We start from the raw sequence: 72,089 nt of genomic DNA on the forward strand, positions 1-72,089 counted from the left end.
AATTTGAAATAGAGCCATCACATTCTTCTTTTCATCTTCCTTCTCTAATATCCTTTCATTATCTTGGAGATTATCCCAATTCTTAGGCCCCTAATATCTAGATTTGACAATCTCGCAAAATTCTTTACCAATCAAAAAAAGTTTTTATATATTGATTAACCAATATTTCCAACCAATTCCATCAAGGATTCCCGATCTTGAAGCTCTAACAATCAAAACACTTGTAGAAACCCAATATAGAAAAACAAAGAAAAACTATATAAACAAGTTTAAAATACAATTCTTTTTTGGAAAAATAGAGTATGCTCTATTCTAGAGGAGAATCAAGCTTTATTTTATTATAGAAACTTTGATCAAAAAAGAGAAATAGCTTTTGGTGATGAGATAGGTGGAATGCACTCTACTAGGGTTTAGCTTGTAGTGTGATTCTTTTCTAAATTAATCTCTAGTCTAGCACATGTTATATCACATTTACTACAGGATTTTTAGGGGTTTTATTATGGCTCTAGCCAACTTTGGCCCAGTAGTTCATACTGGTGTTGAAGTTGCTAAAATGGATTCTCATGGAACCACCATTGAAAAAATTCTCATGAAAGTTCATTATGAAAGTATTCCACAAGGTACATTCCCTAATATTGTTTTTAACATTTAGGATTTTGATAATGCCTATGAATGGCTAGAGAATCATACCTTGATAGAATATTTTATGGGTAGAACTCCTCCTAAAAGCATGCTAAGAGAATGGGTGGCCAAGGCCTTGAATGCCCATAGATTCTTCCTAGATGGCATTTGAAGCCTTACTAAGTGCTTTTTCTTATTACAGTCTACTAACCCTTCCCAGACTAATGTGGTTTTTAACTTCTAGCCTTGGAAAATGAGGACATTGTTGTTTTTTTTTAGCATTGGTCTCGTGACTTCTTTGTCTCACATGACAAGAAGTTTAAGGTTCCCATTTAGGTTGAGTTTTCAAGTCTCCTTGTACCTTTTTGTTCATTCATCTATGCTTGTGCTTAAAAACTAAGTAATTTTTTTTGCATGGAACTTGAAATGTTCTTTAATGTTCATTCTTAGAGAAAGGTTTGCATTGAAGTTGACCTTCCCTATGACCTTTAAGAAACTATTGATATTTAGGTTGTAGCTCATACATTCACTTAGAAGGTCCTTTATTTGAACCTATTGAATAACTTCTATAGGTTCCAATCAAATGAGCACAAGATCAAAGACTGTCTGCTACTAGTATCTCACAAGCCAACTCCTAGTAAGGACTTACAAGCCAAGCCTATGAAGAATATAAAGAAAGAGGAAAGGAAAATTTTTTTTCACAAGGGTAAAACCTCCATGTTGTCAAAGAAACCATCATCATCCTCAACCCGGCCTTTATTGGAAATTGGTCTAGTTACTGCTATTTTTACACTTGTCACACCAATGGTGTCTCCACCTATTGCAAACCATTTTTCACAAGGAACTAGAACTCCTATGGATTTAGTTCTTCACTCTAGAGGGGGCCTCCATGATTATTTCTCATCCCTTGCAAAGATCTCATAGTATAGATGGCTATAGAGGTGAACTAGGAAATGTATCCGAGAAGTGGAGGACATTTTTGGTGATGAGTCCTCTCCCGCTTTTGCAACTAGTTCTTTCTTGTACAAAAAAAATCCTCTCTTGAGGATGAGGATGACATGAAAGAAGTATTATCATGAACTTTCTTTCATGGAATCCTAAATTTCTCATAGATCTTCCTCATAAATATTATGTGCAAGATGCTAGACACTGACCTGGAATCTTAGATATTTTACATTTCCAAGAAGTTAAAACTTTAGGGGTTTTGTCAATGTTTCTTTTCATGTTATTTGGCTAGGTAGTGCTATTTTTTTCTATCAACATGAAACTGGCTAACATGGCGTAGTTAATCTTCTCTCACCTCATTTAATTTCTTTTGTTATTTCTCATGGTTCTGATCCCATGTACATGATTGTTTGAATTTTTTTGTCCTTCATAAATCACTCCTTTGGCATAGTTAATTTTTATGCTCCTAATGATGTTTTAGAAAGATCACTATGGAATTGGATGATGGATTTTCTACCACCTACCACTTGGGTTTTCTATGGGGACTTCAATATGGTTGAGCTAGCCTCTAATATAGATGACATTGTACCTTTTCGATAGAAAATTGGGGAAAGAGAAGCATGGTACTATATGCGTAATAAATTAGGCCTTTTTTATCCTAATGTTCATCACCATGATTATAGTGGGATATGGCATACCTGGTCTAATTCTAGAGTTGGTTTTGATAGGATTTTTAAAAGGCTTAGTCATGTGATGATCACTATAGAACCTTTCTTTTTTGTTTTCTAAAGATGGGGAATTCATTTCTCTTCCTCTATAGGATGTGACCTTATTAGATCACTGGTCCATTCTTTTTACTATTACTTGGAAAATAGCTCAAAGATGTCATTCTAAAACACTTTTTTCTCTCAACACGTCACTACTGAGTCATGATCCCATTACTACTCATATTTCATGTTTCTATAATTTAGAGCCTTGGCCCTACACTCACATTGGGTGGAATGATGTTATCTCCTTTACAGAGAGATTTCTTCACATCTATGGAATACAACTTTCTTTGTACCATAGGCGTTCCTATGAGGCTATCACCAAAGATCTCCATATAGATTTTTAGTTCAAGCCCTAAATCTATTCAGTTTAGACTTGTAGCTTCATCTTGCCAATCTTTGCCACCAAAAGTAGGTTGTTGACAATTATGTAGCTAGAGGTGCCCAGATGAAGGCACATCTCTGCTAGATCAAGATTTGTGACCAAGCCTCAAAGAAATTATTTCAATCTCTTCAAGCTAAGAAAAATTTTATAGGGATCAAAAAGATCAAGGAGGATCAAAAAATCTTCTCAAATCCTCCTGACATTCTTTAAGCCTTTGTTGAATGTTTCTTATAAGATTATTGCCAAAGCCCTAGTTGTCAAAATTTGACATTTTTTTTCTTTTGATTGTTCAACCTAAACAAATTAGCTTTATCAAATCTAGGTAGATTCTTGACAACATTAATATGATCTAGGAGGGTATGGAACGGGCCTATCAATAAAAACAACAAGGCCTCTTTCTTAGGATTTACTTTTTCAAGGATTATGATCGAACAAAATGGCCCTTAATTCTTGCTATACTTAGAGTTGTAGGATTTGGTCTAGTTATTTTGCAATTTGTTGATTTTTTTTAGGTATTCTTTTTCTTGCATCACAATCAATAGAAAATAGTTTGAGGCCTTTAGGATTTTCAGATCCATGTACTAGAGATGTCATTTTGTCCCCTCCTTGTATGTTCTTTTTGTTGAAGGGTTTGGTTATATTCTTTCCATTGACATCTCCTTTGGCTATTTTATAGGTATTTCCCTACCTATGTCTCCTACTCAATTTGAAAATGGCCATTTTTCTAGTGACTCCTTGTCATGTCCCCTTTTCAAATAATTAAAAATAATAATCTTTGCTAAGGCAAGCAGGCCCAAAAAGGTGAAGTTTCAGAAAAAGGGGATAATCTTTGGAAGCTAATGGACTAATAAATGAAAATTATTATTAAAATGTTTTTTATTAATCGCTCTTGGATATGAGTTAGGGTTATGACCTCTTTTAAGGATTTTGGAGGCATTTTGGGCTCATTCGAAAACTTGATTTTTGCTCATTTCTTTGTTATTCTTCAGAGGCTGCCAAACCTATGGAGAAGGAAACCCAAGAATGGGAGTTTGAAGGTTTCTAGGAAGGCTAAGGGTGGGAGTTCAAATCCATTCCATGTGCATGCTCATGCAGAGTTTGCCTTTGTGCTGAACAGTGCAGATTTGTGAGTTTTCGGGTGTGTTTTTTTGTAAGAGTTTGGTGTTTTCAGTTGAGTATTTCATATCAGTTTGGGTTGCTTTTGTATATCAGAAATTTAGATGTTAAAATAGAGCTGAATATATTCATTTGGTCATGATTATACTTATATGATGGAATATCAGTGCTTTTGTGGTGTTTTCGGCTATTTTGTGTTATTTTTGAGAGCTCGATGAGCATTGTTTTTGTCCTCCATTTGGAAGCTGTTGTGTAGATGTTATACAGATCTAGAAATTTAATTTTTTAGGCTTTTATGCTGCTTAAATTTCTATAAAAATTTCCACTTTCAGATTTATTAATAATATGTGAAGCTGTGAAGTTTTTGGCACTATTTCTGACATACCCGATTTGGGGTTTATTGAGAAATTGGTGGATCTTTGAAATATTGGTTGTTTGATCTTAAAGATCTTATTATAGGCTTCAAATATCATATAAAATTAGAAAAGGAACATTTTAGTGGTATTAGAGCTATGATCTTTCCAACCTGAGGGTTTCTAGAAGTTTGCATGTCAGTTTTGACAACTACCCAAATCTTGCATGTCATAATTTATGGTTGCATGTTGCTTTTAATCAGCTGCATGTCAAAATTTATGGTTGCATGCAACTAAGTGAAAGAGAAAAGGGATATTTGCAGCGAGAAAAGAATAAAGAAATTTTGATCAAACCTCTAGTTGAAAGTAAAAGTACAAAATCCAAGGAAGGAAAAAGTACAGCTGATCCAGATTAGATGGCAAAGAAATTCTTCCAAAAAATCCAAGCAATCTAAAAAATTATATCAGTCATACGACCCCTTGCTTGCAAAGTGTTTGACAAAATGTCAAACATTTGAAGTATAAAGATTCTTGGTGTTTGAAGAAGTTATAACCTATTGGGGTTACACTCTACCTTATCTATAAAGGATAGGTATAGTACAGAGTCTCAGAGGACACAATCTTGGACAATTGATATCCAGAGTTAGAATAGTAGAAAGGATGGTTATTTAGACATTCAAGATAAACTTAAGAAAATAAGCCATGACATGTTTGAATAGTTGGTTGAGCACCACCGTACGATGAATGACATGTTGTTCGACCTAGCTAAGGTGGATAAGTTGACTGGATTTCTACTTGGCAGATTTTCTCATAGGGCAGATGACACAATTACCAAGAACTTGCATGAGGAGTTTGAGAAACTAGCTTATAGCCAAGCAAAGGTCTCAGATTCTACTCTACCATAGAAGATAGTAGGTTTAGATGATGATTATGATGATGTTGTTGTGCATGATGGTGAGATACCTGGTAGAGATGAGCAAACATTGAGCATTCATGACTTTACTGAGAAAGAGTACCAGTCACAATTAGATACTTCGTCACATGAGGTTGAGGCAGGTAGTACTTCACATGATTTATCTAGCCAGCTAAAGGTGAACAAAGATAGTATTTTGACTTCATTATCTCATCATGACAGGATGTGAGATATGATAGAGGATCACATTTGGATGATTCAGTTACAGGGTAGACATAAGGGAGTTCAGGCAAAGTCTTCTTGTGTTGACTTATAGGCGATTAGGGAAGGAATGGGAACAATGAAGTTGAGTTATTTAAATCTTCTATCAGATCGTGACCATCTTCTTAGCCTTGTTGGAGACTATTTAGATGCCTTGAGGAGGAAGGAGGAGGAAGTTGATAGGATTTTTCATGAGCTTGAGGACACTCAAGCTTCTTTGGTGAATACTCCATTGGCATTACAAGACTGGGAGAGACATGGGGATAAGTATGGCATGGAGTTGAGTTTAGTTTCATCTTGCACTCCTGATACTCAGCTTTCTACGAACAGTAGATCATATGTGGTCATTGATAATGTTGCGAGTTCATCTTGCATTCACATCCAGGATACAGGGACAATGTCAGACAGGTATGTGGAGTTAGTTGGTATTGGTCATATTACTCAGGTGAGGAGTTTTCTTGAGTTACTAGCTGATTATAGTTTATGGATATGGACTCAAGATTGTTATATTGGCATTTGGGATTTAGCTAACTGGAAATCTTTAACACTTTTTGGTAGCAGTGATTATTTGGGTGGTATCATGGATTTGATTAGCAGATTGCACGATGTTGTCTTTTCTTGTGTCAGAAGCTTATTCAATGTTGGTATTAGTTTTTATACACCAGTGTTGGGCTTTGTTCATATATCCAGTCAACCATTTTTGCTGGAATGTGTTGATAATCTTTCATATTTGGCAATGTGTACAGATGAGTCTCAGGATCATATTGGCATTGATGACATCCAGGAGGATGTAGTGGGCAGTTTTGAAGACTTAGTTTCCTTGGTGGTTTCTTTTGGTACAGAGGAGTTGGATAGCAGTGCTACAGTTTTTGATACTTCGTATGTTGATATGAGCTTTGGAGTTGATTTGCATGATATGGATGGTAATACTCTAGAGACCAGTAACCTTGAGGATACTCTTTTAGATAGTGCATCAGAGGAGGTTTGTAGGATACAGTCTAGCCAGTGCCATCATGTTTCTAGTCAGTTGAGAGTTAGTGAGTCAGACATTGCTATCACTTGCCAACATTTTGATGCTTCTCATCAATTGTTAGTAGTTTATGGATGGGTTCTCCTACTAGTGATGAGCAGGGAGGCAGTTATCTTTCCTTGACAAAGTTCCACTCTTTATGGGAGGCTATTTGAATTCTAAGATAGGATTATATGTAGTTGGTAGCTGACAGAGATTATCTTATGGAGTGGGGCAATACAGCATATGATGCATTGTTGGCCAAGGAAGATGAGGTGAGTGAGCTTACTCAGTAGCTTGACGTGACTTCTGAGATTCTTGAGAGTACACAGTTGGCTTTCAAGGATTCACAATTTCATTTGGCCAAGGTGACCATGGAGTTAGAGCAACTACAGTCTTTACCAAATTCTATATAGTCACAAGCTATGGTGTCTGATGATCCAAGGATGTCCATGGTCAAGATTGTTAAAGATAGTGGAGATGGGGATGCATCCATCCTTGATACTAACTTTGGCATATCAGGTTCATCCCCACTAGAGTCAAGTTCAGTTGAGTTGGGTGCTACAATAGATTGTTGTGGTATTCCTGACATGGTGGTGACCTCTAGTACTAATGGCATGAAGACTAGAGATGTTGTATCAAAGACCATGTGTGATGTTGGTGAGCTAACAGTTGGCATGGTTCCTACTAGTAATACTACTCCTTTGGTGATGTCTTCAGAGGTAGTAGTCAGTTCCAACTTGGTTAGTGATCAATTGCAGTTAGTTACATCTAGATTGCAGTCTGAGCCACTGACTAAGATTGGCGCATTCTATTGGCATTACATTGTGAGGTATGCTCATCAATTTACCTTTGATGACCATGTTGATGAGATGATGATACCGAGATGTACTTTGGTTCCTAGTGCTTATCATTAGTTATGGGATAGTTTGACACCTCAAGATGAGAGTTGTAATGGGCATGACATGGCGATAGGTTCTACAGTTGACAGCTTGATAATACATGACTTACAGTAGGAGTTTTGGAGTGATGCTTCAGCAGGTGTTGTTATTGATTCTACTCCTTTGGCTATGAAATCTCCTAACTTAGTTGGTGATTAGTCACAGTGGGTTGTATCACGTGTTCATGGTGAGCTGTTGACTGATGTTGGTTTTTTTTATCAACATTATATGGTAGGGTGTGTACATCAATTAGCATGTGATCCTTGTGTTAAGGAGTTGATGGCAAGAAAATTTGGTTTGGGTTCTATTTCTTGCTATTTATCTTGTGATGTATTTTCACCATCAGGGGTTAATGGGAGTTATGGTTATGAGATAGTGGCTGGTGATCTGTAGAGTTGTGTTGACTGTAGGAGTTTTACAGTGTGTGGATTCTACATACTTGGTACAGTTTCATTCGGGAGCATTCACCATTGTTGCAGAGTTGGATTGTACATTCTGTATAGGCCAATGGGATGCGTTGATGGTATTTACTATGTTGGTAGTTTGATATTTCCACTTTACTTGGGTTTTGATGTTCTAAGAGTTTGTGTCTCATGGGATTTTGACTGTGGAAGTTGTGATTTTGGAGTTTGGTTGAGCTGTAATTGTCAGTTTGATTATGGATTCCTCTTGGTTATATTGTAGAGGATATTCCAAGAGCCTGTATTAATTGACAATAGTATAGTCCATGACTACATTTGGGATCCGGGTGGATTGATTGGTTTATTGTTCAGCCATTACTTGAGGACAAGCAATATTTGGAAGCGGAGGACTTGTCATGTCCCCTTTTCAATTAATTAAAAATAATAATCTTTGCTAAGGCAAGCAGGCCCAAAAAGGTGAAGTTTCAAAAAAAGGGGATAATCTTTGGAAGCTAGTGGACTAATAAATGAAAATTATCATTAAAATGTGTTTATTAACACCTCTTGGACGTGAGTTAGGGTTATATCCTCTTTTAAAGGGTTTGGAGGCATTTTGGGCTCATTCCAAAACTTGATTTTTGCTCATTTATTTGTTATTCTTCAGAGGCTGCCAAACTTGTGGAGAAGGAGACCCAAGAATGGGAGTTTGTAGGTTTTCAAGAAGGCTAAGGATGGTATTTCAAAACCATTCCATGTGCATGCTCATGTAGAGTTTTCCTTTGTGCTGAACAGTGCAGATTTGTGGGTTTTCGAGTGTGTTTTTTTGTAAGAGTTTGGTGTTTTCAGTTGAGTATTTCATATCAGTTTTGGTTGCTTCTGTATATCAGACATTTGTATGTTAAAATAGAGCTTAATATATTTATTTGGTCATGATTATACTTCTATGATAGATTATCAGTGCTTTTGTGGTGTTTTTGGCTATTTGTTGTTGTTTTCGGGAGCTCGATGAGCATTGTTTTTGTCCTTCGTTTGGGAGCTGTAGTGTAAATGTTATACAGATCTAGAAATGTAATTTTGTAGGATTTTATGCTGCTGAAATTTCTATAAAAAATTTCCACTTTCAGATTTATTAATAATATGTGAAGCTGTGAAATTTTTGGCACTATTTCTGACATACCCGATTTGGGGTTTATTGAGAAATTGGTGGATCTTTGAAATATTGGTTGTTTGATCTTAAAGATCTGATTAAAGGCTTGAAATATCATATAAAATCAGAAAAGGAACATTTCACTCCTTCCCCACTCTCATTAAGGATGAGGAGAATATGTTGAATTCTCTTCATCATCTAGACACATTTTTATTGGCTTCTAGATCTTTCATTCAATGACACAAAACCATTAGCTATAGGTAGTCATTTCTCCCCACTCTACCTTGTATTTTACACTACCAATGGAATTTTATCCAGCGTGGTGATATTTCCATTTTTTGTGCATCTCTTTTACCTTCCAAGCCTTGACACTTGACCTTTGGAATATTTTTCTTGCCAAGATTTCTGAAAAAATGGACTATTGGCTTAGTAAACCTCTTTTATTATGTTCATTCTTTTGGGTGAGATTTCATATGAGTTTATCACCATCAATATTTAATATCATACTCAATGACCCTCTTTTATTAGCTACTAAATTCAATATTTTTCTAATTTTGTGGTTTGCACTCATGTGTACTCCTCATGTTGAGATCCTTCCAAGGCCTCTTATCTTACTATTAAAAATATTTTCACATATTTTCTCTGGGCCTCAAATTCTAAGCATTATGGCTTTCATAGAATCACATGGGACTTTTGTTACTTCCCCAAAGAGTCAGATATCTTCACCTCATCTCTATCCAAAAACAAGATATAGCGTTTTGTGCCAAATGGATCATGTATATGCCCTTTCTAGTGATGAGGCCAGGAATTGTTTTTCCCAAACACTGCATCTCATCTAGATTTCTTGTCAACATATTAGCATAGAAGGGGATTGTATTTCAAACCCTTTTCATCATCCATAACTAATTTAAATGTAGGGTTGTTTCATTATCAAAAGCACTTGGAGAGCTTGGGAGACTATCAAGCCTTGGCTCTGTTGACCAAGAAATGGACTCAAAGATGGTCTCTCCATAAATCAACATAATATTTGGTGGTAGCCCTTGTTTTCCATTCAATAGGTTCCTTTGGCCAAGATTAAGGGTACCAATGCTTTGCACTTTTCCAAACATGGTGTTAGGACTCCAAAGGATCTATTTTATAGAGTAACTTTGAGTCTTAGAACATGGGAGGATACACAAGTGAAGTTTCATCTGACTCATCTAGATCATCAAACATTTGATTTACTTCTCTCTACTATCCATCCTTATATACTTCACAAGTTTGGTATCCAATTCACTAAGCCTCGGTGGAAATACTTGAAGTAATATTCGTGTACTCCTTTTGTTAATTATAAGCCCAATTTGGGATACATTTTGTTTGTGCCTCATTTGCCCATGGTTAAGACTCTCAACCAGCAATGACACCTCCAATCTTCACAACATAATTAGATATACAAGATTAATACTATTTCAAATTCCATGATTGAGCCAAATATTGTACACTTTTCTTAGTGTGTCCTCTTCTAGGATTTTCCCTTGGGCCCTCATCTAAAGCACTTGGGTGTTCTCAACCCTTATTGTCACTTTTGTGGGAAACTAGAGTCTTTTTTTTTCATTTTTCATTTTGTCAAAGATCTCAACAATATTGGCACTATATTTATGACTTTTTAAAGCTCTTTAAATTGAGGCCTTTTTTCTTGTCATATGGGTCTTCTAAGTGATTCTCCTAGAATCCCTTTCAAGCTTTCCTAGATTTGGCATGCTTTTTAGATGGAGATTCATTTCACTGTTTGGAAGGATAGAAATGTAGTATTATTCACCTCCATCTTTCTTGATATAAATATTTCTATGTAAACTAAATCTTGCATATGTAATAATGTAATAATGTAGACTCAAGTACAAGAAAATAATTTAGCCCTTGAGGTGGCCCACATGTAGGATCTTCTGAATCACTACGGCAATGCACCTTGTATGATTTCCTAGGTTCCACCTATTGGAATTAAAATAGGAAAGGTAAACTCTAGCGGGGCAGGGGTGAATTAGTGCTTTAAACTTTAACCCATAAAAAATTCACCACACATACATCTCACATATTCAATAAGTAAACTGAAAAACTACATAAATCATATACATCTAAAGCATGTAAACAACTAAGCATTCACACATACATGACATGGGATATGATTATCCAAAAACTCTCTAATGAGAAGGTAAAATTGGGGTGGGGATGACATCCACAAATCTTCACTACTGTAGTAATAAAGTGTATCTAATGAAGGTTACAAATTTTGATGATGACAGATGATCTACCCTATTAACAACTTACAAAGATAGTTGGGTCTTACCCCATTTTAGGATTTCAACACCCTATTAGAAGTGTGCTTGGTTAAAGGACTTCAACTCATAATTATGTAAACGCCTTGTTAGAAGATTTCAATATAACCAATTATGACTAATCTATTAAGAGATTTAACTAATTCACCTATTAAAATGTCTTAGTAATGATCCTATGATTAACACTCTATTGCTTGATGATAGATCACCTCTATATTAGTATGTACTTCATCCTTCTTGATCAGATGTCTCTTTATTGTTCATTGTTTTCTTCCTCTATTCTCCTTTAACTAATTTTGCAATGCAATTCAAATCATAATTCCTTGGTCACCATGAATGTCCTACTTTGTGCATGCAAAAATCTCCTTTTTTATTCCTTCATTCCCTTTCCATTCATAAGAAGTTTAGGGTTTGTCCTCCTTAAAATGACCTAGGAGACTTAGGGTTAAGTATGAATCAATGGCGAAGATTCATTCATATTGCTGCTTAAAGCTTCCCTTTACTTGATTGGATACATGTAATACATATGGATTCCCACTTTGGATTCATCCTTATCACCAAAATATTGTAATTCAATCCTTAAGTTAGCCATAAAATGGTTTACATAGTGGTTTGTGCTACTACAAATAGCTATGAAAAAACTATGTCACTCGGCATCAAAATTCACTAGTACTCAGCACTAACTATGACTTCATAATGTCACTTGATATCTAAATGAATTGATATGCACTACTTGCTCGGCTCCTATGGCACTCAACACATATTGTCTCTACTCAGCACATGAGTGACTTAGCATATGAGTGACTGATCACATGCGGTTTACTTGGTGTGCTCTAACTTATATGTTTTGCTCGATATATGTTACTTGTTTGGCATGAACTAAGTAAATGACTTAAGTGTATAAACACTCACTTTTCAAAAACCAATCTGAGATTAAAAATCTCCCCCTTGAAATGAGTGTCAAAAACACTTGGTCATACATTAATATTGTTATTCTTACGAGCATAGCATAAATGATTATTTGACTTCTATACAAAAATTTCAAAATATTATTGAATTTTGTAACATGACTTATACCTCAAAATCTTATAACTCCCCCTAAGTTGTTTGATCTAGTCTGTATTGTATTGAACTCTATATCAAAATATTTCTCCTACTAAGTAGAATTACCTCTATAAGAATTTTCCTTATAGAAAAATTCACCCAAGATCAAGGAGCACAACCACAATCACATAGTAGACCAAAGAGTATGATCAATATGTGAATTTTTTCTATTACAAAATCATGTAGAAGCATGTACATACACACTAGGAGAGCCTATTTAGAAAGGCCTCTAAGATGCATCTAGAATGTGTCTAGAAAGAACTAGGAGATAAGCATGAAAACTAAGCACATATCTTCCACAATAAGAAGATAAGCATGATGAGGTGTCTAGAATGTTGTAGACACCACGTGCTCAAATAATGTGCCAATTCCTAAGTGTAGACAACATGCACATAATTAGAGTGCAAACTCCTACGTTGTCAACATGACAAATCACAAGAGTACACATACTCCTAGGTGACTAATAAATAAATAATAAAAGATATCCATTAACCTAAGTAAACTTAAGTAAGTGTAAATAGTAAATACTTATTTACACCAACACCCCCCCTTAAGTGTAACTTAGGGGAATTTCCTTAAGCTTACATCATCTAGGATGAAATGCAAGATAGGTCTCAACTACTAGGCCATGTTAGGTACCTATGTACATAATGATATGCAATCTCTCATTAAGTGGAGAAAGAGGGAAATCCTCACAGGAAAAACCCTACCCCAAAAAGAGAGATGAAAAAGGATGCATGGATGGATGGAGTAATCAAGATGCCCCATTATGACATACATCAAGTATATACTTAAGAGAATGATAAGAAGAAGAAGAGAGATAGAATAGGCTCCCCCCCCCCAACCCACATAGAAGAATGTTTGCCAATGATTGCTACGATGAAGAAGCTAATCCAAGACTGTAGAATGGTGTTCCTCCCCTTAGGATGAAGCAATTTCATGGGTGCAAATGAGACAATTTTTCTATGTGTGGAAAGAATCTCATAAAGAAGGGATGTCTTTGAAACCTACTCAACTGGCTGAAGAACCTATCTTAAAGAACTTTCTATCTCTACAATTGATGAAGAACCTTTCTATAACTATTGATCATAAGTATCCACACTCATTTCAACTTATGACAATTGACTATGTAGAGAATGAACAAGAGGGTTTGTTGGAGCCCTCATAACAACTGAAGAAGGTGTTGCTACATCAAGAAGAAGAGGTAGATCATCAATATCATCCTCCAAATCTATCACTAAATCTAGACCTGGAAGATTGGATGCACCCTATTGTATTGGACCTATCACAGTTACAATAGATGCATGTGGAGAATACTAACATAGTGACTGCTCGCTACAACTGTCAATAGAATCCCATGTGTCTAAATATGTTGAAGCACTATCTCTAGTTTCACTATTAGTTTCCACATAGTATGATGTGTGGAGAGGATTAGAGGACAAGTTAGGTGAACTTTCCTCAAAATGTACATCCTTTTTCACAAATATCTAATGTGTCTTAGGATCCATGAGTCTATATTCCTTCACACTATCTTCATAACCATTGAAAGTACAAGGCCAAAGTGATTGTGCCTTACATCTCCTAGAAGATTTGTTTGCCCATGTAGGAAAACTAAAGACTCTTGCCATCTAAAGCTAAATGAGGAGACCTATTTAGAATGTGAGTGGTACTACTGATTGCTTCAACTTCTAATGATGGATTGAGATACTTGGCCTTTATCATGAAACTTGCCATAGACTTAAGAGTGTGGATCCTCAAAGCTACAACATCTATCTTATGTGGACTAAATGGTGTTGGATTCTGAAGATCAATGCCCTTGAGTCTAAAAAAGTCTATAAGTCTTATGTTCACATATCTGGTTCCATTATCCATTTGAAGAACCTCAATGGTTTTCCTCAATTTTTGTTCTACATGAGTCTTAAAGGCTAGAAACTTGTCCAACACTTCATTCTTATGACATAGAAAGTAGACCCAAGTGTATCTTGAAAAGTCATCAATGAAAGAAAGTATGTAGCAACCTTGGATGATTGTAAAAGGTCCTGCTAATACCATTGAACCATCTATAGAACAATTGGTTCTCTTGAAGACTTCTCTTTCTATAACTTCCCCTTTGGATGCATATCTATTGAATCTACTGAACATTCACTATGGGAAAAGTTAATTTGGGGTAGACCTTTGACCATTTTGTATGTACTAAGTTGATGAAGTTAGTGGAAGGAAATATTTTCATGCTATTCATGCCATAATTTGATGTTTGGATTGGATTTTGATAACAAGGGCTTTGAAGGAGACTTGGGCACAAAATTGGAGAAAGTGTACAACCTTTTGTCATGATTCACTTTCCCCACTGCAACCAATGAGTCATCTTTTAAACTATGCACCTTTATTGAGTCTAGAAGGAACTCAACTCTATATCCATCTCTGAGATGAGTGATTTGGTAAATTGAGAGGAGATTAAAACTTAGGTTTGGAACATAGAGAACATTCTAAAACTCTCCATTTTTCATTTCCATGTTTCCTTTTCCTTCTACTTCCATTTTGGTATCATCTCCTACAAAGATGTGTGGTACCTTTGACTGGTTCAATGAATAAAAATCCTCTCTTGAAGAACCCATGTGATATGAGGTACTGCAGTCAAGTATCCATTCCTTTGAAGAGTTTGAATTAGCCATGAGGGCTTTCCCTTTTCCCTTACAATCTAAAGAAGATCCTTTGTCCTTATAAACATCAAGTAGTGGAAAATTGTGTTTCTTCATGATGTTGGTCAATACATCAATCTTTTTATGATAACACTCATGCTTTTCATGATCTAATTTCTTGCAATAGGCACACTTTTTCTTCTCCTTATTGTTGTCCCCCTTCTTGTTGGAATTCGAGGAAGACTTGCCTTGTAGATTAGATTGTGGTGCTGTCTTTTCTACATCTTCTGATTTGTTCTTCTTCCACTTCTAATTCTTACCCTTTCCTTTGTTTGAAGATTGTCTAGCTAAATTTTCAGAACCCTATTGTTGGCCACCAATGCTTTAGACTTAGGTGAAGTGAGGATCTTCATTGATATCAACTTATTTTTCTTCTGAATCCAATAGAACAACATATTTATCAAAGGAGACTTTCTTCTAGGTAGACCCTAATTTTGTCTTTGAGTTTTTATAAGAAGAAACAAATGTGGAATACTCTGGTGGTAGCTTCTTATGAGTAAGATAGATCAATCTATCATCTTTGATAGGATTTCCACAATTAGTAAGCATTTTCCTTAGTTCATTCACCTTGATGATGAAATTATGTATAGAATCAAATGACTTAGGATCTAATAAGATAAGCTCATCTTCAATTTTGAAAACACCCTCATCAAACACTTTATCATATAGGTTCTTGAGGGTATCCCAATCTTCCTTGGATGTAGAAGACTTCTTCATTTGATACATGATCTTATCATCAACACCCAAAAAAAATCACCTAAGGCTTTCCTATCCATTGCCACCCAAGCTGAAATATCACTTGTCGGTTTACAAAGGGTACCATCTACATATTGAGAAACTCCATTGTGCATTAAATGAGACCACATTTTGATGGAGGAATTTTGGAAACTTAAAATTTCCTATGATGCAAAAAATGAAAGAAGAGTGCAAAAAAGAAAAAACACAACACCAAGAATGCCCTCCCATTTTCACTAAATCAAGAACCCCACCAAACAACCCCCACCCCCCCCCCCCCCCACACCTAAAAGAGATGCTTTTGGCACTTTATAAGTAGTGTGATTACAATTACCACATGCCAATTTTTCCCTTCATGGACTTCTAATTTTGCATGTGACAACCTCTTCAAAGATTAAAAATATGGAACTTTACAATGTGCTACAATTCTCAAGCAATACAATGTAAAGAAAGGCCCTATTTCTAAAAGTGACACTTTTATCCACACAACCCTACAATTTGATTATAGATATAGAAAGTAGACAAAAAATAACACACTTTTAAAAAAAATAGAACCTAATTTCGAGTCCAAATGTGCTCGTACGGAGCAATTGAAGTTGTAAAATATAGAATTGGATAGGCTCAGTTGCCAAAAGGCACAATTTTTGACAAATTCATGCACCAAAACTAGAAAAGAGCTACACCACTAAAAGGTTTAGGAAATTCTAGCCAAAAAAAAAAAAAAATGCACTTGTTTGGAGTCCAAATGACTAAGATATGGCCTCCCAAAGTTGGATTGCAAAATCCAAACTCAATTTGGAGAGGGGCTGCATGAGCAAAAGATGGGGTTAAATTTGACATTCATACAGCTATCACAATAGTTCAAATTTTCCTTAGAATGATGGTCAAATAGTCCTCAAATTTGAGTGCTTAAAGTGATGATGTTAGTGTGCCCTCAGCTTGTGATGATGTCAGCATGATATCATGATGAGATCACTGGTATGGAATTGTACAACTATATTGTATGGACATGGTACAACAAAAAATGTATGGTGTACAGATCTACTAGGATTTCATATGGACTACACTTATCATCCTCTAACTCCATGTGATGTGGATCATAGATAGGCACTGACAAGACACTATCTTAATAGGGTCAACATGTACTCCACCAACCAATAGAATATCACCACATGTCCACTGCTGGCTCTACCAGATGGATAGGTTGACGAGTCTAGTTTTTAAGCTACTAAGGCTGGAAACCATGAATCCGAGCTTTCAAGAGGGTATATGCTTTGCCAAAAATGGTTTTATAGTGCTAGATTTTGAGTTGGGATGTCATTTTTTGAACTCGCAGGGCTAGATGTTGATTTGAGATGATGGGCTTTGCTCAAATATCCCACATTTGTGAGTTGAATGAAGACTATGTGCTTTTTAAATACAAGTTCTCACTCAATGAAACAAAGCAAGCTTGCTGGTGGAATATGTGTGGTTGGGGCTAGTGAAATTATTAGACACTGATATTTGTAATTGATGAACCAAAAAATTGATTAATGAGCCCGCATAAAATTGGAATATTCCCTACAATGAAAGATAAATATTCCTACAAATTTTTAGGGCTAGGATCTGAAGACCCAGTTCTACAAAAAAAATTTCTCTGACTAAAGGAAAATTCCAAAAATATGTAGATCAAAAAATAAATTGCAAAGGAAAGATTAAATTGAGATCTGAAATAAATTTGTAGATCAAATTAGATCATACCTAGTTTGCAAATCGGTACCTTCAAGTGTCAATTTGCAAAAAAAATTGCCTCATGATCAAATTTAGCCCAACATAGGCAAATTAGTAGTCGATCTTCACTGAATTGACATTCTAGATGCAATGGCAAGGTCAGATCTAGCTCTAGATGCTCTTAATTTTTGCAAATTCTCCATATTCAGGTTGAGGTGCTGAAGCAACTATGGTCTCGAATGACTAGTGATGAGAATATCCCCAAGCTCTAATACCATGTAAGAATTTTTCTTAGAGAAAAATTCACCCAAGATCAAGGAGCACAACCACAAGCACACAATAGATGAAAGAGTATGATCAATATGAGAGTGCTTTCTATTATCAAAAGCATGTAGAAACATGTACATACATAGCAAGAGAGCCTAGAAATATAAAGGCCTCTAAGAAGCATCTAGAATGTGTCTATAAAGAACTAGGAGATAATCTTGACAACTAAGCACATATCTTCCACAATAAGAAGATAAGCATGATGAGGTGTCTAGAATGTTGTAGACACCATGTGCTCAAATAATGTGCTAACTCCTAAGTGTAGACAACATGTGCATAATTGGAGTGAAAACTCCTTTGTTGTCAACATGACAACTCATAAGAGTATGCATACTCCTAGGTGACTAATATATAAATAATAAAATATATGCATTAACCTAGGTAAACTTAAGTAAGTGTAAATAGTAAATACTTATTTACACCAATAGCCTCGATTTATACACTTTCTCTATTTTCTTCTTGCTTTCTCTCACACTTGCTCTTACTCCCCCATTCTTGCTTCCTCATTTCTCTTACTCCCCATTTTTGACACTAATGTCAATGGGTTATACTAATACCAGAAAGGATTTGGGGACCGCAAGTATAATTTTAAGTGCTACATCCCAATTATCACATGCTACCTCCAAAGACTTAATTTGGATGGCCATCTTGGAAGCAAGGTGTACTAAGCCATCTAATGTAGAAATATTGGGGTCTTTCTTCATAAGTTTTTATGCATAGCCTAGCTCATTGTGTAAAATCTCCATGTGAGAAGTCAATCTAGACTAGATGTTGATTAGTTTAGCCCTGATATTGGCTTCATTTTCTTGTAATGTTGCTAACTAGCTTTAGGATTGCAAGAGGGTCCTAAAGTATTTTTCACTTTGATTGAGTCATGGGAAATCTTGCATTAGGTGAGTACATTTACCTCTCAAAGCTTAGAATGTGATTCATTAACTCTTGTGTGAAGAGTGTAGGATTACACAATTTAGTGTACAAAGAGAAAATGTTCTCAAGTACCTTTTTCACACCATCTATCTTAGTTGCCAATGCAACCTATGTTAGTGCAATATCACTAGATATCTTCTCATTCACTTTGTTTTGAAACTTCTTCATAGACCATTCTTATAATTTGACATTAGTATCTAGGTCTTGGTCACTTACTCTTTCCACTATGTTGGTCAATTGTTTAATGATAGGCTTTTTTGAATTTGAAGTAGGCAGACTAAATGCATCTAAGAAAATATCTTTGATCTCAATCAAAGATTGCTTATGCCTATGCTCCCTTCTAAGAAATGATTGACGTTTCTTCCTTACTAGAGCCTCTTGTAGTATACCCATCTGCTCAATTTTGTTATTGATACATAATCAAACATGGGAAATATAATTTATTCATCTAGTAAAACATCTCCATATGTAAGTACCTCTTCTACCTTAGATGAGATAGGACTTGGCATTGAGAATTGCAATGGTGTAGCATTTGTGCTTGGCCTCTAAAGATTTTGACTGGAAGGAGTTAATGATTCTAGTAATGTCACCAATACTTGAACTGCTACTAGCTCCTCCATCTTGGGTGTTAAATTTGTCTCTTTAGACATGTCATTTTCTACCTCCTTGATTTTAGTCACACCTTGATCTTGTGATGGAGGTGCAAGTGCACCTACCTGACCTTTTTAGCTTTGTGTCCCATCATTTACTAGTATTTCTATCTTGTCTTCTCCAATGGTCTCAACCTTGTCTTTTTCATATTTTTGTACATTTTTTGAGACTAAAGTTCCTTCCATGACTATATTAACAATGCAACCCTTTGTCTCCTTCCTTTGATATATAGCTAAGGGTTATGAAGGTTTTACACTTGTGACTTAAGGAATAATTGTAGGTGTTTCTTGTGTTTTCACTTCCTCCCCTACAGTCATAGACTCTGACTTCTGAATTTCATCTACACTTATCAATATAGGGTTGTCACATAATTTGGCATGTAGTGTAGATTGGATAAGTATCCTTTTCAAATCTTCCTTTATTAGGGGATGAATGTTTTGATTAGTAGGATCAGAAACATCCTTTACTTTGATTCTTTTAGTGTTTACACTTATCACCTGTAGAGGGATGACACTCAGCATTTGTGTCTCTTGTACACTCTAATCTAGTTGTTTCTCTTCTTTAGTTTTTGCCTAATCATCAATATTCATATTAGTTCCTCTCTTAACTGTGCCTTTTTCATTGTCATCATCTTCTACCTCAATAGGTTCTTTTTCATCATCTTTGGCTAAGACCAATCCATATGTAATCTTCCACATTTGTTTGGACTTTAGTACAACATCCTCTATGTTGTTCTATAATATGCTAAATGCCCTATACTTAGGTGTGAATCTCATAGTATATTTCATTATGGCTTTAGACATTTGTGCCTTGCTAAGCTCGAGTATAACTTGAGCAAGCGCTATCTCCCTAATCTGCTTCTCTTATATAAATAGTATTTCCATTTCTACTCAAATCTATCATATATAATCTTAGGTATGGAGTTAACAATTTTTAAAGGAGTTTTCTTGAAAGTATCCATCATGGCATATATTTCTTCCTCTAAATGATTCTTCTCAATCTTTCCAAGGTTATCAAATTCAATCTAAGAGAAACCTAATAGATCAACAGTATTTTTGATGTTCTCACATAAATTATCCAAGTTTGAGGAGGGACTATGACTCACCACTTGGAATTGGTTATTGTCATCAGATTTAGCCTAAGCAACATACTTTCTTCTTGGTATTTTTTGTGCTCCACCTTCCTGCTCTTTAGGCTTGGCTACCTCTTTAGCCTTCTATGCAGTTACTCTTGTACTATCCCTTGTGAAAGGTGTTGTTGTTTTAGGATAGCTTGGTTTTATGACCTCCTTTGGTTGTGTCACTACTTGTGCATTTTCCTTTCTTTTCTTTTTATTAGTGGGAATAGGCGCTTTCTTGACTTCTTCTCCCTTAGCATGTTCTGTAGTTTCTATTTCCTCTTCTTGTTGATCCTCTCCATGCCCTTGTGTCAGTGCTAGTAGTGCTTGAGCCTATGTGTCTTCTTCTTCTTCATCATCTTCCTCTTCTTCCTCTTCCTCAACTCCTTCACCAAAATTTTCTTTTAATTTTCTAACAAATTTTTCCTTCTTCCTTATCATAGAGGCAGTCTTCAATTCCATGGTGAATTTTGATTTGGGCAAGTCATAATTTCCAAAATCTTGGGATTCTTTGTCCACTTCATCTACAATTAATGCTATGATTGTTGCAGAGCCCTCATCAACATTGATCTCATATCCTAATGGCCTTAGCCATCTCACTTTAGGAATTACTACTTGTACATATGTGTGATCAATATCAACTAGAAAGAAAAGATCACCATAATGTTTCTCTACTAGTGAGACTAATATCCTTAATCTCTTCTTCATAGATTATTTAAAATATTCAAAATAACTAGTCATTACTAACTCAAAGTTATCACCTAATTGTTCAATGAATTCTCCTATCTATACTAAAATTGATCTATTTGTCTTCCATGTAACCTTACCAAATGTAGGAAATTTATTCTATACATAGAAGAAAATAAATACTAGAATAGATCCAAATTTACACTGAACACTATTTATTTTCCTTACAGCTCCTATATTTTCAATCAATTTCTATAGTTGCAACTCTAAAATATCATAAGTATGATCTTTCTTTACAATTTTACAGTCCATATCCACTGCAATGCAAGGTGCACTATTTAATCTGCTTGACTAATAAAACTTGTGTGCTATTACCCTCACTGCAAAAGCTATCAAGGGATCTATGATTGGGTCAATTTTGATTCCCCTTTTTTTTCCATATGGTCCCTATGTTCTTTCAATGACTTCCTTTGACTCACTTCTCATATTCTTTGGCTAATCTAGGGTTGGATACACTATTACCCTATGAATTTTTTTTTTTTAAATTTTAACTGGCCCATTCTATAACCATACTAAGCTATCATGAATTCTACTTAAGACAATCCTAATCCACTCAATTTTGAAGACATTTAGAAAATCTAGGGCACAAGTTAACCCTTTCCTTTTGACAATATTGTATTCTTCCTTCAATGCTTCATTTTCGCATAGTCTTCCATATTTTTCTCTAGTTTCTATGTCACCTATGCTTCCAATCTTGCAAGTGTAACAATTCTTGACATCTTGAATCATCAAGACTTGTGGTGATATCATAGTCAATGTACTAGAGGGATCTTGCTTATATGCTATATCTGGAATAGCCTTGAAAATAGGTTGTTTAATCTCATTGCTAATTAATTGAACATTTAAAACCTCTTTCCCTCTACACCTTTCACTTTAGAAGAACTAGATGCCATTGCATATATCTCTAGGATTTTTGAAATTTGAAACTATGTAACTTGGCACATGGTAAATACCTTAAGAACCTTGATAAAATGGTGTTGAACAACCATTCAAATTTGTTGCAAATGCTCAGATGAAATTCTCCATATTGGCTTTAGCTCTTCATTCTCTTTCTCAAATTCAAATGATGCTAAATGAACAAAAATCAATCAAATATCCCTTAAAACACTGTAATTAATGCTAAGTGCTTACACAACTATAAGCTCAACATCAATTGATTTTTGGTTGACTCGGCATCCATATGTCTTTTCATTCACTTTGCAACCATTATGATATCAGCCTCAACTAACTAATTTCATTAGCTCGACATCCACTAATATTTTACTCAAGAACCATAAGAGGCTTTACATGCTCGGTAGTAACATGAAAAAATGACCAAACATAAAGATTTTTCCTTGATTTCTAATAACACTTTTCATATTTTTTCATGCATATGTAATCTTTTTAGAACTAAATCCTTGGAACTAATGTATGGTATATCTTTTAAATATCAATCCATCATATCTCTTGATTACTTAGTTTGATGAGGTGTGATCACCTGACCCATTGGGTAAAGTGATCCCATTTTCACTTGATGTATTGCAATCCTCCTTTCTCTTCCATGTCTTTTTCATCTCATTTCTATCATTTTCAATATCTTCCTTGTCTTTGTTGAACCCACAACTTAGTGCCTTTGACTTTGTTGGACAATATTGGCTGATGTGACCAATCTTAAAATAGGTAAAACATGTAATTTGACTTAACCACCTTTTGTAGTCACTCCTGAAGTGTGTTCTAATATAGTTCTTAGAAACATGTCCATACTCTTGATAGTAGTGACAACTATACCTTGTGTTATAATCCCAATTATAAAAGTTTCCATTGTTCTTTGCCTTTGTCTTCTTGTTTGATGACCACTTGGGTTTCGATTTGCACTCAAAAGCTCTATGTCCATACTTCTAATAGTTATAATAGTATCCTTACAATCTTTGAGTACGTATGGTCTTGGTTTTGTATTCATGTGCCTAATGACCTTGTTTGTTGCACTTATGATAGTGACCCATGCTCTTCTACTTAACATTTTCATTTAATGTCTTGATCCTATACATATTAGTAGTATGTCCTTTCTCACCACAATTATGACAAGTAGGTTTCAAGATCTTACCTTTTTTACTTCTTTCTTTAACACTTTTGGTTGATTATCCTTCTTCAGTACTTCTATAGATCGAGTAGTCCAAATGTATCATTGTTAGATCTAGGAGATCTCATCAATTGTTCAAAGTACTTGATAGATTCATTAGGCTTATTAAAACTTTTAGAAAACTCTTTTTCCCTTTTTAGATCATTTCTCAACTATTCATTCTACAACTTTGATGTTTTTATCTCAATGTCTTTACTATTTATCTCATGATTAGCAATCATGACTTGATTTTTTGTTTCCAATTGCATGTGAACAATCATATTTACTTCTAAGGATTTCTCTTCCAATATACACTCTTTTGTCATCTCCAATCATGACTTTTTCTTCTATAACTTTCTTTTTCTGTTCAGTCACCTCACATAGTAATATGGCTTGTGATTCTTGTTCTATCTTAAGATTTTTGATCTCTTCAGCTAGGGTTCTATTTTTTTCTATTAGATCTACAACTACTGCATCAAATTCATTGGATTTTCTATTTTCAAATATGTTACTAGTGTCCATCTCTTGGTATTGTGTGTCATTCTCCTCAATAGAAATTTCTTTTCTTCTTCTCAATGATTTCTTTAGATCTTCTCTTGCTTCATTCAACTAATGTAGAATGAGTTGTATTTCAATCTCCTGGTTCTCAATGATCTTTTCAACTTGTAGACTTCTACTTCCAAGATCTTTCCTCAAAGTTGTAAAGCTTCACTTTTAGAGAACTTTGCTCTGATACCAATTGTTGGAAGTAGAATAGGAAAGGTAGATTCTGATGGTGTGTGAATCAGTGTTTTAAAATTTAACCCATAAAAAATTCACCATATATCCATCTCACATCTTCAATAAGTAAACTAAAATACCACGTAAAGAATACACATCTAAAGCATGTAAACAAGTAAACATGCACACATACATGAAAAAGATATGATTACCCATAAACCCTCTAATGAGAAGGTAAAAATGGAGAGAAGATGACACCCATAAATCTTCACTACTACAATAATAAAGTGTATCCAATAAAGGTTACAATGTTTGGTCATGAAACATGATCTATCGTGTGAAATGTCTACCCTATTAAATGCTTACAAAGACGGTTAGGTCTTACCCTATTAAAGGATTTAAACACCCTATTAGAAGTGTCTCTAGTTAAAGGACTTCAACTCACAATGAAGTAAGAATCTTGTTAGAGGATTTTAGTATAGCCCGTTAGGACTACTTTGTTAAGAGATTTAATTGATTCACCTATTAGAATGTCTCAAAAATGAACCTACGATTGGCACTCTATTCCTTGATAATAGATCACCTCTATACTATTGTGTACCTCATCCTTCTTGATTAGATGTCTCTTTGATGTCCACAATTTCCTTCCTCTATTCTCCTTTAATTGATTTTGCAATGCAATTTAGATCATAATTCCCTGGACACCATGAATGTCTTGGTTTGTACATGCAAAAATCTCCTTTTTTATTCATTAATTCCCTTTCCATTCATAAGAAGTTTAGGGTTTTTCCTCCTTAAAAAGACCTGGGTGACTTAGGGTTAGGTATGAATCGATGACAAAGATTCATTCATATTGCAGCTTAAACCTTCCTTTTACCTAATTGGATTCATGTAATACATAGGGATTCCCACTTAAAATTCATTCTTATCACCAAAATATCACAATTCAATCCTTAAGTTGGTCCAAAAATGGTTACATAGTAGTTTTTACTACTACAAACAACTATGAAAAACTTGTATTAGCATTTGAAGTCCCTGTGCTCAATACTAACTATGACTTCAATGCTAACACTCAACATCTAAATGACTTGGCATGCACTACTTGCTCGAATCTTGAATCACTTAGCACATACTGCCTATTTGGCACATGAGTGAGTTGGCATATGAGTGACTTTCCACTCACACTTTCCTCAACATGCTCTAACTTATATGTTGTGCTCGACATAAGTTACTTGTTCAACATGAACTATGTAAATGACTTAAGTATATAGACACCCACTTGTCAATAACCAACATGAGACTAACACCACTTGATTCTACCTTGGTAGATCAAATAACACCTCATGTCCATCATTGGAGCCACATCTCTTTGAAATTGTCCCTCGCAAATGCTTTGATCCCTGGCACCTTATCACTATCTTAATGACAATTGGGATGTTTGATGCTACCAATCTGCCTCTCTGTAACAAAGTTTTGGTTGATCCTTGATCACTCCTCTTACTACCTCTAGTTGGCTTGTTATTGGATTTGATCCTAAGTGGTTATTCTTGTTAGGGTTAACCATGAACATAAATAAAAATTACATGCAAATATAACCAATATCAAAAAATAATAAATCACACATAAGAGAACACAACACACAAATATTTAACATTGTTTATCCAATCTTTAGGCTACGTCCACCAACAAACAAGTGTAATATTATTAATATCTAACTATTACAATTGAAAAATCCCTCATAGCTCAATATTACCACAAGAAGCTACAATAACCCTAAGCCATTTTCTACAAGCTTTTGTTGGTTAAAAAATTAGGGATAGAATAAGTCATCCAATAGAAAAATAATAGTCAATGCCATTTACAATAATTAGATGATTTTTGGCTTTGTGACCAACACCCCTAAAAACCCCTATGTGGATGTTACCCCTCGACCCCATCCTGAACTATGATAGGGAGCACTCTTAGGGCACTATCCCTTGATCTCATCTTGGGGGGCCTATTAAAAATTCTTTAGATTAACTGAGAGGGGGGTGAATCATTTATTTAAGGTATAGATGTACCAATAAAACTTTCTTTACTTCATCTTAGTGAACCCATTAACCATTCATACATCCAAGCTAACCATTCAAACTTGCAAGTTACTAATAAATCAACATGTAATAAAACTTGAAAGATAAACACACAAAACACAGTGATTTAATGTAGAAACCCAATTTGGGAAAATCCACCAGTAACATGCTACTTCTTTCTCATTCACTTGAAGTGATGTCCTGTGCAAGGCAAATCCTACTAAAGGTTACAACACACACTGTTAAGTGTGACCTAGTTAAGGGATTTAAACCACCTTGTTAAAAGTGAGCCTAGTTAAAGGACTTTAGGTCATTCACTTGTATTGCCACCCTATTAAAAGATTTTCTAATGACTATTAAGTCAACCTTAGTCCAGAGGATTTTATCCTAACTGATATAATTGCTAGAGAGAAACAATTAAGGCTTTTGATCTAATACAACTTACAACATATCTTGTAGATTTTAGATCTCAATTCTACTTGGCTTTCAGTCTCTGTAGCTCTGATACGTTGTTCACTCTTTAAGCTTTTGTCTCCTTAAGCCTTCTTTCTTTGTGTGCCAATGCACTCACTTCTATAGTCACTTGATGAACTAGAGTCTTAGTTCTTTATTCTTCCTTGGTCTTTCTGACCTTTGCAATGTCTTATGCTTGACACCGCACACTCCAACCACTTTGCTTCATGACTTGTCATTCCTTAAGTAGGAATTTAGAATACTTTTCCTGCTCTATTTTCCATCATCCAAATTAGGGTTTTGTAGGATACAATGTATCTAGGCCTTATCTTATTTCTTCTATAACATTCACCTAGAATCCATTTGAAATCACCTAAAAATGGTTAACCTCAAATTTTGTACCACCAACTCATCATCCTTATCTTCCACCTAGTTCAAAAAAATAAAGATAAATCAGCTTAGATTTGGTGAATCTTTGACTTTTCAAATAATGTAGTAGCTTGGCACTATTATCCTTCTAACGCTTGGCACATACCATATTTCTCGACACCTATTGTAATTTCACTCGGCATCAACTACAATTTGCTGATGCTTGACACCTATTACATTTTTCTTGACACTAACTATGTTACTCAATACACACTAGAATTTTTTTTTACTTGGCATCAACTAATATTATACTCAGCATGAACTAACTTATCTCAGCCCCCACTATCAATTTTGGTCAAGCTTTGTAGACAATATTAGTATAACTTGTTCTTCTAAAATTTCTAAGGGTAGCAAACCTTTGTATCTTCAAGTATATTATCAATCCATTATTTCACCATTGTCTTAACTAATCCTTGTACTTCACTACATTTAATCATAACTCAACCTTTCCTCTAGGTGTTGTTGTTACATATTATTAAGTAAATCTTCTTCATCAATCAACTAAGTGATAGCTCTTGGATCTTATAAGAAATTGTCTTTCCAGTAAATAGAAGGTTTGACACCAGTGAAAAATAATGTTTGAAACATTCTTCTTCAAAAAATTTCTTTTTTCAACAATGATCTTTTCAATTAGATTTCAACAATCTTCGTCTTTGGCATTGATGGAAAACCAAACTGATCAACCAAGTCACCTAAATGATAAAAAATTATGTTTAATCAAAACTAACTAGGTTAAAATAGTAAGGCAGTGACAAAAATAAATCTTGTTTTCAAAATTGTTCCTTTCATTAGCAGCTTCCAACTTCTTATGAATCCCTCTTAATTAGTTTTCTAATAGCTTGATTCCTCTTTCAAAGTATTAGGGTAATCATCTCTTTTGTTGATACACTATCTCTTTTCTCCCCCTTTGATCTACTATCTTGTGTTGCATCTCCCTCTTAGTTGTAACTTCTCCCTCTCTTTCTTTTCTACTATTTCTCCCTCTCTTCTCTTTTTCTTTTGATCCTTCAAATTTGACCGATTTCTACTATTTCTCCCTCTTTGACAACAATACCAAAGACATAACATTTAAGCATCTTAACATGTAAATATAAAATTTGTAGTAACTCCAATTTCTCCCTCTATTAGCTTGCTTGTGACTGATTTGGAATTTCAGCACCTAAAGCAATAACCTCTGCATTAATTTATGTCAATCAAAAATCAATCTACTTGATATAGGGTAGTCCTGTAGTTGCTTAAACAACCAAGTACATAGGGGTTGTCACCCCGAAATTACCTCTAAGATATTAATATGCATATTTAGGCAATGATTTTGTGAAGATTTCAGCAATTTGTTCCTTTGAATTGACATATTCCATCTTCCTCTTTGTCTTCCACTAGCTCTCTTAAATAATGATACTTAGTTGCAATGTTCTTTGTTTTGGAATGCATCAATAGATTTTTTGATATGTTGATGGCACTAGTATTATCACAATAAAGTATCATTGGTTCTATTATCTCTTACTTCATACCTTTTAGTAGATGCTTAATCCATACAATATTAGTGCAATTCATGGTAGCTACAAAATATTTAGCTTCAACTGTGGATTGTGAGGTACTAGTACAAGTAACTAGTCTTCTACCTAAAAAGAGTGCTCCTCCACTAGTATTTTTCCTATCATCTATATTTCCTCTATAATCAACATCAGTGTAGGCTCTCAATTCAAACTGATCATTCTTCTTATAGTATAGACCAAAGTCCTCTATTCCCTTTAAGTATCTCATTATTCTTTTCACTGCCATTAGATTATTTTCTTGTGGGTTTACAAAAAATCTTACAACTATTCCAAAAAAAATTGCAATATCAGGTCTACTATGTACAACATATTGTAACTTACCAATCATTGATGTAAGGAAACTCAAGTGTGAAAATAGCTTCCTACACTAATCTCTTAAGAGAAGTATGGTGCAAATCCTATTAAAATCTTTTACACTTACAGATTCAATATCATGTAAACAAAAATATTTCAGCCAACCAAGCATAAAGAAAATAGATAGAGAAAGAAACACATAACAATGTATTATCTTCAACACAAGGTTACAATACACTTGTAATGCAAGGTTCAATAGTGACAACAAAAGACTCCAATAGCAACTCATAGTACCAACAATACACTTTTTCGCATCGCTTCTCTTAGCAACCCTAAAAATGCTTTGAAATGTCCCTTTTCTGATTTTATATGATATTTCAAACCTCTAATCAGATCTTTAAGATCAAACAACCAATCTTTCAAAGATCCACCAATTTCTCAATAAACCCCAAATCGGGTATGCCGGAAATAGTGCCAAAAATTTCACAACTTCACATATTATTAGTAAATCTAAAAGTGGAAATTTTTATAGAAATTTAAGCAGAATAACAGCCTACAAAATGAAATTTTCAGATCTGTATAACATTTACACAACTCCCAAACGGAGGATAAAAACAATGCTCATCGGGCTCCTGAAAACAACATAGAATAGTCTGAAAACACCACAAAAACACTAATAATATATCACAAAAGTACAATCATGATCAAATAAATATATTCAGCTCTATTTTAACATCTAAAAGTCTAAAATACAGTAGCAACCCAAACTGATATGAAATACTCAACCGAAAACACCAAACTCTTACAAAAAACACACCCGAAAAACCACAAATCTGCATTGTTCAGCACAAAAGCAAACTCTACATGAGCATGCACATGGAATGGCTTAAAAATATCATATTTAGCCTTCTTGGAAACCTAAAAACTCCCATTCTTGGGTCTCCTTCTCCACAGGTTTGGCAGCCTCTGAAGAATAACAAAGAAATGAGCAAAAATCAAGTTCTGGAATGAGCCCAAAATGCCTCCAAACTCCTTAAAAGAGGGAATAACCCTAACTCACGTCCAAGAGGGGTTAATAAAAATATTTTAATAATAATTTTCATTTATTAGTCCATTAGCTTCCAAATATTATCCTTTTTTTCTGAAACTTCATCTTTTTGGGCCTGTCTGCCTTAGAAAAGATTATTATTTTTAATTATTTGAAAAGGGGACATGACATGCTTATAACATGCACTTCACTTTAGGGTTACTCCCAAAGGTAACTGTATTAGGGTTTTGCCATTCTTCAAGAAAATAGGAACCCCAAAAAAATTTATCAGCACTCAAATTTATCAGTTGCCACATGTCTTCACCTATCATTGAATCTTCCTGACATAGCTCTTACGTGTCATAGGAATCCATCATAGCCATTTTAGCCATGATCTCCTTATACACAATTCAAGATGTCGACACATTAACATTATTTACAAGAAATACATTTTACAAAACAAATAATAAGAATAGGAATTATCCAAGGTTGAGACACCTTATTCCTAACATTCTCCCACTTGTGAACACCTTATAAGAGCAACAAGAGCATAATAGGAACTAATTGCTATAGGCCAAAAGGCCCATAGACTCCAAACACCATTTGAACTTCTCAGTGCCCACTAGTTTTGTTAATGCATCTACAACATTCTTCACAGTATCCAGCTTCTCCAAATTTACCTTTCCATCTTCCACCATATCTCTCACAAAGTGAAACTGCACATCAATGTGCTTCATTCTGGCATGGAAAGTTGGATTCTTTGCAAGGCAAATAGCACTCTGACTGTCACACCAAATAGTAATCTATTCTACATCAACACCAACATCAGAACACAATCTCCTAAGCCAAATGGCTTCTTTACAAGCATGAGTAGCAGCCATGTACTCAGCCTCTATAGTGGAAAAAGTAACCACAGGTTGTCGCTTGCTCATCCAAATAATGGCACCACCAACATAGTGAACACATAAGCACTGGTGAATCTCCTACTGTCAATATCACCTACCCAATCTGAATCCACAAACCCACGAATACAAACTGAATGCAAAGATCCAAAAGAGTTACCATGATAACATATGGAGTAATCTGATGTACCCCTCAAATATGTAAATACTCACTTAACTGCATCCCAATGTACCCATCCAAGATTAGCATAAATTGACTCAGGATTCCCACTGCTTGGGCAATTTATGGTCTAGTATAGACCATAGCATACATAAGACTACCAACTACACTAGCATAAGGTACTCTACTCATGTCCTCCACCTCACTAGGAGATTTTGGACAATCATTTACAAATAACTTTGTTCCCATAGAAATAGGAACACATAGTGGTCTACAATTTGCCATGCTAAACCTGTCCACCATAGACTTCACATACTTATTTGGATTCAACCAAAGTTTTCTATTAGACTTGTCTCTACTGATTTCCATACCCAAGATGTACCTAGCTGCCCCAAGATCTTTCATCTCAAACTGTGCTGACAACTGAGATTTAAAATCAGAAATCATACCCTTACCCTTCCCAAACAGCAACATATCATCAACATATAATGCAACAATAAGAAGGCAATCATTTTCAACTCTAAAATAAACACAATGATCTGATTTCAATCTTACAAATCCAATTGACAACACAAAGGCATCAAACTTAAGGTACCACATTCTAGGAGATTGCTTCAAACCATATAGAGATTTCTTTAATCTGTAAACTAAGGATTCTTTACCTTTAACAATGTAGTGCTTAGGCTGTGACATATAAATATTTTCCTCCAAATCACCATGAAGGAAAGTTGTCTTCACATCCATCTATTCTATCTGTAAATCATATGATACAGTAAGAGATAACAAAAATCTAATGGATGTCAACTTTGCAACAGGAGAGAATATTTCATGGTAATCTATTCCCTCTACATGTGAATACCCCTTTGCAACCAATCTAGCTTTGTACCTTTCAACACTGCCATCTACACAGAATTTCTTCTTGAACACCCATTTACAACCAACAGATTTTCTCCCTTTAGGAAAAGGTACAAGGTCCCAAGTTTTTTTTTTCTCTAATGAAGCCATCTCATCATCCATAGCCTCAATCCAAGAACCTGCATCTTCCATGCCCAAAGCCTCTTTCATAGATCTAGGCTCATCAATGTTAGTAATCAAAGAAAAGGCACAACTGGAATCTAACATAGCATAACCAAACCTTTCTAGTTGCTTTCTTTCTCTCGTGGATCTCCTCAAGGGCTATGGTTGAGGTTGTTCTTCCTCTTCTTCTGAACTATTAGAGCTACTAGAGCTCTCCTCATCATTAGACCCAACATGGTCTCTCTGTTCAATCTTCTCAGGGGTAGAAGGCAACTAAACAATATATTTTTCCTTTTCTTTTTTATCTGGTTGTAGCAAAATAGGAGAAGATGTTAGCTCTCTAAAAATAACATTTCTACTATACAACAACTTACCAGTCACATGATCCCAAAGCTTGTATCCTTTCACACCAGCACTCTATCCAATGAAAATGCATTTAACTGCTTTGTTTTCCAATTTAGATCTTTTCTCCTTTGGAACATGTGCATAAGCTTCACAACCAAAAACACGAAGATGTCTAATTGAAGGCTTCTTTCCAAACCACAACTCCATGGGTGTCTTACCAACAAGGGCTGATGTAGGAGATCTGTTAACCAAATAGCAAGTAGTGGTTACAGCTTTGGCCTAAAAACTTTGTTCTAACCTAGCTCCACTAAGCATACTCCTAGCCTTCTCCATCAGTGTCCTATTTATTCTCTCTACAACTCCATTTTGTTGTGGGGTATAAGAAGTTGTCTTATGCCTCTCGATACCTTGTTCTTTACAGAATTTTTCAAACTCTACTGAGCAAAACTCACCACCATTGTCAATTCTCACACACTTAATCTTCTTACTAGTTTGATTCTCTACAAGGGCTTTAAATTCCTTGAATTGACTAAAGACTTGTTTCTTACTTTTAAGGAAATAAATCTATGTCCTTCTACTATAATCATCTATGAAAGATACAAAAAATATAGACTTGGAGATTGAAGGAACTTTTATAGGACCAAATACATCAAAATCAATAAGATCCAAAACATCAGAAGATTTGTGAGAATTAGAGTAAAACTGAACATGATTTTGTTTACCATAGACACATTGTTTAGAGAAGTCAAACTCAAGATTGCAATCATTTAACCCCTCAATGAGATTTTTATTTTTTAGGGTTCTAAGACCCTTTTCACCAATGTGACCAAATCTCATATGCCACAACATTGTCTTTTCTACAGGAAGCTTACCTTCCAAAGTGTTTGCATTGTCATCAAAACCAATAATGATAGAATTCTTCACTGCTTGTTCAGATGGTGAGGATGAAGAACTATTACATAGAGGACTACATGCATCTAGCTGAAATAAGGTACCTCTCTCCTAGTACCCCTTGCAAGCACTATCGATCCTGTCATCATCTTGCATCCTTCTTTCAAAAAAACAACTTGCACACCTACATCATTTAGCATACTTACAGATAATAGGTTTAGTGCCAAACCTAGAATTTTCATAACTCTATTGATTCCCTTTACTCATCCATTAGGAAATTTGATAGTGACCCTTCCACATCCAACTATCTTTAGGTGAGAATCATCACCCAAGTACACCTTTCCACCATCAAACTCTTCATATCTTGAGAACTAGTTTCGATGAGAGGTCATGTGAAAAGATGCACCTGAGTCAACCAACCACACATCATCAAATGCATGGGCTGCCAAAGCTATGATGAATGCATTGCCATCTTCTTGAGATCTTTCTGAAGCTAAATCTGAACCTTTCTTCTTCTTCTTCGACTCTTTGTAGTCTTTACGAAAGTGCCCAGATTTATCATAGTTGCAACATTTTTCCTTGGACTTATTGGAAGTCTTTGACTTCCCACAGGATTTGGACCTACCCTTATTATCAGACTTATTGTCATGTTTCTTCACTCTTTCCATGGATCTCCCACGAACAACAAGGGCTTCTTTTTTTGAAACAAAAGCCTTTCTCTACACCTCCTCTGATAGCAGCAAAGAGACCACATCATCCATTTTGAAGGTGACTAACGTGCTTCTGAGAGCCATCACAAGATGGTCCCATGAATCCGGTAAAGAACACAAAAGTGTGTAGCAATGATCCTCCTCCTCTAACTAGAAACCATCTGATGTCAACTGTGTAGCCAGCAGATTAAATGCATTTAAATAATTTGTTAAGGATCCACCTTTCTCCATTCACAAAGAGTACAACTTCTTCCTCAAGAACAACTTGTTCACCAGAGATTTGGCCTGATACATGGCCCCAAGTCTTTCCCACAAACTATATGCAGTTTTCCTATCTAAAACATTTAGAAGAACTGCATCGGTTAAATAGAATCTTATGAGACCCTTAGCTTTATGATCTTTGATATCCCAATCTGCTTGAGCTATAGTTTCTGGTCTTGTAGCACTTGAAGTGACTTCCCATAGGTTACGATCTTCCAACATGTCTTCCATCTTGAGTTTCCACAACTTGAAATTAGTGCCATTAAATTTTTCCACCTCCATTCTTCCATATGATGAACTCACCATCTCAATCTGCAAATAAGATTCAGGATTCTCTACACAAGACTCCCACTCAACTTGAGATTAGCTCAAAAAACCCTACCCAACAACTAGGATCAAAATTTGATCAGGCTCTGATACCACTTATAAGGAAACTCAGGTGCGGAAATAGCTTCCTACACTAATCTCTTAAGAGAAGTATGGTACAAATCCTATTAAAATCTTTTACACTTATAGATTCAATATCATGTAAACAACAATATTTCAGCCAACCAAGCATAAAGAAAATAGATAGAGAAAGAAACACATAACACAAAGATTTGCCGGTGGGGAAAAACCTTTCAGTAAACCAACACCACCCCTCCAAAACCTGCACAATGTATTATCTTCAACACAAGGTTACAATAAACTTGTAATGCAAGGTTCAACAATGACAATAGAAGACTCCAATAGCAACTCACAGTACCAACAATACACTTTTTTGCATCGCTTCTCTTCGCAACCCTAAAAATGCTTATAACATGCGCTTCACTTTAAGGCTACTCCCAAAGGTAACCATATTAGAGTTTTACCATTCTTTGAGAAAATAGGAACCCCAAAAAAAATTATAAGTACTCAAATTTATTAGTTTCCACATGTCTTCATCTATCATTGAATCTTCCTGACATAGCTCTTACGTGTCATAGGAATCTGTCATAGCCGTTTTAGCCATGATCTCCTTATACACAATTCAAGATGTCGACACATCAACATTATTTGCAAGAAATACATTTTATAAAACAAATAATAAGAATAGGAATTATCCAAGGTTGAGACACTGTATTCCTAACAATTGACCTATATAGTGTCTGATTCACTTTAGGTGACTCATCATTCTTTGATAACTTATGTCCTATTATCATTGGTGTACTCACTAGTTTTGAATCTTCAAGTCCAAATTTTTTTAGTATCTCCTTGATGTACTTTGAGTAGGTAAAAAATATGCCATACTTGAGTTGATAAACTCATAGGCCAAAAAAGAATTTTATTTCACCAAACATTGACATCTCAAACTCATGCTTTATCTGATTAGTGAAATCTTTGCATAGAGAATAATTTCCTCTAAATATTATGTCATCAACAAAGATTTTAGATGGGATATTTACTAAGACCATGGCAATCTGTGCTTTTTGCAATTATGGAATATCTAACTTTAGATGGGAGATTTCCTAAGTTGTATGGGTACCATTTCATGTTGGCAATCCATTTTCAACATGATGTTAGGATCAACTTCCCATTTTATTTAATGCAGTTTCTTAGCATTTCCACTCAAGCTATTCAGAAAGACCTAAATGGTGAGTATGTTGTCTATGAAGTTCTTATGGTCCTGACAAAGAATGTGTTAAAGTCCAAGAAGATTTTGAAACCCAGGGGCAATTTGACAGGGGCTAACCAGGATATAGAAGGGAGTCTCCTCGATAAGGGTTATGATTCAGATACCCAATATGAAGCTAAGGGGGGTATGGGGATTTTTTAAAATGGCTCTAGTTGCAATTCCAAAAAGAAGAAAAAGATTGTTCATGATTGTGATTTAGACTAGGAAAGTGATTTACAAAGGAATTAGTGAGAGATCACTCTAATAAGAGGAAGGGAGGTAAAGGAAAAGGCATTAAGGGCTCTCAAGATGACCATGCCTCTCCCCCTTTTGATGATGAGCCTCTAGCCCATTAGCTGGAAAGGAAAAGAAATTCTTCAAGGAGGAAAGAGGAGAGGTTACAAACCAAGAAGAATGTGGATTCGAATAATAAGGATGTTGGGGAATGGGGCATCCCTTTGATTTGGGTGATAATACTGGTGGGCAAGGAAATGGAGCAAGTTAGCAAAACTACTAGAGGTGAGCATACTTTGGGCCAACACATTGACAGATTGTTAGAGGTTATTGGGGATGCAAAATAAGTTAAAAACCTCATTCATAAGATACCATTGCTCGAGGCCAAACAAAGGGTGATGGATAAAGATATTAGTGCTATTCAGGGGAAGGTGTCTAAAATGGATGCTAAGCTGGGCAATTTGGAAAAGTTGTTTAAATAGATGGTTGACAATGTGGGTAACCTCTTGAAGTGGTTTAAGAATGACAAAGGGTAGGACTCTCCTTCGGTGGCAGAGATGCAGGGACCTAGAAAATGCACCCATGCTCATTTGAAGAAGAATGAGGATGTTAGTAAAAAGGATGAGGTGAAGGCTACTTCTAAAAATATGTAGATTCTAGTAGATCAGGCTGTTGACCTGATAAAGACTTCTTAGTTGGTCAGTTGTTGTACTTTTACTATTCTTTTATTGTCTTTTCTAGATTTTTCTTAGGTGACCTCATGACTATTCTTTTTAGAGGTCTATCTCATGGTGTCCTATGCTACTTTTATCTGATATTTTCTTCTCTTGGTTATCTCTAGACTTTTGGTTTTTTGTAAAAGGTTTTAGGTCCTTTAAAACCTATTTTTACTTAATCAAAACAAAGATTTCAGATAACAATATGTCTTTATCTTTTTCTTTTTTGATGTATAGATTGTTGTTATCATCAGTTCTCTCAAATCCAATCTTCACAAGATACTTGTGAAGCCTTTCATACCATGCTTTTGGCACTTGTTTCAAGATATAAAGTGTTATATGCAGTTTTCATACCATATCCTTGTTGTCATCATCCACAAATCCTTCTGGCTATTCCATATAGACTTCTTCTTCCAATATACCATTCAAAAATGTGGACTTAACATCCATCTAGTAGACTTTGAATCCTTTATAGGTAGCATATGCAAGAAAAGTTCTTACTCCTTCCATCCTTGTAACAGGGATAAATGTTTCCCCATGGTCTATTCCTTCTTCTTGGGCATATCCTTTACAAACTAGTCTGGATTTGTTTCTTGTAATCTCACCATTTTCATCTAGCTTTTTTTTAAACACCCACTTGGATCGAATCATATTTTTGTTAGCTAGTCTTGGAACTAAGCACCAAGTTTTGTTCTTATCTATCTACTTAGTTTCTTCTTCCATACCTTTGCACCAATCATCATCTTCTAGTGCATCTCTCACTATTTTGGATTTTGTCTAGCTTAACAAGCATGATTCATTCTTTAGTATATTCCTTCTCATTGGTCTGGCATCATTATTTTCGATGATTTATTCAGCAGGGTGGTGTCTTCTAACATACTTGGATAGTCTTAGTTTAGTCCTTGTTTCTACATTTGATCTTTTGACTTCAAAGTTAGTATGCATATTTCTTTCAGGTAACTCAACATCTCTTTCATGTGTACTATCTTTAGAATAATAATGTATACCCTCTTCATTCTGCAACTTAGCATCTGAATGTAACTTAGTAGCTGAATTTTTTTTTGAGCATTCACTGGTTGTGGCTTGGTAGTTACTAAAACTTGTTGTTGGATCTCCACTTGATTGGCAACATCTTCCCCAGTAGGCATTCCCTCATAGAAATATACAAATAATTTGTATTCTTCTAGTCTGTTGATGGGTTCATCATCATAAACTTCTGTGTATTCATCAAAATTTACATTTACACTTTCCACAATTTTTTTAGTGTTAATATTTAAACACTTGTATGTTTTACTTCTTGTGGAGTAGCCAAGGAATATACCTTCATCACTTTTTACATCAAATTTATCATTTCTAGTATCCTTAAAAATATAGCATTTGCTCCAAATACTTTGAAATGTTTTACATTAGGTGAGTAACTATACCATAATTCAAAAGGTGTTGCATTTGTACCTTTCTTGATTTGTACTTGGTTAAGGGTGTAGACAATTGTACTTACAGCTTCTCTCCAGTACTTAGAGTAGTATTCTTCTCCATCATGAGTATTCTAGCACAGTCCATTAGTGATCTATTTCTTCTCTCAACAATTCCATTCTGTAGAGGGGTTCTTGGTGCAAAAGTTTGTCTTTTAATTCCTTTATCATTATAAAACATCTCAAATTATCTTGATGTGAACTCTCCTTCTTTGTCTAATCTTAAACATTTTAGACTCTTTCTTGTTTCTTTTTCAACCCTTGGTAGAAACCACTTAAACATTTGAAAGGCATCAGAATTTTTCTTTAATAACATGATTTTCATCATCCTAGAGTAATCATATACAAACAACATTATATACCTATCTCCTTTGTAACTTTGTACTTCTACAGGTCCAAATAAGTTAGTATGAAAATCTCTAATACTTCTTTAGAGGTATAGATTTTACTTTTGAAACTTGACTTAGTCATCTTTCCTATCTGACATTGTTTGCATTATATTTTTAGGCTTTTTAAGTTTAGGAAAACCTCTCACTTTCTTCATATTGTTGATACTAATCAAGTTATCAAAGTTCACATGACATGGCCTCTTATGCCATAGCCACACATCATCAAATTTTACAATAAGAAAAGTAGCATCCTCTTTATCTAGGTAAAATAGATTGCCTCTAGTTTGGTCTCCTTTTCCTATCAGATTTCCATTTGTGTCATATATCTTGAGAGTTTTATTTCCAAACTCTACTTTGCAACCTACATTTCTTAGCTATGACACACTCAACAAATTGTAGTTTATTCCTTCAACATAATATGCATTATCACATGAGATCTTTTCTATAATCTTAATGGAACCTTTGCCTTTTATTAGACATGGAGCATAACTTCCAAATATAAGACTATTTCCATCATACTAGGTTAAGGTGACAAACTTACTTTTGTCTCATGTCATGTGATGTGAGCATCCACTGTCAATGACCCATTTGTCATTCTTGTTCACATAGGTTACAAGGGTAGTTGCCTCATCCTTCATCAAACATAGAGTACCTCATCATCATTTTCATTTGAATCATCATCTTATGCAATGTAGCACTTTTTTCCTTTTTCTTTGTACTCTTTGTTGTCTTCACTTCTTCTACCTTTTTATTTTTTATTTCCTTTGTAGTTTCTCTTTTCTAGACACCTAGCAGCAATATGTCCAACTTCATTGCAATTAAAACAAATGATGGGTAGCTTACCTTTAAATTTGTCTTTTCCTCTGTGGAATCTTCTCTCCAGTAGTGCTTCTAATTGATTGAAATATTCTTCATTAGTGTCACTATCAATGGACACATGATTTATCCTTCTCTTCTTCCTCTACTTCTTTTCATCATAATCTTTTAGCAGCAACTTGGCCTTGAAAGCAGATTCAAAAAATTTTGTCTTGTAGTTGTCAAAGTTGGATAACTCAAATGTGATAAGTCTTCCTACCAGACCTTCAAGGATTAGGTTGTTCCCTAGAATGCATCTCAATTCTTGTATAGAAGATACTCTAATAGCGTAGATAGGTAATAATATTCTTAAGACTTTACTTAGAACAATGTCATCATCAATATGACTGTTTGCACCTTTTATAGCACTCACAACTTCTTCTGTTCTAGCAACATATTGAGAAATGTTCTCACCTTCCTCCATTCTCACATTGTCAAACTTTCCTCTAAGGCTCTCTGACTTGGCTCTTTGTATATTTTTATCTCTTTTTGTAGATGGTTTGCAGGCTTACAAACATCTTGTGAGAAATTTTGCATCCCTTGATGTCATCAAATTTTGCATAGCTGAGAGCAAAGGAAATTTCCAACATTTCTTGATTGTGCTCCTTCTTCTTCTTCTTCATATCTCTAGCAGTAGGTATAGCAACTGGATCAACATGTTCCACTATAATTGAAGATTGTGCATGGTCTCCTATTCCTCCAAGATGCGATCTCATTAGACTTTGCCATGCAAGGAAGTTGTCTCTGTTGAGCTTGGGCACTTCTCTCTTGGACATCTTTGATCTTTATGCTTCTAGTACCTTCAAACTAGTCTAATTAGCAAATGAATCTCGTACCAATTGTTAGAAATTATTTAGAATAACTGAGGGGGTGAATTAGTTATTCAAGGTCCAAATGTACCAATAAAACTTTCTTTACTTCAACTTGGTGAACCCATTAACCATCCATACATTCAAGCTAACCATTCAAACTTGCAAGTTACTAATAAATCAACATGAAACAATAAAACATGAAAGATCATCACACATAACACAATGATTTAACGTGGAAACCCAATTTGGGAAAAACTACTAGTAACATGCTACTTCTATCTCACTCTTCTGAAGCGATGCCCTATGAAAGGCTGACCCTGTTAAAGGTTACAACACACACTATTAAGAGTGACCTAGTTAAGGGATTTCAATCACCTTATTAGAAGTGAGCCTGGTTAAAGGACTTAAGGTCATTCACTTGGAATGCCACCCTATTAAAGTATTTTCTAATGACAATTAATTCAATCTTAGTCCAAAGGATTTTACCCTAACTGATATAATTGCTAGAGAGTAACAATAAGGGTTTTTGATATAATACAACTTACAACATATATTATAGATTTTAGATCTCAGTTTAGTTCTCAATTCTACTTGGCTTTCAGTCTCTACAACTCTGATAACTTGTTCACTCTTCAAGTTTTTGTCTCCTTAAGCCTTCTTGCTTGTTGTGCCAATGCAGTCACTCATGTGGTCACTTGATGAAGCAGAGTCTCAATTCTCTATTCTTCCTTAGTCTTTTTTGACCTTCTCAATATCTTCTCCTTGACACCACGCACTCCAACCACTTTTCTTCATGACCTATCATTCCTTAATTAGGAATTTAGAATACTTTTCCTGCTCTATTTTCCATCATCCAAATTAGGGTTTTGTAGGATACAATGTATCTACCCCTTATCTTTTTTCTTCTAGAAGCTTCTCCTAGAATCCATTTGAAATTGCCTAAAAATGGTTAACCTCAAGTTCTGTACCACCAGCTCATCATCCTTATCTTCCACCTGGTTCACAAAATTCAAGATAACAAACTTAGCAGCTCAGATTGGGTGAATCTTTGACTTTTCAAATAATGGAGTAGCTTGGCACTATTATCCTTCTGATGCTCAACACATACTGTGTTGCTTGACACCTATTGTATTTTCACTCAACATCAACTACAATTTATTGATGCTCGACACCTATTGCATTTTTCTTGGCACTAACTACATTACTTGACACACACTAGAATTTTCTTTTACTCAACACCAACTGATATTTTTCTTAGCATGAACTAACTTTGCTTAGCACCCACTATCAATTTTGGTCAATCTTTGCAAATAGTCTTAATATAACCTATTCTTCTAAAGTTTCTAAGTGTAGCCAACCTTTGTATCTTCAAGTATATTATCAATACATTATTTCAACATTGTCTTAGCTGATCCTTGTACTTCATTACATAATCATGACTCAACCTTTCCTCTAGGTGTTGTTGTTACATCTTATTGATTAAATCCTCTTCATTAATCAACTAAGTGATAGTACTTGGATCTTATAATCAATTTTCTTTCCATAAAATAGTAGGTTTGACATTAGTGACAAAAAAATGATCGAAACATTCTTCTTCAACAATTTCCCTTTTTCAACAATAATCTTTTCAATTAGATTTCAAAAGGCGCTACCCCCAAATCTCTATTTAATAATAGTCTAGGGGGAAACTCCACTGAGTAAAGTGAGAGATATTAACATATGATTTTGATTAGGTTTCACATCACAACAATTCACCCAATTGGATTTGGGGATTTCACCACCCAGACTGAAGGAAGAGGAAAAAGAAAAAAAACATTACTACTGCTAATGGGTGGGCTCCTTCTAAGCCAACCTCCAACCCTACTAATGCTTGGGGTTTTCATGATGGTTAGGATCCTCCTCCCTTGGTTGGAAATTATTTAGCTACCTAAGGGTACTTTATATGTTTTTGTATGCTTTCCAACTTTGTTGAGTGAACTCTCATGGGTTGATCTTGTATCCCTCAACCTTTTTTTGTGAATATGTAGATTTAATATTTAATTAATAGAAAAGAAACTATTCATTAAAAAAAATCCCTTTTATTTTGTCTACAGCCTACATAGACTTCCTGAATGCAAAAATAATTCTCTAAAAGTCTTACTAATACTACCATAAATAAACAAACTAAATTCATGCACAATTACGCATGAATAAATGGTATGTTGAAGAACACAAATAGATCTAATTTAAAATGATCTCATGGAACAATGCATGTCAATACACATTTTTATTGATTACTGAAATTAATTAAAAAATCCAAGGTAACTACCTGATAATTTTGTTGACATGATTCAAGTAAAGTTTTATGAACAAATCTGGAGTTACATGATTTATGACATCATTAATCTTCAGTTATAAAATTTAAATAAGAAGAAGATACATTTTTTTTAAACTATGACTTATGGTCACCTCATGCTAATATTATCATGTTTGGTTTATTGTTAAATGTTTATCTCTTGCAGTCAAAATAGAACATACACTCATATAAGTTTAGTATATTGGCCAGAGGCCATAACAACTCATGAACTTATATATGTGTGTGTATTGACAAGACAATATATATAGATATACCTACACTTTATTAGATTGCTTTTATTTCTAGGTATGAATGCATTACTTTGGTAATCTCATTCAGTTTCAATAGTTCCATTCTTATTCTCTTCTCACCACAAAAAAAACAAAGAGGGGGCCCCCTCTTGAGACCCTTGCGAGGGTTGAGGATTTTTTTTTTTGTGTCATTTTTTTTTTTAAATGAGTATTCCATGGTTATTTTTTACTTCTTTCAATATTGGATTAAATCTCAATTGTGTAAAGGATTTTAGTTCTGAACTATGTATGCTAGATAGTTCATTCTGAAATTAGTGTCTATTTTGGAGAAAAAAAAAATTTGAGTAATTCTTATTTTATGACTTTGATTGAGTTGTAATCATTTGGATTCAAAAGTTCAATCATATCACTGACCTTTTTTTTATCTTCATATTTTATTCCACTTGACACTATCATTTGTTAATACAAACTTCTTGTTGCAATTCAAAATTCTATTTTAAACTAGTATCACCTACATCACTTCAGTTGGTGAATACTAGAGAATGTTATGGGCATGATTGTAGCTTCATTGTTATTTTCTTTAAATATGTAGGAGTGTGTTTTGGGTATATTAGGAATAATTCCATTTTATTGAGAATAATTGATTTTATCTTTGAATAACAAGTGTTCTTAGATTGATAAATTAAAAGCGTAAATTAAATACAAATGTGTGAGTGATATTATCTCTATTATTTAGTTGAGTTATCCTATTTGTATAAGAGTGTGATTTCCTTTATTATATTAAATATTATATTTCATATATAAGTAGATGTTAGTTTTATTTACTAGTATATTTATAATTTCATTTGTGATAATGATAGGATTGGACAAAGTGTATGTACATGGGCAAGTGGGAAACATGATCTAAGGGTTATTATTTTGTAGCATGCATATAATCCCCACTTAATTTTATACCTTCATCCCTTAACCAAACTACAATAATATCTTTCATCACTTTACAATTGTGGATTGACAATTTTAAGTAAACTAGGGGCAATTGTAAGAGACCAATTTGAAGCTAAACAAGACTTTATAGGATCACAGTTTTACCCTACACTAAGCTTTCAGAACCTACACATAATTTTCTCTCAATTTCTCTTTTTAATAATTTTTGGTGTATGCAAACAACTTATAAATTTCTCTTCTCAAGAATTGCCCACTTTCACAAGCATTAAAACTCTCCAAGTTCTCCTTACAAGCTACTTGAACAATTTTTTCAATTCTTATTTAGCCACTTATCCCTAAATTTACCCCATTTCATACACCTTTTTATGGGATTTGATGCATAAAAAAATGAACTACAAAATGGCCTTATAAGGTAAAGATGATCCACATTATGATTCTAGATTACAACACCTAGTATGATATTGGCAAAATTGTTAATTCTAATGCAAATAGAACACTTTCTAAACAATAGCTTACACAAGCCAAAAAGCTGATCCATTTCATTTAGAATTCAAGTTTACACAAAGTATGATGAATCCAAAGGGTCACAAACATCCCTTTAGAAAGAAATGAACACTCCACATAATGTTTATTACAAAATAAAATACCAAAACTATGAAAACCAATTTATTTATTTTTTAAATATTTTATATGTCTAGGTATAGAAGTCATAACTTTCTATGCATGGCTCAAAAATACATGTTGCTTACATGGTTGGGAAGATAATCAGATTATCTATCTCCAATTTGCAAGGTTTAAAGCTCTTGGAAGCTTTAGAGCCCAAATATACCCCAAAGACCTCTGAAAATGCCAATTACTATAACATAGAAAATATGATAAAAATAGATTTTGATATTTCCCCGTTCCTTCTTTTGCCAACCTCCTTTGGATCATCATGAACCATGCTCTAATCAAAAGATATTTGAAATATCTCATAGTTTTAAATTAATCTTTTAAAAGAAACCCTGATGTAAAATTTTGAGGGAGATATGATTTCCAAACCCTTAATAATGAGGATGGCTTGAGCTATATTTACATGCAAAACATTGGAAGTTCCAATCTCATCATCCTTATTTTTGGGTCTTCAAAATTGGTCTTTTAAATGACTTTTCTATTCCATTTTTTTATTTCATAAGGTCTATCTTAATGCATGTTTTTTAATCATTCCCTTCCTTTTTTTCTTTCACACTAGTTTTTTTTTCATTTCAATCGATTAGTTCACTTGCACTCTAAAAATACATAATTCAAATAAATTGTCATAATTACAAATAAGGAAAATTAAGTTTATAGAAAGTTATCATTTGAGTATAGATCTTGATTAGAAATTTCGTTTTACAATGGAACCTTTTTTTATCTTTCTTGGGTTGTATCGATCTAGTTTGAGGCTCTTTGAAAGATTGAGTTTGAAGCTGCTTCATTCACTTTTCTAGTCAGGCATAAGAATTTATACTTAATAGAAATTATCATGTTCATATCAAACAACCCGAATTTTATGTTATAGATCTTCACCCCCCTCCTCCAAGCAATATTGGACCTTAAGTATTTTAATGTTATCTCTTACAACTTTAAAATTTAGATTTAAAAGATAACAAGCATATATTTAATCTCTTTCACCTCTAAAATATCTAATAAAAGATAAGTTTAAGATAAATAAAACCTTAATATATTTTTTTCTTCCTAAACATGATTCAAAATTACTTTATTGCAAGTAGCAATCTAAATTAGTTAAATTTGATATAAATTTGTTCACTGAAATCTAATTTTGACCCTTACAAAATCAACTCTCATCATCTATTCATGGTTTGTTTCCTAATATCAACTTCAAGATCCATTGAAAAGCTCTATTGATACCCAATCTATAAAGTTGACTCAGCCCATTTGCATAGGTAACATAAGGAAAACTAGGTGTATGATAGGTTAAGAAACATTCTTCATAGTAATAATGTTTGCAACAAACACAATCTTCATCCAAATTTCCTACAATCACTCCACCTGCAATAAAACAATTTCATTAATTTCACAATTTATTAGAAATATTTTCAAATGTGTACTTAAATATTATACAATTCTACCTTCAATCTCTCTTGTTTGGATGATATTGTATCTATATAGGAAGTAGAGCTATCAAAAGAAGATAAAATAAAATGACATTCTAAAAACCCTTTGTCATGCAATGCAAAGAAAGTGACTAGGTAACATCATTTCTCAATTAATAATAAAAGCTTCGAAGTATAATAAAGACATGTAATATCACAAATGAGTAAAGCTTCCAACTAATTCCAAAATGGCTTGAGAATTTTAAGGAACAAAACATGGTAAGTTATTCTTTCCCATTGTTGAAAAATAAAAAACTATCCATGAAGAGGACTAATAAGTATCCAAAAGCAGAAAAGTCATTTCTAGGAGAAAAGCCCCCTGAAAAAGCCTATCAACTTAATAAAGATCTAATGAGGCATCATAACTTAGAACTAATTGCATTTAACATGTTGCTTGCACTTTATTAGCATCCTCTTGAAATCCTCCAACACCATAAATTATGTATTCCACTTTGTAGTTTTTAGAAATGACTAGTAGTAACACTTTCCTAACCAAAACAAATCCAATCTGCATTCTTGTCTAATTTCTAAGCAATTTATTTTTCTATTTTAACCTTAGATGTGGAGAAATGGTCTTGAATCTCACTTTATATGTACGCATGTGTCACTTCTTGCATAATTTCCAAGCACTTTCTATTATCTTATTTCTCTAAATTATACAAGAAAAACAATATAATATTTTGAAAATATATTTATATGTAAAGTTTATTTGTAATGATTTTTTTTGTTCATAGAGAGTATATAATGGACCATTAATTCTTGTTCATTTGGTAATGTCCAAGGTAATTAGGTACATTTTGGTGTAACAATGGTATGTATAAAGTATTTACATAATAGCTATTAACATAAAATTAATACTTACTATAAAATATAATAAAAACATGCTCTAGTGATGGATCAAACTATGACAAGCACTATCATGACTTTGGAGCATATTCTACTATATGAACTTCTCCTCTAGCGAAAACTATAGGAGGACTTGAAATTTGAAGTTTTAATGATTGAATTTGAAATTCAAATGCCTCATAATTTCAAGTGATGTAATGTTGAAATAAAACAAGCATTTATCTTCATGATAATAAGTCAATATAAGTGATGACTAAATATTGAATTCATACAAATTTGGGGTTAATTTATAGATTAAGTATAAGTAATGATAATGAATAATAAGTGATGACTAAATATTGAATTCATACAAAATTGGGGTTAATTTATAGATTAAGTATAAGTAATGATAATGAATAATTAAAGGATAAGGAATTAATCAAGCTCAGTATAAGACTATATCATTTTCAAATATTTAACTGCATTAGATATTTTTGTAAAAAACAGAATTACATGCTTTAAAAGGATGACCTAGTTTGTTAAAGGTGTCAATTTATGCATCCTCAGTTTTAAAAGAAGAACCTAGTTTTTTAAAAGCGTCAATATATGCATCCTCCGTTACTTTAGAATTCCACTCTAATAGAGTTTAAAAAATCCATAAATTCAATTAAAAAATGTTGCTTTCATTATATATAGAAAAATAATAAAGTTAAAAGGAAAGAGCCCGACACTAAATTCTAAATAAATAAATATTGAATATCCTATCTGACCAGAGGCATCGTAAACACTTGCGCCAGTCAACAGGACGCTGAGTTTTCATCGGCTTCCTGGAAATCTTGCAGCATCTCCATTCTTCCATTCTTGTCTAATAGGTCGGGCACTATAATTTTTAAGCAATTTCTTCCCCGATTTTGGCCTTGAACGTGAGGAGAAATGATCCTCAATCTGATATTTCCCTGTGCCCGTCCATTACTTAAGTAATTTCCCATAGCTTTCTTTAATCTTATTTTCCTCCTGTGTCATGATCTATTTAATTTACTCTTCCACATAAACTGCTCTGCCTTCACCCTTACTGCAATCAATGGCATCTTCTTCTTCGTCTCGCCAGCACAGTAAGGAAATCATTGCATCGTCTCTAATAGAACCTGGCGGCATAAGAAGGGAAGTTTCTGCATCTTGCAAAGTGTATGATGTGTTCATCAATCACAGAGGTCCTGATGTCAAAGCAACTCTGGCCACTCACCTCTACAACTCTCTTCAGCAGTTGGGAATAGAGGCGTTTCTTGATTCCGAGGAAAAGGAGCTCGGAATATCGTTTCCTTCAATTATTGAGACTGCCATCTGGTCTGCAAAGGTACACATTACCATTTTCTCTGAAAGATATGCAGAGTCAGCTTGGTGTTTGAATGAGCTTCTTCTTATGTTGGAAAGTACATCCAAAATTATCCCCATCTTTTATCAAGTGAAGCCTTCCGATCTCCGCTACATAGAAAAGGGAGCATATGCCGAAGCATTCATTAAATATGAAGAGAAGGGAAGACACCTGGACAAGCTTGACGCGTGGAAGGAAGCCCTTCAGTCGGTTTCACTGATAGCCGGGGAAGAATTTAAAAAGTAGTAATTTTCCTTGCGGTTTTGGTATTTGTACGTTATGTAATTCCTTCAAATTTGGTTTCTCCTTTTGCCTGACCAAACTTCCCGTGTTGTTTACAATGTTTCAGTGATTGGGATTGCCAAAACATAGTAGCAGCTGTTCAGAAAGAAGTACGAAGGAAAACATCCTTACATGTTGCTGAATATGGAGTGGGGCTTAACAACCTTGTGGAAGATTTTGAAAAACGATGCCTTGATGAACTTGTACAAGATTTTGAAAGTCGGTGCGGGCAGGAGGAAGGGAAGAACAGAGTTCAGACAGTGGGTATCTTTGGCATGGGGGGAGTAGGGAAAACAACTCTCGCCAAAGAATTGTTTAATCGGAAGAGTTTGAATTACAGAAGAACAAGCTTTTTGTTTGATGTGCGAGAAAAGTCTGTTACAAGCCAGTTACCTTCCTTGCAAGGTAAGCTTTTCAAAGATCTCTTTGACAGAGATATCAGTTTTACAAGTACAGAAGAGGGAAAAGCTTATCTGAAAGATCGTCTACAAAGGAGCCCCCTTTTAAGTTTCTTAGTTGTTGTAGACGACGTTGATCATGTGGAGCAGTTAATTGATCTTGCTATCATGGGTATCTTGAAAAATTCTGCTAATAGTTTAGTTATTGTGACAACCCGTGATGCTGGTGTGCTTATAAGTGCGGGGATTACTGTTGGTTATAATTTGAAAGGAATGGACAGGAGCTACGGAAGAGAACTTTTCTGTTGGCATGCCTTCCGCCAAGCCCATCCATGTAGCGGTTATGAGGCCCTGGTCGAAGACTTTGTAGATGTGTGTGGAGGCTTACCCTTGTCACTTCAGGTTCTGGGAAGGCACGTTCATGGTAGAGATCAGAGGTATTGGAGCTCAGAATTGAATAAAGTTAGTAAGACACTGCCTCGGGACATAAAGAAAAGACTGTTGATAAGTTTTGAGGCACTGGATGATGACGAACAACAGGTTTTTATGGATATTGCTTGCTTCTTTTTGGGTAAATTGAAGAGCATAGCTGAAAAGGTATGGGAGCAATCAGGATGGGATGCAGGACATGCACTAGAAACCCTGAAAGAGAAGTGTCTGGTGGAAGAAATCGCAATTCGGGATCCAAATGAGGGAAACTCAATTGGATTGAGAATGCATGACCATCTAAGGGACATGGGAAGAGAAATGGCACTTAAGCTTAGTCCTCCTCATCGCCTCTGGCGTCCTCGAGATCTGAAATCTTTGGTATGTCTGTTATGCCTCCAGAGTTCTAAGTTTTGCAACTTTAGAAATCATAGGTTGTCAATAAATAGATAGAAAACTAATCCGCTATTATGCCTGCAGGAATTAGGCGGTCTAAAACACATATTTACCAGAACCAATTCGAGGTGCTTTTATTCTTTCTTTGACAAGTCCATGCAGAGTAGAGTTACATTCTTTGTAGGCCACTCAGATAATTGTCTTGAGACGCCAGGTTCCCTAATATGGCTCCCACTTGACCGGAATTCCAAAGAAGAGCTAAGCATTCCTCTTCGAAAATTGCATTATTTGAAAATTCACTTGGCAACACGAAGTTTCCTGTGGGAGAATGGAATGCAGGTATCTTGTTCTCCTATTTTGTTCCCCGTTGAGGACTTAACGCAAAAGTATCTTGATTCTCAGGCGCCGTTCCAGTTGAAAGAGCTGCAAATTTCTCAAACCTCTTTAAAAGTGTTTCCAGAGTTTTTTGGTATATCAGATAATTTAGAGAATGTGTTCTTAGATGCCAGAGGATTGCCAATCCAAGGCTTATCATTACTAGAATCTCTCAATATGAATATTTCTAGTTTATGTCTGAGGTTTTCCACATTAATAGGGGAGAAGGCTTGCACTAGAAGAGGTGAGAGGAAACTGAGTGAATATCCTTTGGCTATCTTAAATTTCAAATTCAGTGGGGAAATGCATTGGGATAGTAAGAACGCCCCAATGAGTGGCCTTGAAAAGCTAGAGATTAGCAGTGAAGAGTCTATATCCAAAATTTTAATTAGTGGTACTTACTACCCAGGCCTTGAATCTATCGAACTCTATCGCATGGGAAATCTTTTGGATGTTGATTTAACAGGGGTAAGGACATTGCATTCTCTTTGTATTCTAGATTGTCAAAAACTCAAAAGATTGGCAACAACATCTGATCCTCCAAATCTTAGCTGGAATTCTACAAGCACGGATTCGGTACCAATTAGCCATTGTAATAATGTGTCAGAAGAATACAGTTTTAGAATGCTGGCACAATTGAATATTAGTGAATGTCCAGAGCTTGAAGAGCTAAGACTTGGACATCTGAGCTACCTAAAAAAGGTTACTGTTGGATACTGTTATAAGCTGAAGTACTTGTACTTCAGTGATATGAAGTGTCTGGAGAACATAGAAATTAACAGAGATCCCCGAAATTTAAATTGTAAATTAGTGGAGTTCTGTTGTGAGGAGCTTGTGGAAATAAGCATTTTGGACTGCCCGAAGCTTGAAGCGCTGCCAAGATTCGAAATTCTAAATTCCCTCGAGAGGATTGTAATTGATGGATGTGGGAAGATGGAAGCTCTCAACATATCTCATTGCCCAAATTTGAAATGTGTCTCAGGTAACTTTGAGATTAGAGAGTTGCATATTACTAACTGTCCTCAGCTTGAGCAGCTGCCAGATCTTTCTAGAATGAGCTGCTTGGAGACAATTATGATTTGTCAGTGCGAGAAGATACAAAATGTTGCAGAGATTTGCAAAGAGTAGAATAGTACCTGAAACAGTGAAATTATGGAACTCAGAAAGCTAATAATTAGCAACTGTAGCTGCTGAGTCCTTTAAGGTTGAGCTGCCTGGACGAAACTGTGATGACTCTTGTGCGGAGCTGCATAACATTGCAAATTTTGAAGACTTGCAAGGTAGAAAGTATATAAAAGTGGTTTACTGCAACAATGTACTGATACTAAATTGCATTCATAATGTAAAGGTAATAATTTTGATGGGAACATTACAACACTAAAGCTTCATTCTTAGATTAAAAGTCTTAAATAGTTAAAATTGACTTAATTTTTGATTTAGCGTGTTATGAAATTGCATTCATCATGTAAAGGTAATGATTTTAATTGGAACATTACGACACTAAAGCTTCATTCTTAGATTAAAAGTCTTTAATGGTTAAAATTGACTTACATTTTTTCAAACTTAATTTTTGATTTAACATGCTACTAAATTGCACTCATAATGTAAAGGTAATAATTTTAATGGGAACATTACAACACGAAAGCTTCATTCTTAGATTAAAAGTCTTAAATGGTTAAAATTGACTTAATTTTTTCAAACTTAATTTTTGATTTAGCATGTTACATTTGAAAATAGCATTTTCCTTTTTAACAAGCAACCATAAATATCAGTCTTAGTGCAATTTTTTTGTTTCAATATTGACCTTCAACTCTATTTTATAATATGTTCTTCCAAATATTTGTATATCTTTAGTAAGTTATGTTTCGAGTGACACGTAAATAAAAAGAATTCACCATGGATGAATTTAATTAGTTTGTCTTTTATTTCAAAGTAGCGGGAGCGTAGTCAAGTTTAAATGAAAATATGTTTGGTTACATAACATATGCGTAGATGGAGTGGGTGAATATATGCTTGTAACTTAGCTGATAGACTATTTGTGGGAGCTTTGCTCTCAGAATTTAAATATTTGATGAATAAATTGTCAATAAGAAATTTCACAACTTTTAAATTTTTCAGTTGCTTTTTCAATTATGTTTTTTAAAATTCACCTTTTTAGTAATTATTTTTTTAAAAATAAATTAATATCTAGTTATTGAAATTACAGTTTCCTTATTGTCTTCTTTATATCTGAAGGAAAGTGCAACTTTTATTTTTATTTTTAGATTTATAAGCAAGCATGTTTATTCATGTGTGCAGAGCATGTATTTTTAAAACACTCACCCTAATTTCTCTATTAGCAAGGTGTACAAAATAGGGATTTTTGGAAATGGAGGGAAGCATTTGGAGAATACATCAAATTAGAGACAAGGGTTGGTTAATTGGGTTAACTCTGTTGGCGACCAAACCACTATTTTTTAATTTCTCAAAGGAATTTTGCAAAAAGAGATTTGGCATATACATGATTTGGACAACAAACCTTCATGTGTGATAGGCTTGTGGGTAGATTTTTTTCATTAGATTCATGGTCATCAATGTAATCTTGAGGTCCTTAATAAGAAAGACTCATTTCTTTGCCAATTTTTTTGTCTTCAATGACATCGTTCTCTATGTTGGAGGAGTCAGATGACCCAAAAAGCCTAGAGGAATAGATAAATGGGGCATTACTAAATGATTCACAAGGAAAGGTTATTCCCAACCCCATATCCATGCCTTCTCTATCTCTTTCTCAAATGCCTTTAGCTAGAAAAGTCATCGCCTATGCCTAAAATATCCATACATACTAGATTTGTCACTGTGTTGTTGTTGTATCAACTTATAAAACAATAAAATCATAAGTTCATTATTGGAGATATATATATTAGTTTTATCTAAAAAAACATGGATTTGCCATTATTGTCTAGATATGTGTAAGTGCACCAAGTTGTGGTGCCAAAAGGGGGGTATAAGTGGACACCTTTTTCCTAAAATTTGCAATTTCTGAACCTCAACAAGAATTTGAAGATATGAGAAAAAAAAAGTTGTGGTCCTTTGCATCTAGTTTCTAAACTACTAATTTTTTTTTTCAAAATGGTTTAGTTTTAGGTCCTCAAAAAAGGGGGACACAAAAAGTGGTACTGTTTATTCCAAAAAAATATAACACGGTACAAAGTGTGGCCCCCCTAAAATTTTAACTTTTTTTTGAAATTCTTTAATCGCTTTGGTCAAAAGTTACTTAACACTATGTAGTTTATCCCAAATTTTTCGAGTAATTTTATAATGTGTATTTTTTTTAATGAATTTTTTAACTAGACACATCCCAAAAACATGAAATATCTATGCGCTCCCCCTAGAAATAATTGAAAACTAATCTAAAATCAAAACTTTTCTTTTTCAAAGTCTGTAGAATGGAGTCTAGTCTCTAAAAAACTAAGTTGTTGCAAAATTTGCTAAACGAGCTAAATTCTATAGCACAATTAGTACATAGTGGTTTTTGACAAAAAATGAACATACATTCAAAAGAAATTATAGATGAAAGGCTTGAAATAGTTCAAATTAAAAATAAATTATATGGTTAGATAGCTAACACATAGACCTACAATGTCATGTAACCTAATCTTATCGATACCCAACCACGAGGAATCTTGAAGGAGAGCACACAAGAAAAATCAATCATCTTTTCTATGTTTGTTGGAAAACACATCTCAGACCTATTTATAAACTCCAAACCTTTGGGTTGGATCTCCAAGGCAAAACCAAGCCTTAGGCTTGGTTTTAATGCAAATTGTTCAATAGCGTGCACACGCTATTGAAAGCATTTGAATTCTCAATAGCACGTACGCACTATAATGCACAGACACTATTGAGACCTAAATAGCGCAGAGTTGCAAAGCAAGAGTGAGAGAGAGTAGGGGGGGATGGTTGTGTGTGTGAGAGAGAGAAAGAGATAGAGATAGAGAGAAAGTAGGAGATGTGAGAGGGGAGAGAGTAGGGGATGGCAGAGAGAGGAAGTGAGAAAGAGTAGGGGTGGCAGAGAGAGTATGGGATGGGAGAGAGGAAGTGAGAAAGAGTATGGGATGGCAGAGAGGAAGTGAGAAAGAGTAGGGATGGCAGAGAGAGTATGGGATGGGAGAGAGGAAGTGTGAGAGAGTAGGGATGGTAGAGAGAGTATGGAAGTGTGAGAGAGAGTACAGGATGGGAGAGAGAGGAAGTGTGAGAGAGAGTACAGGGTGGGAGAGAGAGATTGAGAGTAGGGGATGGGGGAGAGAGAAAGTAGGTGGTGGGAGATAGAGTGGGAGAGGGAGAGTGAGAGAGAGGAGGATGGGAGTGAATGTGTGTGTAAGAGAGAGAGTAGGAATGGGAGAGGGGGGAGATAGAGTAGCTTGAGAGAGAGTAGGGGATGGGAGAGAGAGTAGGCGATGGGAGAAGGAGTGGGAGAGGGAGAGAGAGAGAGAGAGAGTAGGGGATAGGAGAGAGTGTTAAAATGTGAGAGAGATAGGGGGTAGCAAAGAGGGAGTAGATAGGGAGAGAGTGAGTGAGAGAGAGAGAGAGAAAGAGAGAGAGAGAGAGTGAGTGAGTGAGACTAAGAGTGAGAGAGAGTGAGATTGAGACTGAGACTGAGAGTGAGAGTGAGAGTAGGTTGTGGGAGAGGGAGTGGGAGAGAGAGAGAGCGAGTGAGAGACAAAGTAGGTGATGAGAGAGGAGAGAGGGAAGATGGGTGTGTGTGTGAAAGAGAGAGAGTAGGGAATGAGAGAGGGGAGAGAGAGAGAGAGAGAGAGAGAGAGAGAGAGAGAGAGAAGGGGATGGGAGAGAAAGAGAGTAGGCAATGGCAGAGGGAGTGGGAGAGGGAGAGAGAGGGGGGATGGGCATGTGTGTAAGAGAGAAAGTAGGGGATGGGAGAGAGTGTGAGAGTGAGAGAGAGAGAGTAGGGGTGGCAAAGAGAGAGAGAGTGTGAGAGTAGGGGATGGGTGTCATGTCCCCTTTTCAAATAATTAAAAAATAATAATCTTTGCTAAGACAGGCAGGCCCAAGAAAGTGAAGTTTCAGAAAAAGGGAGTTAATCTTTGGAAACCGTTGGACTAATAAATGATAATTATTATTAAAATATGTTTCATTAACCTCTCTTGGATGTGAGTTACAGTTATGCCCTTTTTAAAGAGGTTTGGAGGCATTTTGGGGGGAATTCCAGAACTTGATTTTTGCTCATTCTTTGTTATTCTTCAGAGGCTGCCAAACCTGTGGAGAAGGAGACCCAAGAACGGGAGTTTGCAGGTTTCCAGGGAGACCCAAGAATGGGAGTTTTCAGGTTTCCAAGAAGGCTAAGGATGGGAGTTTGAAGCCATTCCATGTGCATGCTCATACAGAGTTTTCCTTTGTGCTGAACAGTGTAGATTTGTGGGTTTTTGGGTGTGGTTTTTTGCATGAGTTTGGTGTTTTCAGTTGAGCATTTCATATCAGTTTTGGTTGCTACTGTATTTCAGACTTTAAGCTATTAAAATAGAGCTGAATATATGTATTGAAACGTGATTAAACTTCTAAGATAGTTTATTAGTGTTTTTGTGGTGTTTCTGGGCATTTCTGTGTTAATTTCGGGAGCCCGATGAGCATAGTTTTTGTCCTACATTTGTGAGCTATTTTGTAAAGGCTATATAGATCTGGAAATGAAATTTTATAGGCTGTTATGCTGCTCAAATTTTTGTAAAAATTTCTACTTTCAGATTTATTAATAACAGGTGAAGCTGTGAAGCTTTTTGGCACTATTTTCGACATACCCGACTTGGGGTTTCTTAAGAAATTTGGTGGATCTTTGTGATATCAGTTGTTTGATCTTAAAGATATGATTAGAGGTGTGAAATAACATATCAAATCAGAAAAGGGGACATTTCAGTGGTATCAAAGCCATGATCTTGCCAGCCTGAGAGTTTGTAGAAGTTTGCAGGTCAGTTTTGATAGCTACCTAGATCTTGCATTTCAGTTTTGAGAACTACCCAAATCTTGCATGTCATAATTTATGATTGCATGTTGCTTCTAATCAGATGCATGTCAAAATCTATGGTTTCATGCTACTTCTAATCATTTGCATGTTAGTTCTTGGTGAATTTGGTGGTTGTAGAAGTTTGCATGTCAGTTTTGACAACTACCCAGATTTTGCATGTCAGTTTTGACAACTACCCAGATCTTGCATGTCATAATTTGGTGGTTGCATGTTGCTTCTAATCAGTTGCATGTCCAAATCTATGGTTGCATGCTACTTCTAATCATTTGCATGTTAGTTCTTGGTGTTTGAAGAAGTTATATCCTATTGGGGTTACACTCTACTTTATCCAGAATGGACAGGTATAGTACAGAGTCTCAGAGGGAACGATCTTGGACAATTGATAGCCAGAGTCAAAATAGTAGAAAGGATGGTTATTTAGACATTCGAGATAAACTTATGAAAATAAGCCATGACATGTCTAAACAGTTGGTTGAGCACCACCTTATAATGAATGACATGTTATCTGACCCAGCTAAGGTGGATAAGTTGACTGGATTTCTATTTGGCAAATTTTCTCACAGGACAGATGATACAATTCCCAAGAACTTGCATGAGGAGTTTGAGAAACTAGCTGATAGCCAGGTAGAGGTCTCAGATTCTACTTTGCCACAGGAGGTGGTGGGAAAGGATATTACACAGATTGATAGTAACAGTCAACTTGATACTCAAATTGAGACAATTGTTTACAGGTTGTCAAAGGGTGATGCCACAGGTATTCAGGATGGTATAGTTACAACAGGCAGTGACTACAATGTAGTGGGTTCAGATGATGATTATGAGGATGTTGTTGTGCAGAATGGTGAGATACCTGGTAGATATGAGCAGACATTGAGCATTCATGACTTTGCTGAGAAAGAGTACCAGGCGCAGTTAGATGCTTCATCACATGAGGTTGAGGCAGGTAGTACTTCACATGATTTCTCTCGCCAGCTGAAGGTGAGTGAAGATAGTATTGTGACTTCATTACCTCATCATGATAGGTATGTGGAGTTAGTTGGTATTGGTCATATTACTCAGTTGAGGAGTTTGCTTGAGTTACCAATTGATTCTAGTTTATGGATATGGACTCGAGATTGTTATATTGGTGTTTGGGATTCAGTTGACTGGAGATCTTTAACACTTTTTGGTAGCAGTGTTTGTTTGGGTGCTATCATGGATTTGATTAGCAGATTACACGGTGTTGTCTTTTCTTGTGCCAGTATCTTGTCTGATGTTGGTATTAGTTTTTATACACCGGTGTTGGGCTTTGTTCATATATCCAGTCAACCATACTTGCTAGAATGTGTTGATGATCTTTCATATTTGGCAGTGTGTATAGATGAGTCCCAGGATCATATTGGCATTGATGACATCCAGGAGGATGTAGTGGGCAATTTTGAAGACTTAGTTTCTTTGGGTACAGAGGAGTTGGACAGCAGTGCTACAGTTTTTGATACTCTGTATGTTGATATGAGCTTTAGATTTGATTCACAGGATATGGATGGTAATACTCTAGAGACTAGTAACTTTGAGGACACTCCTTCAGACAGTGCATCAGAGGAGGTTTGTAGGAGACAGTCAAGCCAGTGCCATCATGTGTCTAATCAGTTGAGAGTTAGTGACCAAGACATTGCTATCACTTGCCAACATTTCGATGCTGCTCGTCAGTTGTTAGCAGTTTATGGATGGGGTTCTCCTACTAGTGATGAGCAGGGAGGAAGTTATCTTTCCTTGACAGAGATCCACTCTTTATGGGAGGCTATTCGGATTTTGAGACAAAATTATATGCAGTTGGTAGCTGACAGAGATTATCTTATGGAGTGGGGCAGTATAGCATATGATGCATTGTTGGCCAAGGAAGATGAGGTGAGTGAGCTTACTGAGCAGCTTGAGGTGACTTCTGAGATTCTTGAGAGTACACAGTTGGCTCTTAAGGAGTCATAGTTTCATTTGGATAAGGTGACCATGGAGTTAGAGCGACTACAGTCTTTACCTAATTCTATATAGTCACAAGCTGTGGTGTTTGGTGATCCGAGGATGTCCATGGCCGAGATTGTTAGAGACAGTGGAGATGGGGATGCATCCATCCTTGATACTAACATTGGCATATCAGGTTCATTCCCACTAGAGTCAGGTTCAATTGAGTTGGGTGTTGTAGCAGATTTTTGTGGTGTGCCTAACATGGTGGTGACCTCTAGTACTAATGGCACGAAGACTAGAGATGTTGTATCAAAGACCATGTGTGACGTTGGTGAGCTGATAGTTGGCATGGTTCCTACTAGTAATACTACTCCCTTCACAATGTCTTCAGAGGTAGTAGTCAGTTCCAACTTGGTTAATGATCGATTGCAGTTAGTTACATCTGGATTGCAGTCTGAGCCACTGACTGAGATTGGTGCATTCTATCGGCATTACACTGTGAGGTATGCTCATCTATCTACCTTTGATGACCATGTTGATGAGATGATGATACAGAGATGTACTTTGGTTCCTAGTGCTTATCATCAGTTATGGGATAGTTTGATGCCTCGGGATGAGAGTTGTGATGGGCATGACATGGTGATAGGTCCTGCAATTGACAAGTTGATAATACATGACTTAGAGCAGGAGTTTTGGAGTGATTCTTTAGCAGGTGTTGTTATTGATTCTACTCCTTTGGCTATGACATCTCTTGACTTAGCTGGTGATCAGTCACAGTGGGTTGTATCACTTCTTCATGGTGAGCTGTTCACTGAGGTTGGTTTTTTTTATCAACATTATATTGCAGGGTATGTACATCAGTTAGCATTTGATCCTTGTGCTGAGGAGTTGATGGCAAACAAATTTGGTTTAGATTCCATTTCTTACTCTTTATCTTGTAATGTCTTTTCACCATCAGCAGTGTATGGGAGTTATGGTTATGAGATAGTGGCCGATGATTTGCAGAGTTGTGTTGACTGCAGAAGTTGTACAGTGTGTGGATTCTCCATACTTGGTACAGTTTCATTCGAGAGGGTTCACCATTGTTGCAGAGTTGGATTGTACATTCCATATAGGCCAGTGGGATGCGTTGATGGTATTTACTATGTTGGTAGTTTGATTTGTCCACTTTACTTGGGTTCTGATGTTCTAAGAGTTTTTGCCTCATGGGTTTTTGATTGTGGTAGTGATGATTTCGGAGTTTGGTTGAGCTATAATTGTCAATTTGATTATGGATTCCTCTTGGTCATATTGCAGAGGATATTGCAGGAGCCTGTGTTAATTGGTAGTAGTATAGTTCATGACTACATTTGGGATCCAGGAGGATTGATTGGTTTATTTTTTAGCCATTGCTTGAGGACAAGCAATGATTGGGAGGGGAGGACTTGTCATGTCCCCTTTTCAAATAATTAAAAAATAATAATCTTTGTTAAGACAGGCAGGCCCAAGAAAGTGAAGTTTCGGAAAAAGGGAGTTAATCTTTGGAAACCGTTGGACTAATAAATGATAATTATCATTAAAATATGTTTCATTAACCTCTCTTGGACGTGAGTTACAGTTATGCCCTTTTTAAAGAGGTTTGGAGGCATTTTGGGGGGAATTCCAGAACTTGATTTTTGCTCATTCTTTGTTATTCTTCAGAGGCTGCCAAATCTGTGGAGAAGGAGACCCAAGAATGGGAGTTTGTAGGTTTCCAGGAAGGCTAAGGACAGGATTTTAAAGCTATTCCATGTGCATGCTCATACAGAGTTTTCCTTTGTGTTGAACAGTGTAGATTTGTGGGTTTTTGGGTGTGGTTTTTTGCATGAGTTTGGTGTTTTCAGTTGAGCATTTCATATCAGTTTTGGTTGCTGCTGTATTTCAGACTTTAAGCTATTAAAATAGAGCTGAATATATGTATTGGGATGTGATTAAACTTCTGAGATAGTTTATTAGTGTTTTTGTGGTGTTTCCGGGCATTTCTGTGTTAATTTCGGGAGCCCGATGAGCATAGTTTTTGTCCTACATTTGTGAGCTGTTTTGTAAAGGCTATATAGATCTAGAAATGAAATTTTATAGGCTGTTATTCTGCTCAAATTTTTGTAAAAATGTCTACTTTCAGATTTATTAATAATAGGTGAAGCTGTGAAGCTTTTTGGCACTATTTTCGACATACCCGATTTGGGGTTTCTTAAGAAATTTGGTGGATCTTTGTGATATCAGTTTTTTGATCTTAAAGATCTGATTAAAGGTTGGAAATATCATACAAAATCAGAAAAGGGACATTTCAATGGGAGAGAGAGAGAGAGAGAGAGAGAGAGAGAGAGAGAGAGAGAGAGAGAGAGAGAGATAGTAGGTGGTGGGAGAGGGAGTGGGAGGGAGAGAGAGGGGGAATAGAAGTGTGTAAGAGAGATAGAGTAGGGTATGGGAGAGAGGGAGTGCGAGAGAGAGAGAGAGGGGGAATGGGAATTTGTATAAGAGAGATAGAGTAGGGGATGTGACAGAGTGTGAGAGTTTGAGAGAGAGTAGGGGGTGGCAAAGAGAGCTTATACAGGATGGGGGGGAGAGAGAAGAAGAGGGAGGGAGGGAGAGAGAGAGAGAGAGAGAGAGAGAGAGAGAGAGAGAGTAGGGGATGGAAGAGAGAGAGTGAGAGTAGGGGATGGGAGAGAGAAAGTAGAGATGGAGAGAGAGTACTTGAGAGAGAGAGATAGTAGGCGGTGTAAGAGGGTGTGGGAGAGGGAGAGAGAGGGGGGATGGGAGTGTGTGTGACAAATCTAGAGAGTAGGGGATGGGAGAGGAGAGAGAGAGGGGGGATGGGATTGTGTGTGTTTGTGAAAGAGAGAGAGTATGGGATGGGAGAAGGGAGAGAGAGAGTAGGGGATGGGGGAGAGAGAGTAGGCAGTGGGAGAGGGAGTGGGAGAGGGAGAGAGAGGGGAGAATGGGAATGTGTGTAAGAGAGATAGAGTAGGGGATGGGAGAGAGTGTGAGAGTGTGAGAGAGAGTAGGTGGTGTTAGAGAGAGCTCATACGGGATGGGAGAGAGAGAGAGTGAGATTAGGGGATGGGAGAGTGTGAGAGAGAGTAGGGGATGGGAGAGAGAGAGTGAGAGTAAAGGATGGGGGAGAGAGAGAGAGTAGAGAGGGAGAGAGAGAGATAGTAGGTGGTAGGAGAGGGAGTGGGAAAGGGAGAGGGAGAGAGATGGGGGGATGGGAGTATGTGTGAAAGATCTAGAGAGTAGGGGATGGGAGAGGGGAGAGAGAGAGTAGGGGATGGAGGATAGAAAGTAGGTGGTGGGAGAGGGAGAGAGTGAGAGTAAAGGATGGGAGAGAGTGTGAGAGAGAGTAAGGGATGGGAGAGAGTGAAAGAGAGAGTAGGGAGAGGGAGATAGAGAGAGGGGGATGGGAGTGTGTGTGACAGATCTAGAGAGTAGGGGATGGGAGAGAAGAGAGAGAGGGGGATGAGAGTGTGTGTGTGTGTGTCTGTGAAAGAGAGAGAGAGTAGGGGATGAGAGAGAGTGTGAGAGTGTGAGAGAGAGTAGGGGGTGGTAGAGAGAGAGAGAGTATGGGATGGGAGAGATAGAGTGAAAGGATGGGAGAGAGTGACAGAGAGTAGGGGGTGGCAGAGAGAGAAAGTACGGGATGGGAGAGATAGAGTGAAAGGATGGCAGAGAGTGAGTAGGGGGTGGCAGAGAGAGAGTATGGGATGGGAGAGACAAAGTGAAAGGATGGGAGAGAGTGAGAGAGAGAGTAGGGGGTGGCAAAGAGAGAGTACGAGATGGGAGAGATAGAGTGAAAGGATGGGAGAGAGTGTGTGAGAGAGTAGGGGATGGGAGAGAGTGTGAGAGAGAGTTGGGGATGGGAGAGAGAGAGTAAGAGTTGAGAGAGAGGATTGTAATTGATGGATGTGGGAAGATGGAAGCTCTCAACATATCTCATTGCCCAAATTTGAAATGTGTGTCAGGTAACTTTGAGATTAGAGAGTTGCACATTACTAACTGTCCTCAGCTTGAGCAGCTGCCAGATCTTTCTAGAATGAGCTTCTTGGAGAGAATTATGATTTGTTAGTGCGAGAAGATACAAAATGTTGCAGAGATTTCCAAAGAGTAGAATAGTACTTGAAATAGTGAAATTATGGAACTCAAAAAGCTAATAATTAGCAACTGTAGCTGCTAAGTCCTTTAAGGTTGAGCTGCCTGGACGAAACTGTGATGACTCTTGTGCGCGGAGCTGCATAACATTGCAAATTTTGAAGACTTGCAAGGTATAAAGTACATAAAAGTGGTTTACTGCAACAATGCACTGATACTAAATTGCATTCATAATGTAAAGGTAATAATTTCAATGGGAACATTACAACACTAGAGCTTCATTCTTAGATTAAAAATCTTAAATGGTTAAAATTGACTTACATTTTTTCAAACTTAATTTTTGATTTAGCATGTTACATTTGAAAATAGCATTTTCCTTTTTAACAAGCAACCATAAATATCAGTCTTAGTGCAATTTTTTTTGTTTCAATATTGACCTTCAACTCTATTTTATAATATGTTCTTCCAAATATGTATATATCTTCAGTAAGTTATGTTTCGAGTGACACGTAAATAAAAATAATTCACCATGGATGAATTTAATTAGTTTGTCTTTTATTTTAGAGTAGCCAGAGCGGAGTCAAGTTTAAATGAAAATATGTTTGGTTACATAACATATGCGTAGATGGAGTGGGTGAATATATGCTTGTAATTTAGCTGATAGACTATTTGTGGGAGCTTTGCTCTCAGAATTTAAATATTTGATGAATAAATTGTTAGTAAGAAATTTCACAACTTTTAAATTTTTCAGTTGCTTTTTCAATTATGTTTTTTAAAATTCACCTTTTTAGTAATTATTAAAAAATTAATAATTAATATCTAGTTATTGAAATCACAGTTTCCTTATTGTCTTCTTTATATCTGAAGGAAAGTGCAACTTTTATTTTTATTTTTAGATTTATAAGCAAGCATGTTTATTCATGTGTGCAGAGCATGTATTTGTAAAACACTCCCCCTAATTTCTCTATTAGCCAGGTGTACAAAATAGGGATTTTTGGAAATGGAGGGAAGCATTTGGAGAATACATCAAATTAGAGACAAGGGTTGGTTGATTGGGTTCACTCTGTTGGCGACCGAACCACTATTTTTTTTATTTCTCAAAGGAATTTTGCAAAAAGAGATTTGGCATATACATGATTCAGACAACAAACCTTCATGTGTGATAGGCTTGTGGGTAGATTTTTTTCATTAGATTCATGGTCATCAATGTAATCTTGAGGTCCTTAATAAGAAAGACTCATTTCTTTGCCTTTTTTTGTCTTCAATGACATCGTTCTCTATGTTGGAGGAGTCAGATGACCCAAAAAGCCTAGAGGAATAGATAAATGGGGCATTACTAAATGATTCACAAGGAAAGGTTATTCCCAACCCTATATCCATGCCTTCTCTATCTCTTTCTCAAATGCCTTTCGCTAGAAAAGTCACCGCCTATGCCTAAAATATCCATACATACCATATTTGTCACTGTTTTGTTGTTGTATCAACTTATAAAACAATAAAATCATAAGTTCATTATTGGAGATATATATTAGTTTTATCTAAAAAAACATGGATTTGCCATTATTGTCTAGATATGGGTAAGTGCACCAAGTTGTGGTGCCAAAAAGGGGGGTATAAGTGGACACCTTTTTCCTAAAATTTGCAATTTCTGAACCTCAACAAGAATTTGAAGATATGACAAAAAAAAAAGTTGTAGTCCAAAAAAGGGGGACACAAAAAGTGGTACTATTTATTCCAAAAAAAATAACACAGTACAAAGTGTGCCCCCCCCTAAAATTTTAACTTTTTTTTGAAATTCTTTAATCGCTTTGGTCAAAAGTTACTTAACACTATGTAGTTTATCCCAGATTTTTCGGGTAATTTTATAATGTGTATTTTTTTTCAATAAATTTTTTAACTAGACACATCCTAAAAATGTGAAATATATGTGTGCTCCCCATAGAAATAATTGAAAACTAATCTAAAATCAAAACTTTTCTTTTTCAAAGTCTGTAGAATGGAGTCTAGTCTCTAAAAAACTAAGTTGTTGCAAAATTTGATGAATGAGCTAAAATCTATAGCCCAATCAGTACATAGTGGTTTTTGACAAAAAATGAACATACATTCAAAAGAAATTATAGATGAAAGGCTTGAAATAGTTCAAATTAATATGGTTAGATAGCTAACACATAGACCTACAATGTCATGTAACTTGATCTTATCGATACCCAACCACGAGGAATCTTGAAGGAGAGCACATAAGAAAAATCAATCATCTTTTGTATGTTTGTTGGAAAACACATCTCAAACCTATTTATAAACTCCAAACCTTTGGGTTGGATCTCCAAGGCAAAACCAAGCCTTAGGCTTGGTTTTAATGCAAAGTTTTCAATAGCATGCACACGCTATTGAAAGCATTTGAATTCTCAATAGCACGTACACACTATAGTGTGCACACACTATTGAGACGTAAATAGTGTAGAGTTTCAAAGCGAGAGCAAGAGAGAGCAGGGGGGATGGTTGTGTGTGTGTGAGAGAGAGAAAGATATAGAGATAGAGAGAAAGTAGAAGATGGGAGAGTGGAGAGAGTAGGGGATGGGAGAGAGAGGAAGTGAGAAAGAGTAGGGGTGGCAGAGAGAGTATGGGATGGGAGAGAGGAAGTGAGAAAGAGTAGGGATGGCAGAGAGAGTATGGGATGGGAGAGAGGAAGTGAGAAAGAGTAGGGATGGCAGAGAGAGTATGGGATGGGAGAGAGGAAGTGTGAGAGAGTAGGGATGGTAGAGAGAGTACAAAAGTGTGAGAGAGAGTACAGGATAGGGGAGAGAGATTGAAAGTAGGGGATGGGAGAGAGAGGAAGTGAGAGAGAGAGTACAAGGTGGGAGAGAGAGATTGAGAGTAGGGGATGGGGGAGAGAGAAAGTAGGTGGTGGGAGATGAAGTGGGAGAGGGAGAGGGAGAGCGAGAGAGAGGAGGATGGGAGTGAATGTGTGTGAAAGAGAGAGAGTGGGGAATGGGAGAGGGGGGAGATAGAGTAGCTTGAGAGAGAGTAGGGGATGGGAGAGAGAGTAGGCGATGGGAGAGGGAGTGGGAGAGGGAGAGAGAGAGAGAGAGAGAGACAGAGAGGATGGAAATGTGTGTAAGAGAGAAAGAGAGAGAGAAAGTAGGAGATAGGAGAGAGTGTTAAAATGTGAGAGAGAGTAGGGGGTAGCAAAGAGAGAGTAGAGAGGGAGAGAGTGAGTGTGTGTGTGTGTGTGTGTGTGTGTGTGTGTGTGTGTGAGAGAGAGAGAGAGAGAGAGAGAGAGAGAGAGAGAGAGAGAGAGAGAGAGAGTGTGTGTGTGTGTGAGAGAGAGAGAGAGAGTGAGAGTGAGAGTAGGCTATGGGAGAAGGAATGGGAGAGAGAGAGCGAGTGAGAGATAAAGTAGGTGATGAGAGAGGAGACAAGGGAGATGGGTGCGTGTGTGAAAGAGAGAGAGTAGGGAATGAGAGAGGGGAGAAAGAGAGAGAGAGAGAGAGAGAGAGAGAGAGAGAGAGAGAGAGAGAGAGAGAGAGAGTAGGGGATGGGAGAGAAAGAGAGCAGGCAATGGAAGAGGGAGTGGGAGAGGGAGAGAGAGGGGGGATGGGTGTGTGTGTGTAAGAGAGAAAGTAGGGGATGGGAGAGAGTGTGAGAGTGAGAGAGAGGGTAGGGGTGGTAGAGAGAGAGAGTGAGGGTAGGGGATGGGAGAGAGAGAGAGAGAGATAGTAGGTGGTGGGAGAGGGAGTGGGAGGGAGAGAGAGGGGGAATAGAAGTGTGTAAGAGAGATAGAGTAGGCTATGGAAGAGAGTAGACAGTGAGAGAGGGAGTGTGAGAGAGAGAGAGGGGGAATGGGAATGTGTATAAGAGAGATAGAGTAGGGGATGTGAGAGAGTGTGAGAGTTTGAGAGAGAGTAGGGGGTGGCAGAGAGAGCTTTTATAGGATGGGGGGAAAGAGAAGGAGAGGGGGAGAGAGAGAGAGAGAGAGAGAGAGAGAGAGAGAGAGAGAGAGAGAGAGAGAGAGAGTAGGGGATGGAAGAGATAGAGTGAGAGTAGGGGATGGGAGAGAGAAAATAGAGATGGAGAGAGAGTACTTGAGAGAGAGAGAGAGATAGTAGGCAGTGTAAGAGGGAGTGGGAGAGGGAGAGAGATAGGGGATGGGAGTGTGTGTGAGAAATCTAGAGAGTAGGGGATGAGAGAGGAGAGAGAGAGGGGGGATGGTAGTGTGTGTGTCTGTGAAAGAGAGAGAGTATGGGATGGGAGAAGGGATAGAGAGAATAGGGGATGGGAGAGAGAGAGTAGGCAGTGGGAGAGGGAGTGGGAGAGGGAGAGAGAGGGGGGAATGGGAATGTGTGTAAGAGAGACAGAGTAGGGGATGGAAGAGAGTGTGAGAGAGAGTAGGTGGTGTCAGAGAGAGCTTGTACGGGATAGGAGAGAGAGAGAGTGAAATTAGGGGATGGGAGAGTGTGAGAGAGAGTAGGTGATGGAAGAGAGAGCGAGTGAGAGTAAGGGATGGGAGAGAGAGAGAGTAGAGAGGGAGAGAGAGAACTTGAGAGAGAGAGAGATAGTATGTGGTAGGAGAGGGAGTGGGAGAGGGAGAGGGAGAGAGATGGGGGATGGGAGAGGGGAGAGAGAGAGAGTAGGAGATGGAGGATAGAAAGTAGGTGGTGGGAGAGGGAGAGAGTGAGAGTAAAGTATGGGAGAGAGTGTGAGAGAGAGTAGGGTATGGGAGTGTGTGTGATAGATCTAGAGAGTAGGGGATGGGAGAGAAGAGAGAGGGGGATGGGAGTATGTGTGTGTGTGTGTCTATGAAAGAGAGAGAGTAGGAGATGAAAGAGAGTGTGAGAGTTTCAGAGAGAGTAGGGGGTGGCAAAGAGAGAGAGAGAGAGTATGGGATGGGAGAGACAGAGTGAAAGGATGGGAGAGAGTGAGAGAGAGTAGGGGGTGGCAGAGAGAGAGCATACAGGATGGGAGAGATAGAGTGAAAGGATGGGAGAGAGTGAGTAGGGCGTGTCAGAGAGAGAGAGAGTATGGGATGGGAGAGACAGAGTGAAAGGATGGGAGAGAGTGAGAGAGAGTAGGAGGTGGTAGAGAGAGTACAATATGGGAGAGATAGAGTGAAAGGATGGGAGAGAGTGTGTGGGAGAGTAGGGGATGGGAGAGCGTGTGAGAGAGAGTTGGGGATGGGAGAGAGAGAGTAAGAGTAGGGGATGGGTGAGAGAAAGAGTAGAGAGAGAGAGAGAACTTGAGAGAGAGAGATAGCGGTGGGAGAGGGAGTGGGAGAGGAGAGAGAGGGATGGGAGTGTGTGTGAGAGATCTAGAGAGTAAGGGATGGGAGAGGGGAGAGAGAGGGGGATGGGAGTGTGTATCTATAAAAGAGAGAGTTTAGGGGATGGGAGAGAGAGAGAGAGAGAGAGAGAGAGAGAGAGAGAGAGAGAGAGAGAGAGAGAGAGAGAGAGAGAGTAGCGGATGGGAGAGAGAGACGAGGTGGTGGGAGAGGGAGTGGGAAAGGGAGAGAGGGGGGATGGGAGTGTGTGTAAGAGAGAGTAGGGGATGGGAGAGAGTGTGAGAGAGAGTAGGAGGTGACAAAGAGAGAGATAATGGGATGGGAGAGAGAGAGTGAGAGTAGGGGATGGGAGAGAGTGTGAGAGAGAGTAGGGGATGGAAGAGAGTGTGAGAGAGAATAGGGAGAGGGAGATAGAGAGAGGGGGACGGGAGTGTGTGTGAAAAATCTAGAGAGTAGGGGATGGGAGAGAAGAGAGAGGGGGGATAGGAGTGTGTGTGTGTGTGTGTCTATGAAAGAGAGAGAGAGTAGGGGATGGGAGAGAGTGTGAGAGTGTGAGAGAGAGTAGGGGGTGGTAGAGAGAGAGTATGGGATGGGAGAGACAGAGTGAAATGATGGGAAAGAGTGTGAGAGAGAATAGGGGGTGGCAAAGAGAGAGAGAGAGAGAGTATGGGATGGGAGAGATAGAGTGAGAGTAGGGGATGGGAGAGAGTGTGTGAGAGAGTAGGGGATGAGAGAGACTAGGAGGATAGGGGAGAGAGAGAGAGATAGTAGGGGGATGGGGGGGGGGAGAGAGAGAGATAGTAGGCAGTAGAAGAGGGAGGATGGGAGTGTCTGTGAGAGATCTAAAGAGTAGGGGATGGGAGAGGAGAGAGGGTGAGAGAGGGAGAGAGAGTAGGCGATGGGAAAGGGAGAGAGAGAGAGAGAGAGAGAGAGTAGGGGGAGAGAGAGTAGGGAGGATAGAGAATAGGGAGGATGGAGAGTGATGTGTTTTCACATAGTGCGTACGCACTATAGCACTTATGTGCTATGTGAAATCATCTAAAAATGGTCAAAAAGAAACTTTGGGGCCCATTTCATCCATTCTCTTCTTTTGGTCTATTGTACACTCTATTATTCTGATAGAAATCATAGGTTTCAACATAGAAAACACTATTTCAACACTTTTTGAAGCTAGCAAACACCAAATTCAATCATTGGATACGTGATTTGAACACTTTTTGAATATACAAAAGGTTAGTGCAATCCATTTTAAATATTGTTTGTTGATATATAGATACAAATTTGATTATAATTTGACATGTTGTTTAATATATAGTGAATTCATTGAACATTGTATGTTTAAATGAAATGTTATTTCGAAATGGTTAGAAATTCAACAAGTTGTTTGATATATATTGTGTATTCATTCAAATAATTTTAATTTTTATATGTATTTGAATAATTTGAAATTTACACATTGTAAGTAATTCAGATGTTTGAATAATTTGATATGTAGAAATCATCATCATGCTAAGGAAGAAACCAAAAACTCAAACAAATGAAGATAGGGAGAGAGATTTGGCAATTAAAAGAGATAAATTGAAATTACTATGTGAACAAAGAAAATTGAAAAGCATTAATGAAGAATTGACTTTTGAAGAGGATCAAGAACCATTGGTACAAAGAAATAAAGAGGAAGAATTGGAAAGATAGAGAACGAATGAGACTATTATGCTCAAGAAGACAATTGAATTGTGAAGCTACACCATCTTTCAATGTTGGAGTCATATCGTCTGCTACACCATCTTCCAATGTTGGAGTCATATCGTCTTCTCACGTTGAAGAGACACTATTTTGTAGATCTGGCGATATACACACTCCATCATGTCATGTTGAAGGCACAACATCAACACATCAAATAGGTGATATTCTATCTTTTGCATATTATTGCCAAGGCACATCATCTTTGGTTCAAAGTACGCAATACACTCAACCTTATGTTGATGTTCAAAATGTTGAGGGAATTGAAGAGATTATAACACCTTCTAGAATTCATTTTAGAAGACCAAAATATTTGATTGATATTGATACTAACATTTTGAAATCAATGCCTGACAAGATTAGCAAGCATACTTGTCAAAGAAAAGTTAATCGTATGTGGAAATTATTTTTTGAAGAATTAAATATTATAGGTCAATGCCAATTATTTCTTGAAATGATGAGAAATTTAAAATTTAGGCTTATCATGAAGATTCTTTGGCTAAAAGCGATGGACGATTCAAATGAAAAAAAATATTGTAAAGAATCTAATGAGTGCTTATGACAAAGTGGGTTCTAAATCATGCACCAAAGATAGTAATATCACAAGATGAGTACTTACATTGACAATAGTAAGTAGCCAAATGAAGAAATATTAACTCATAAGAAAGATAAGCAAAACATTAAAAATTGGTAGAGGTAATCTAAGGAGAGCCATGCTAAGGCATGAGAGATTGGAAGATTCAACAAAAAATGAGTTATGGACATTTAATGGTAGACTGCCGTGAAAGGATAAAGAAATTAGCAAAGATTTGAAATGATTGATCAAAGATTTTTGGAAAAATAATGCACATGCTTACCCTAATCAAAGAGATGTTGTAAGAAGGAAGATTGGTAGCCAAAACCGCGACCCACATGCCAAACATTTTTTGTACTCAACTCAGACACAATTTTTTGCAAAATTTATTGGTATGTATTCTCAAATTCAAATAAGTCAAAGATTTTTTGAGATGGGTAAACCTTTTTATGTGAAGATAAATCACACACGCACAACTTGTCATTGTGGGATACATATTGAATTTTCTAATCATTTTGATGTTTTTAAGCATAGATGAGTGTTTTTGCATTCTCAGTTTGTTTTGTAGGATTGTGACATGAATGAGCCACCAAGATCTTCAAGAGAATTCATATCCAACATTTTATGTGAAATAGGGGACAACCAACAATTTTACAAGACATCATGCTTGGATGGTATGTGCTTATTTTGTGGTTCTTTGCAACTTTTATTAACTTGTCAACATATGGATAGTACACATGCAATTGGAAATGAAATAGTAGATTATGAAAAATTTAAGACAGTGACATATGCTCTAAAAGATGGGAAACATGGTAAAAGATGTGATTTAGTCATTGAAAAGATTCTAGTGTATGAGTTCATGAAGATTTTTTATGAAAAGATTATTTACGAGTATGCAAGGCATACCCATAGAGCTTGATGGCTGGATTTGCAATTCAAGTTGTGCAAGGATATGTTTCCATTGGATACCATTGTTTTGGTTGTAGATTTTGTAGAGAACTATACACTACAACCACAAAATGAGGTGCAAACAAAGTATTATACTTCTCAATAGGTTTCCATATTTGTTCACATAACATTCATGCATTCACCTACAAGTACAGAGGATGATAGGAAGATTTTGAGGGAGTATCATTTTTACATCAGTGATGATTGATCACATTCTTGGAGTTCATGCATGGTTGTTTTCAACTATTTTATAGAGATTTGGCTAACAAGGGCATAACATATCATTAGCACATTATTTAGTCAAACAATTGCGCATCTCAATTCAAGAATGCACAAATGTTCTATTGGTTGAGCAGGATGCACCTTTTGTGTAGAATTCAATATATGTCAAATTTCATAGAGGCTAGTCACGGAAAGGGAGAGCACGATGGTGCAGGTGCATGCTTCAAAAGAGCCTTGGCTCGTGAAGAATTAAAGTACAAAGATGGAGCAATATTGATAGATGCAAAATTCATCGTCCAATGGTGTAAGACTACAATGGGTCTACATAAGGAAGGTGAGTCTATAGTTAGTAGATTTTTTTGGTTGATAGATAATTCTAACATTGCACCATATCAGGATTTTTCCACACTAACAAGATCTAGTGAGTTACACTCTTTTAGAAGCTCTAATGCAAGTTCATGGAGTATCGACACACACAAAATGGCATGCTATTGTCCATCATGTACAGAGGAAAATTGGGATGACTGTGAGTCAATTGAATGGGTGGATAAATGGAATGTATAGGTTTTGGATCCAATTGACACCTATTGTCCCCCACAATCACTAGAAATGGTAGAGATGGATTCGTCTATTGATTTTGACCACTTGTTAGATCTAGTGAAACTTGGTAATATATATATATATATATGTATCTTTTTAATTTCAATATGTAACTTAATAACTTTTACTTAAGTATTTTTTGAATTAATGACCGCATTTTGTACATTTGTCACTGCAGGCTATGTTTTTGTTGTTATTGTACCTGAAGACAATGAAGAAGGGACATATTATTATTTGTGTCATTGTGTCCAAGCCAAAAAAAAATTGGATCGCTCGGTTATAGATGGTGAAGGTTTAGAGTACCATGTCAGTGTGGTGGTTATAACTAGCACATGGCTTAGATGATATTCTATGAAGAACCCTAACTTGTGGTTATTCGAGGATTGACAAACAGAGAGGAAGATTCTTCATTATTCAAACCTTGTTGTTTCATCAAATGTCCACTTGATAAAATATGGTGGAAAACCACATAATAAGATTCTTTGGAAAGTTCATGAGTCAGACCATGAGGCAATACTTGAGACATTAAAATATAGAGCAGATCCAATTAGCTCATTAGATTGAATAGGGAGAGAGGGAGAGGGGGAGAGAGAGAGAAAGAGAGAGAGAGAAAGAATGATCAATTGGATCCAAATACAATCTTGCAATCTCTTCCCCAAGACTGTCCACATGACTAAGGTGGATCGTATTGTTATGATATG

The 72,089-nt window shown here is 36.2% G+C and overlaps 1 protein-coding gene across 1 annotated transcript; it reads left to right on the forward strand.

The window, feature by feature from the left end:
- Window positions 1-47,803: 47,803 nt before the first annotated feature.
- LOC149545426 (disease resistance protein Roq1-like) lies at window positions 47,804-51,099 on the forward strand. Its single transcript, XM_089793766.1, has 6 exons — window positions 47,804-48,336; window positions 48,444-49,581; window positions 49,681-49,935; window positions 49,999-50,090; window positions 50,268-50,517; window positions 50,599-51,099. The coding sequence occupies exons 1-6, from the start codon at window positions 47,804-47,806 to the stop codon at window positions 51,097-51,099; spliced, it is 2,769 nt and encodes a 922-aa protein (XP_089649892.1).
- The last annotated feature ends 20,990 nt before the right edge of the window (window positions 51,100-72,089 follow it).

This window comes from Cupressus sempervirens, chromosome 7 (genome assembly GCF_028749045.1).
Source record: "Cupressus sempervirens isolate cs-2001-9-10 chromosome 7, ASM2874904v1, whole genome shotgun sequence".
Lineage (NCBI taxonomy): Eukaryota > Viridiplantae > Streptophyta > Pinopsida > Cupressales > Cupressaceae > Cupressus > Cupressus sempervirens.

Excerpts from the sequence above, each read along its gene's own strand:
- LOC149545426 (XM_089793766.1), top strand. The coding sequence starts at position 47,804 with ATGGCATCTTCTTCTTCGTCTCGCCAGCACAGTAAGGAAATCATTGCA. Across the intron at positions 49,582-49,680 it reads CTCGAGATCTGAAATCTTTG|GAATTAGGCGGTCTAAAACA; the intron begins GTATGTCTGTTA and ends TTATGCCTGCAG. Across the intron at positions 50,518-50,598 it reads CAACATCTGATCCTCCAAAT|CTGGCACAATTGAATATTAG; the intron begins CTTAGCTGGAAT and ends AGTTTTAGAATG.